This window comes from Apteryx rowi, unplaced genomic scaffold (genome assembly GCF_003343035.1).
Source record: "Apteryx rowi isolate R43461 unplaced genomic scaffold, aptRow1 scaffold_205, whole genome shotgun sequence".
In the NCBI taxonomy this organism is placed as follows: Eukaryota; Metazoa; Chordata; class Aves; order Apterygiformes; family Apterygidae; genus Apteryx; species Apteryx rowi.
Genome location: NW_020448364.1, coordinates 128 through 72,216, shown reverse-complemented (window position 1 = coordinate 72,216; position 72,089 = coordinate 128). Strand labels below are relative to the sequence as shown.

The window sequence follows — 72,089 nt, the reverse complement described above, 5'->3', positions numbered from 1 at the left end:
GGGTTTGAAAGACGGGATTTCAGGGATGCGGGCAGCTATATACAACTCCATTTCCTTCCCCAGGCAGCATTTGGAGAATCTCCTGCTGCTCCTCGGGCAGCGCTGCCAGACTGACACCCCCCACCGCATAGCTTTGCTGCCGGGCTGGGGCAGACGGGGCCGGCGCGGCGGTGCAGCTGCTCCGGTAATTGCGTGCTGGGTGGAGAGCCAAGGTGCGGTGCTGCCCGGACAAAGGAGCAGTCTGGCAGCGCCGCGACCGCCGCCAGCGTCCCTGGCTAGGCTCCTGCTCCACTTCAGCACCAGCGGAGCAAACCCTCGTCCGGAGTCATCCCTCCCAGAGCCTGCTGGGACCGGTGTCTTTGTGACTTTTTAGCCAGAGAAAGAATAATCACCCCAAAGCCACATCATCACTAAGTGATCCTAAAGACACGTGTATCTCAAACGGAGCATTAACACTCAAGATGGTCTGGATTTTAATCCCAGCTTTCCAATTTGCACTATAGCCTTAAGCAAACCCCTCCACCTCCCTGCTCCCATTTCGCTTTTGGCGAAGAGGGAAGAAAAAACATTCACCTGTTTGGTTTAAGAGTTACTGTGAGAATCTGTCACTGCTGATATGTTGCCAGGACATGTAAACCATTTGGTGTGTGATACTTCTAAAGTCTCTGCTGACTCTGCTCCTACACTGAGTAAAATTACCAAAAGAGTTTATTTGGTCCTTAAACTGCCTTTTCCAACTATTTCAATAAGTATAGAATGTGACTATCTAATAAATCACCAGGAGGGTAGCTCAGTCTTGATAGAGCCTGTTAGGAAATGTGTTTTGATCTTGCATGCCTAGATAAAACAAACCTCTAATTTTCGCTGACATTTTTCTTCCAAAAGCTTTGGCTTTCTTAGATGAATGCCCTGAAAACAAATGTGTGGTCATGGTTAAAATTCACTTTTCAAGTTTCACTTTCTCTTTTGTCATCAAAAAGCAAATTACCTAGATTTTTCTCCTTCCAAGTGTGTTACCTTAAGTCTAGTAATACATTTCTGATTTTTTACCTCTGTAATACTAAAAGACTCCTGATAAGAACAGAGTCTGGCTGATCTAACAGATTCTTTGGCCTCTACAGTTCTGACTTCAGATATTTGCCTTTTGTTGTAAATCGAGACAAATTCTCAAGTATCAAAGCCACCGATTCAAGCCAAGCTGCATTAACTTTCAAAGTGATTCAATTTTTGTAATGATGTGGGATTCAATGCACTAAGAAAATGTCACTGGGCAGCACAGGGACTGGAAAATTCCATAAAAAAATGCTGAAATCTGCTACCAGGTATGGTAACAAAAGTGGCCTCCTTGCTTCTCAGGTGCATAAACACAGATCTACTCATTCTCAGTTAAGTTCGGTCATATTCTGGACACATCGGGCACATTGTGCATGAACTGTTTAATTGATTATTTTCTGTGAATAAGCCTGACACATCTGGAAGGCTGAAGACTTGCTGTGCACGAGCAGTCAGGCAGTGGCAAGGTAGCAGATGATGTAGAGTGTTGACAGATGAGCCGCGAGGTGAACCTGATCTTCTGTGTCTCTGCTTGCCATGTCGGAGTTAGAACTGTACAGAACACGCTAAGCTCATGCAAACCTGCCTAATGCTGTTCAGAAACTTGCCGTCATTAAAAATATAGGAGTGCCCTCTGGTGGACAATTTAATATCTAAAGCTGAAGTTTCTGTGTCACTGGACTCGCTTTATTCCTCAACTCCAAAAACGTGCAATTTGCAGATAAGCCAAAAGAAACTGTAGGGTCCAGATCRGTTAAACCACTGCATACTTTCACCTAGAAATGAGACGTTTCTGAAAAATTGCCTATGGACAGAAAACTTCCACTGTTCTCCACATCCTGGGGAACTTTTATTCTTTAAAAAATAAATAAATAAATAAGAAGAAGCTTGTTTTTAGTTTTCATCTTTATGTAAAGTCTGTACTTTTTTCCAGATTTAGCAAAAGCCTTGGGATACAACTAGTGTTGGTGCACCAGGGCTGATATTTCATCTGCTGAAATTTAAGAAGACAATCTGCTCAACAGTTTCCAAGGGTAACACATTTCAGGTTCAACATATAATTCTGGGGAGATTGCAGAATTCTGTGAAACATCCGCTAGCCATGAATGTAACAAGGTCAACATCCAAAAGACTTCATATGAGAAAAATCAGAAGAGTCTTAGTAAAATATATTGTTTCTTCTCTTCTAGTGGCATCACATTTTAGAGTTTAATATGATGATGTCCTAAAATACTCACCTGAAAATAATAATAAGACAAAACTAAACAAATTTTAAATGGAGCATGATAAAATTATGGGGACTGAGACTCCATTATATTATTGTCTTCCATTCAGACAAGACTCTGATGGAAGAAAGTTCTTTTGGTCTTAACATTATTTACTTTATGTTTCTATTAACAATAGCCTCACAGGTATGTAAAGTGTGTGCATGAGTGAGCAAAGTCCTGAAAAATCCAACTCCAGGAGACAATATCATCTGCTAGGGTTGGGACAGAATCATATTCTAGGGTTTGTTCAGCCTCAGTTTCCTACATAGGTACAGATCCACAGAGTGAGTGAGATGTTTTACTCCATGGGATCACTTAGGGCAGGATTCAGTTGCCCGGTGTCTCTTAAGATGCTGTGACCAGCTTCTGGCCTCCAGAAGGGTCCAGGTCCTTCATAAAACCTCTGTCATATCTGCTGGCTTTGGGCAACATCTTGGATACTGTAAGGTATCCTAAGCAGCACACTGAGTCTTGCTTTTAGAAAGGGATCCTCTCAGCTAATTTTAGCCATCTACAAATTAGACATTGATGTCTAGCCAGGCACCTTCTCCCAGTAAAGTCAAAGAAAGGGACACCTCCAAGGATAAGTCTGTTCCCCTGTCTTAACACTCACCTTAGTATAGAAATAATCTCTTTGTGAAGGTGCTGGTGTCATTCCGCTGACTAAATATCTAACCTAGTTTAGATATGTTAGATATCTAACCTAAATATCTAAATATATAACTTTCAGACCTCTATGTTATCATAGATGAATCCCTCCGTGTTGGCAATTTGGAGTGGGTGACAGTCTGTGTCTATTTAATAGCAAAAAATTCCTCACACTCAAGGGGCAGTGAGAAGAGAAAAACAAACTCTGCCCACCCCAGAATCCTGCTGTGCTAAAATTATTTATTTAAAGCTGACAGTCATGCATGCAGTTTGATTCTCCAAGATGCTGAATCTTTTGCCTTGAATATCAAAACTCCTATGCTTAAAATTGCATATAGGCTTAAATATTTGGCTTGATCAGGGCCCAAAGTTATAAACTGCTTATGCTGTCAAAACTGTGGTCAGAAAACTAGTTCAGAAATGCCTAGGAGTTTTGTATAGTTATGATCACTCCTGCAGTCCCAGTTATCATTAACACAGCCGAGCAAAGTACTCAAACACATGTACAGCATAGTTAATAAATATACAGCTAGTGTACCCAGAATAGGGTCATTCCATAAAAGAAAGAGCATCCCTTTTTGAATATCATGTATGCTTATGCAATGGGGCATTATGAAACATGAGAAAAAGTTCTAGACACAAGCAGAGCTTGAGAAAATAACTGCAGCATAGTATAGGGTGAATCAGGAATTTGGTTCTGATTCTTCAAGTTTAAGAAAAGAGTTATTTTTGTGCTGATCTCTACTGAAAATGGGGGTGGGAAAAAGCACAAAGACTGTTTTCAAAGGCAAGAGGTTGTAAAACCTGATTCTCTGGTTCGATAGGCAATGACCACCTGCCTTTCTGTGGCTGCTAGAGGCACCTGCGGCACTACTTTAACAATAGTTCAGTCTTGTCTTACTGCCATATGTACTTTTCTTCCAAGAACTCATTGCACTGCATTTTTGAGAAACATATGTGGTTTCAAAAGTTATTAGGCTAATTCATGAAATGAAAATCTGCCCAAGGTATTGCATATAAATACATTGTCTCTAATTCAAGAAATCCATCAGAGGTTGGAAGATATTCTAGGACATATCACGTTTACCCTGTCCTTAAACTTTTCCTTGGAATTTGCTGTTGGCCATCCCTGGAGAAAGAGAGCAGGTCAGACTGACTCTTGGTGTGACCCACCGCTGCTGTCCTTACGTTCTTACTCACTTGTCTATTTAAGTTAGGACTAACTAGGACTGTGGTAATGCACTGCAAGTCCAGCTGAACATTGTACCTGCAGAAGTAATGTCAGCTCTGCCTTGTAGAGCAAAAATACTGTTTGTCTTAACTTCAGAGGTCTGAAGGCTTCCTCTCAGACTGCCAGGGCTTAGGATCCATTTGAGGTTACACTGCGGTGTGAAACAGCTGTCCCTGTCCCTGGGATGCTAAGTGAGGTGGTGGCCTCAGGGAAATTGCAGACTCTTCATCTTCAGAAAGCAGAACAGGAAGGCAGGTACCATTGAATCCTAACTCTGGTAGTCGGTCTATGTGTTTTATCAACTAAGAAATAGGTTTAATATTATTAATAGCAGACTAGCAGGTATCAGCAACATTTGCAGAGAGCATATGTTCAATGTAGTTTTTGTAATTTGTATAGGGAGTAGTATAAGCAGAAATCAAAGCTAAGTGAATTCAGAAGTAAGAAATGGGCCAAGGAGTTTCATGAGCAGAGGTCAGATATCCAGCCTAGCTACAAACCAGCTACTGTTTGTGTGGAATAAGATAACTTCATATTATCAGCAGACAAAATGTAATACTAACGATAGCTAATCGGCTTTTACAGGTGAAGATAATTTTCAATTAGTGATAAGATAATAGACGAAGTAGCATGCAGTAAATAGAACTCTTTCTTCTGGCGCTGAACCTGGCTTCAGGCAGAGACTTCCATCCCCACCCCATCCCCACCCCATCCCCAAATTTTTGAAATTTAATCTGTGAACATAAACAGTTTTTCACCACCTGAAGTAATATTATCATAAACATTTGCTATTTCCTCTAATATTTATTTATGATTATGTGGATAATGAATGAGAAGGAAAGTGTCATACAGTTCATCATACTGTAAGGCATGAACATCTGGAACTCCACTGTTTTTTGTCCTGTTTATTTTATAGTGATGTGTTTAAAGTTTGATTTTATGTTATCTTATCATTTACTCTGAGACACCGATCTCTTAGTGGGGGGATCCGACTGGCTCCCAGCTACTGTCTGAATTCAACAGAGGCTAAAACCAGGTTGGACAGACACCTGTCTGGAATGCTTTAGACCTGCAGATTCTTCATTTGAACTGCCTGAAGTTTCTTCCAAGTCTATTTAAGGAAGTAATTTTAAAGTGAAGTTTAAGCTACTTTTCTCTCCAGACCATTTGTTTATCATCCATAAAGAGAAACAGTGCAAGGAATTGTCRGCAGAAAAAACAACAACAAAAAAAAATAGGCAGAGTACTTCAAATTAAGATGACAAAACTCCAGGAACTCCTAGAGATACTGTCTTCACCACAAAAAAAATAAAACAGTACAAGTCAAGACTGTGATTTCAGTTGCACTGACATAAAAGTGTCTTATATTGATACAGTTGTCCCTATTGGAAGAAGGTCAGTATTAACATAAATCTGTGTCAGTATAAAGTCCTTCTGTCTGAATGTCGATGCATATAGATTTGAAACTGCAGTTAGATATCATACCCTCAGCAAATCTACTGAACTAACATAAAAACTTGCAGGGCTGGGCTTGCTAGGATGTGAGAAACCCTCTTTAACGACAGCCACCCTGTCCTATCCCCAGGATCCCAGCCCAGGCAGGGGACAAAGTCCCCGGCAAAGCACCGTGCACAAGGCGTTCATAGTAATCCAGCTCCGCCGAGGTGGAGGGTGGCTGCTCTCCGTTAGAGGGCAACACGACACCACGCTTATAGGAAAACAGGTATCCAGAACTGCTCTTTTAGTGCGAATACTCAACAGAGCTCTCATTTCTTTTCCTTACCAAACCTGCTTGCAGTCCCCCCGGCACTGCTTTACTCCTCTTCCGTTTCACAAGAGACTTCAGTTGGCTAAACTGTCCTTGCATATTTGGCTCAACGCACATTTTTGACAGTCAGCTGTCATCCCCACTGTAACCAATGAACTTTACGTGCTGCAAACTTGGAGGTGATGAGAAGAACAAAGCAATATATAAAGTTTAACTCATCTGTGGAACTCAAGGCCACTAGCTGTCACTGAGCCATGGAGTTCAGTGCACTTTCACCAGAAAAGTACCCATACAAATTAAACATGCAAATAGTTTTGACTTTTACACTGAGAGGGAGTGCAGCCCTCTCACTCTGCAATCCCTGCTGTCATGGAGAGGTTTGGCTGCCTGCCGAAGACCCGAGACCCATGGCATGTCTCTGAGATGGCCGAGCTGCATAACGCTGACTCCTAGTGCTGAGAAAGATCAGAGGGAAAGTCTATAGGAAGACAAGAAGGGTAAAAATACAGAGAGAGGTGGGACTGTTGAGACAGGGTTGTTAGTAGCTCAAGGATTCAAGAGGGAAAACACTAAAATGGAAATGTATAAAGTCCTAAAGAAAAAATAAATAAAGCAAAAACAGGGAGGCTGGTTGGAAGCTAGTTGGGAGTAATTGGGCCATTGGTGTGAGTCATCGGTGCCTTCAGTGTCAACAGAGCTGGTGGAAATCAGTATCTCAGCATCACTGAGGATCCACTCCAGGGAGCTCAAAAGCTTGTCAAATCCTTGCTACATTTTGTGTATGATAAAAATCATATAAAGCAATAAATAATTGCTCTATGCTTTGAAGCTGTGCATATCCTGCTTAAAGAATTCATACCTGAGCAAACTGACCCAAAAGATGGGTTGTAAAATGAGAGGTGACAGAACAAGGATCTGGGAAGCTGGAAGCATCATGTGAACCTCCTTCTGAACTACTTGAGCCCCACCCTGGTCCCACACATTTGACCAATATTGTTGCCACTCGATAAAGCTTTCCCTGTTTGCTCATGCCTTTCACACATGAGAAAGGGACAAAGAGAGAAAACAGAAGGTTTAGGAAGAGAATTCATGGATTGAAGTTGCAGTTTAAGTTGACTCTTAAACTTATGGTTTCAGATGATAATGTTCCTTTAAGGTCAAGATATATAAAGTGTTTATTTGATAAGCTGAGCAGAGCTTGTGATTTGTTGTTTGAACAGCATCTCTTAGCAGATGAAAATATTCCCTGGTTGTACAACAATTAATATTAAAATATTTATAGCTTCAGCTAAGAGAAAGTTTCCTGGCAAGCACTCTCTGAGTCTGTAGGAGTGCTCCTTCACTGACCCGAAGTGTTTGCTTTTCAGAGAGCAAAGGACAAACAAGACAAAAGTGCATGAGAATGTAATCTGTAGATCTGTGACATGAGAACATCAAGACATGAGAGTGTTTTTCTTTTCTTTTCTTTCTTTACTTAAAGCTGTGCAGATATGGGCATGCCCAGGGGAGTAAAGGTTAAACGCCTAGTCATGTATAATGGACATACAATAAACCTCCATGCAAATTGTCTACACTGCAATAGAAGCCAGGACGTATCCATCTGTGAGGTTAAAGATTGCAGTGAGATAGCAGAGGTCTTATTCAAGTCAGCCAGGTCCGATGAAATTCACCACAGACACTTAAGGAACTAATCAAACAAATCTTTGAACCATGAACAGCAAGCTTCAGCACCTCATGGAAGAGATGCTAGGTGCTTGGGGAAGAATGAATGTAGAAGTTATGTCTAAAAAGGCAAGAAAAGGAGCCCTTCAGTCTTTGTAACTTTGGATCAGGTAGGCCTATTTTGATCCAGGGAGAAATTCTGTTTAAATTATTGAAAAAACAGTGCATAAAATAATTAAAAATAAGTCAGAAAGGATTTGTTGAGAGGAAATCATGTCAAATATTTCAGATTTCTTGCAGGGCCATGAAGTTCTGGAGCACAAGGCCTCACAGTAGCTGAGGTCTTAAAAGGGAACCAAGAGTGCACAAAGCAGAAATGTGAAAAAACAAGTTATTCTGCTGCTCAGGTGTGTAAACTATTGGCATATAAGATAAGAACGTTCTTGTGCTTAACCTGCTTGTGCATAGCTACCAGCTAGGTGGAAGAATCAAGTCTAAAGTAGAATAATTATGGCTAGTAATTGAACATGGTAAACTAAATCTAGCCAGTATGAACCAGAAAATGATAGGGGAGTTTTAGGGTGCCAGGTCACTCACGCCTAGGTAACTGTATCAGTAATACTGTATCATAGCCTGCATAATAGTATCAGAAAAAAACAAGTTTGGGTCCGGATGTAGCGAAACTAAGATCAGTGGGAAAAAGTCATTAGGGAAGGACTGTTATTTGGGAGGAGTTCAGGAAGAGAAAAGGGGATTCAAGGGCAGCAAAAAGGTTGGCTCAAATTCAGGAAAAAAAAACAAACAGAAAATAAGGAATAAAATCAAAGAACAACAGAAAGTGAATCTTCCAGCAGTAAGAGTGTGGACACCTACAGATATCAGTGATGCTAATCTGTGGACCCAATTCCACTGGGACATGAGAGGGGCCACCCCTTGGACAACCTGTCGTACCTTGCATCAGGTCTATGTTTGTAAGACTTGGTGTCAGCAGGGAATAGAATTGCATTTCAATACTTATAGAATTGTAATTCAGTAGTGGCTGTATGTGATTCATTAGATTAAAGATCTATAATTAACAGTTTCATGTTTGTGTATAATAGTCTGCATAGTTATATAACGGTGAAATAATATTAGTAGCTTGGTATTTAGTTATTTGAATTATTGATTATTTTGCTTATTTAGATTACTGATTATTGGCTGCTTTGCTAATTGACTCAAAGTGTGTTCATTGATCAATAAACACCTTGATCATATTGCCTCAGTTACATCTCCAGTCTCCAATCCAAAGGTAGAGTATCAAACCTTGGCTGTAACAGATGGATAATTGGCAAAATGAGTAAACTGAAAGCTATAGACAAGATATACTTCGACTTTAATAAGACTTTTGATATTGTCTTATATGTCATTACATATACATGAAGAAAATATGGTTTAGATTAAATCTCCATTAAGGGAGCACACACTTAGTTGAAACTCCGAAAGTTTCAATTCACGTCTCAGTTTGATATGAAGAATTCATATCGGGTAAGAGCCCTGAGGGCACCTGTGCTGTGTGAGGCAATCAGGATTTTCATTGTTTACTTGTGCAGTTGAACAGGGAGTTCAATTATAAAAATGTTTGCTGGCACCAAGCTGGCTGAGGTTCCACATTGTGTAGAGGATGGGACTGGAATTCAAAAAGATCCTAATAAATTGGAAACATTATCTGGGCTAATAAAAAAATGAGACGAAAGAATAACGAGATATATAAATGCAAACTGGAGGAGAGCAAGCTAGAATAGAACATGGCAGAAAATGACCTAAAGGTTTCAAAATGATCAGAGATCAAACCAGACATGTTTTGTTCTCTAGCACCCTGGTCATAAAACCTGTGAGCTGATTATTTCATTCTGTTCACACCCAGTAAGTCCTAAGTTGGACTATACCAGAGAACTTTATAATATATTGCCCTGTAAATATTAGTGCAGAGATGACTTGGTACACAACAACTATATTGAACATATTGTTGAAATTCCTAGCACAGGTTTTTAAAAGAGAGATGTGTGAGTTTGACTTTATGTTGAGCTAAGTAATCTGCACGATAACCTAAAACACCACATGGATAAAGTAATCAAGAATGTTGCTTCTTTCTTGCTGATATTCCAATTTCACATTTTTTCCTACTAAAAATCTACAGCTGTGATAATCCCAGTAGCAATAGTTGGTCATCCTGAGAAACATTCTTCCTCAGGCAACGGGAATTTTAGTAAGGGTACATTTGGCCCATACATTATATCAAGACCTTCCTTGGTTTCTCAAGGTGATTGCGAGACTGCTAACTGTTAGAAGAAAAATAGAAGAGAGTAGTCTGAGCAAATAGAACAGAAGGGATTTATTTATTCTTATTTTTTGATGGGGAAGAAGGAACTAGATCAACACGAATAGATGGTCAGAATAAAATGCAACCTGCCATATAATAATAATCCAAGTCAGAGCTCTGGGTGGCACATAGGCTGCAGTACGTATTTTCAAAAAGAGGTGATCCATAAATCAATATTTCTCCCTCATAAAGTAACAAAATCAGCAATCATCTATAATGGAATTCTGAGCTCCAAATAACCCAGATTTTCTAGAAGAAACCTTGCCAAACTCAGTTTTAAACTCTGTACTGAGAGCACCATACTGAGCACATCAGTGAGCTTTCCTTGGTCTCACTGGTCAAAATGCTCACAATTAGCCCTAACAAAAGACTCTGTGAATACTCACATTAAACACTTATATGTGCTTTAAAGTTTCATCATCAATCTTTAAATGGCAGTGTTAGAATTTTAATTGCATTTGAAACATGAAATATGAAAAAGTCACCAGTCAGGACTCCCATAGCTGCTGTTAAGTGCACCTAAAAAAGAGTCACATGCATTCTCCATTTTTTTCCATCCAGTGTGTGGCTTCCCCAAGATTATAAATTGGTTCTTTCACAAAGTGCTTAATATAATTGGCTGGAAGTAATTTTTCAGAGCTGGATAGAGACTGTTCTTTTCTCCTACAAGAGCTTTACAAMAGCTTTAATCAGTCCTACTCCCAAACCTCTCCCACCACAGATGAACTGAAAGCTGCCCAAGGTTGTACTGTAATAAAGTGTTTTCAAAGAGAAATATGAATGTGAAACATTATTGAAAAGGAGCACTAGGATCTGTAACCAAGCAAGACCATAAGCTGTTAATTCCAGTGTCTAACTGTGATTGTAAAAGCTAAACAAAACACAGAAACCTTTATTAAAGGGTGTCTTCAGACTAAACAATTTTAACATTAAGACTTAGAATTTAAAAATGAAGGAAATGATTCTAGAAAGATTACTGAAACAATTGTTATTTTTCTAGTGTACTTTTCCTGCAGCTGATCCAGGGACCTAGTGGTGGAATTTCATTTTTGATAACTAAATATAACCTTTTGTTTTCCWTTTTCTCCAACACCTTAGGGAAAAAAAAAATAATTCAGGCCAGAACACTTCATTCAGCTGGGAATCTGGAGTTTAATTCAGGGCATTTATAGGAAAACCAGAGACAAACAGAAGTGCACACAGTGATTGSATCTTCATCTCTCTTACACTCAGTAACTATGAAAGTAAATCATTCTCACATCATCCATGGTGTGGACAACTCGCTTGTATCCCTCCCTGCCTGAGTACACTGAAGCACACGTCTCTCCTAGAAGAGTCTTCTTCCTAGAAGAGTGCCCTAATCCTCAAGCCACCAGGAATTTGGCATGGCTTGCACTCATGAACATGGTCTCTTTTTACCCTCTTCTCCCTCTTCCCATCAACTGTTGGAAATGGGTAAAGCACCCAAACACAAGTGTCTAGCGCCATATTAGATGCCCCAGTGTATGCAGAACATCTGCATGGGGCTGGCAGATGTGATAAAGGGCCTAGGAGAGACCCACGTCCTTCTGGAGCAGAAGGCAGAGGCCAGGCAAGACATACAGGGCATCCATAGCAACACTAGGCGCCTACCTACATCTACACAGGGTTACAGTTTCTGAAACAACATTGGAATACATCTGCCCTGCTTCCTAGGAGAGTGTCCTAACCATCCACACAGCTGCAGAATTGGTGTCATAAGGGGAGAATACCCTCCTCCAAAATAATTTATAGATCCCTGTTGGGGAACTGTGTTTAGAACTGTTTTGTCCTCTTCCCCATTAAGACAGGATTAAACTGGGTTGCATGAATCCCGCTTTAGTGCTTTGATCCCATTCTTGTAGAAGAAAGGAACAGTCTATATCCAGCTCTGAAAAATTACTTCCAGCCAAAACTTATTGGCATATGTGACACAAACCCACAATAGTTTCAGGATAACTAAAACACTGCTGTTCAGCTAGTTCACAAATTTCCAAATGAGAGCGCACACACACACACACACACACACACACACACACACATGCACAAAACCCTCCTACCTCTAGTGCTGAACATTCTGGCCCAGAATCAGTAAAGCATTTGTTCACAGCTTTATAATCTGGTCAAAACAAGTGAGATAAAAGTAGATATTGTGGACCCACTGGAGCCTTCCCACTCTGGGAAAGTGGTTTGCCGGTATGTCATCAGCCAAATTCAGTTCTCTCTCTGCATGCGAAGTCATTCAGCCAAAATAACTGTCTTCTTTCTTGCAGTTTTTCAAAGGACCAAAAAAAATCATAGGTTCAAAGCAATCCAGTTACATACCAGAGCAGTAATTTTTCTTCATGTGTTACCATCCAGGTAGGATACTCCCTTTCCTCAGAAGAAGTTACTCTGTAGGTCCTGAGTCATGCAGGTGTAGGGACGGCTTGTTACACTTGTGAAGGAACCCAACTAAAATGCATATCATCTCAACACCAGCACTGTCTATCGCTTCTCTGTAGGCTCGGCTTTCCTTAGGATCAGTGCATGTCAGCCTAGCTGACTTCACGTCTCAAGCTGACATTAAAACATGGCACACTCTCGATATCCCTTCGTCATCTTCAGTGTCAGATGTAGGACATGAAAGGTATGCTGCTTTCAGCATCAGAGATTTTTTTCAACTCCAGGTTGACTCTCAGCTGGTGTGTTGTCCCCCTCTGGGCCACAATTTTCTGGCAAACACATTTGACTGCTTAGTTTGAGCTGGATGGATCAGAAATTAAACCTGGAACAGCTTCAACCTGCAGTAAATGGCCCTAGGCTATTGCTGCACTGTTTACATAGTGATCATAGACTTCTGCCCTTATGTTTGGGGTTTTATGAACCATTGGCCTTCTGTATCCTACACTACCCATTTCCTCCTTGCAGGCAACTGCAGCCTTTCGCTCATCCTTTCTACAGCTGTTACAACAAAACTGATCTCTCCTGGTGCTCTGCAGCTGTACTGATGCAGTGAGGGACAGGATTCCCACCCCTGCAAAATCCTAAATGTAAATAAGATGTCAGCTGAGGTTATTAAGCTGTTAAGGGCTGAGAAGAGTAAAAGAGAATTAGTACCGATTTCTTTTTGCACCTGCAGGTTGCCATTCCAGTAACTTTTTGGAGTTGCTTCTCACTGCCAGAAGTGGACATGCGCAGAAAAGCACATCTGCTGTCCTAGTAGCTGCCTGCTAAATTGCTTGTTTACTTCTTGATTTTGTGGTCAGTGGACACAAGAGAGTGGAAGTTAGCTCCAAACCCCTGAGCAGCTCATTGTCAGACTCTCCACAAAACATAAAGGTGGGTGAACAAGAATTCAACAGTTGCTGAGCCCTGGAATGGCCTATGGTGCCTCATCTTTGAACAGGTGGTTGGACTGGATGACCTCTAGAGGTTCCTTCCAACTTGATTTATTCTGTAATCCTATGACCCTAGACCTGTTTGGTCAGTTCAGTTACTGTCCTCTGTCCTGAGCACATCCTCTTCAGGCACAGCTAGATATATTTGCTGCTAGTGCAATAACCATTAGACAAGCTGATGAGTTATCAGAGAGTTAAAATTCATAAAATAGATTGGTTTTGTGCTTAAAGGTACATCAAAATCTCACCTACAGCTATCATTTTTGCAGTTATTTATTTAAAGCTATTTAATTAAAAATATATACAATGCTTTGGAATTTTTTCTATGGACTAAGAGAAAAGCTTGACAATGCAACACCATATCAGTGGGTCCTCTTTCGTTACACAAGAAGCATCTCTATTTTGCATGGTTCCCTTTTTATATCCCTTTCTATCCCCTTCTTCCCAGTAATTCCTGCTTTTTATGTTTCATATTAAGGTTCTACCAATTCCCAATACATAGCAGGCAAACAGAATAGAAAGATAACAATTTAAACCAGACGTGATCAGTAAATGCACATGAATTTAGAACTGTAGGCAAAACAAAGCCATCAGGCCCACATCTGTGAAGAGAATTGTTCTGAACAAGATTACTTTATTAGTATAGACATTACCTATGGGACATCATCACCTAGGGAAAACAGAAGGTTGAGAGTGTTTATTCACTATGCTTTTGAAGTATTTTTTGGCTGCTGCAAGTTTGGTTTTGCATGATTTTTTCTCTCTGCAGATTTATTTGAAATGCCTAACCCAAACTAAACTTCCTTGTAGGTAACAGATATTTCCCAGTTGGTTACGCTCTGTTGCTGAAGAGTCGGAGACAGAATTCATCTCTCCTGGACTGAGATATCTATAATGCAAATGTCCGTAGCTGACCTAATTGCTCCAAAGTCCTTTTATTGTCAATTGAGAAAAATACATGCTTTAAACCCAGATTTATGTGGTCTGTTTTAGGGTGAGACATTCAGGGTGACATGTATCACATATTAGAAAAGATTTTCCTCCAGTGACTATAAGGAAACTAAATTCAGAAGAAAACAATTACACAATAGATATGCACAGGTTAGTAAGATGAATTCTACCCTACTTAGGGTAGACTGTGATGGGTATGTGCAGCAGGGATATCAGAATACATATCAGAATAACGTAATAAATCAGAATATATCATATCAGAATATCAGAGATATCAAATAACAGAGATGAAATAAAAATTACAGGAGTGTACACTTGGAAAAACAGGGATGCCTTGAGTGGTACTGGTCTCACCTTTCACCTGGAGATTCACTTGAATCTAGAATGTTAACTTTTCCAGAACTTCTCTAGGTTCCTTTCCTCAGTGGAGATTAGGCCTGTGAAGACGACAGAGTTTGAGGTACATAAATCTGCCTCATAAATGTAGGCATCTTAGCATGAGATAAGTCTCAAACAGGACACCCCTGACTACCATGTCTAAGAGTTTGATTCAGTTGCACACACATGAGAGTCCAATACCAGGTGCGATGCCCCAGAGYATCCTACCAGACTTCCAGCTGCCATTATGGTAGGACCCAGGTCTTCCATCAGTCCTATGCAGTATCTTTAGCACTGCAAGGGTGTCTTGGACACCTTGAGGTATATGAAATGGTGCTAAGTGTCTACATATATGCCGCTTAATGGAGAACTAGACCTCCACTGACGTAGATCTCCTTTTCTCCAATGAGGCAACTAACTCAGATGTAGGCACCTACATTTTGGATACCCACTTTTAGTTAGACAAAAACACCTTTTAAGACTTATTTCTAAAGAGTCTGTTCATTGATTCATGGAGAAATTTATGTATTTGGTTTTCCCCACCTTGATTCACACCAGGAGGAAAGCACCAATGTAAACACTTKTGTTTAGATATCGTTAATACTACTGTGAATAGCTGGATGCTTTTCATTACCAGGAACTTGTAAAAGTAGTGTATCAGTTTCAGCCAGGAATTTTTTTTTTTTTAATCAGACAATTTTTTTACAGTCATTACAGCACTCAGTAAATTAGACTGTTCCAAGCTCTGCTTCATGAGCTGTGTGAACCTTTTCTATCCAGTCACCTCTCTGTTAAAAGCAAAAGCATTACAGCCTGCAGGAAGCAGCAGTATAATCAGGAAAAAAAAGCCCAGGTGATTTTTCAGAACAAATCTGGTTTTTGAAGCCATTAACTTTGAAGTCATTAACTGTTTAAAGTGAAGCTGAGTCCTTGAAACCACTTTTATCCATGCATTAGAAACAAATATTTCTAGATCATCATGACATTTGAGATGTCTGTGACAATTTGGAGTCTGTATTGCTTTGTGTCTTCCACTACTAGAAAGAAACTAGAAGGAAATAAATGTATTTTTCATTTCTTTTTTTTATTACTCAGTCAATAAATAATCTATGTCAAACACCAATATGGGTTCTTAGGAGTGTTCTTGTTGTTGGTCAGATTTGCTTCAAAAACCAGATTTGTTCTGAAAAATCACTTGGGCTTTTTGTTTTCTGATTATACCAGACTCCTGGAAATTTAGAAATTGTTTCTAATGAACTCCTAGATCAAAACTCTGGCTGAAATACAGATCTGTATTCAACTAAAAGCTGAGCAACTCTACATTTTTACATTCTTCATCTTTGCCACATTTTAACAGAGAAGATTGAAAAGAGCATATACGCGCGCACATATTGAGCTTGGATACAAAAAGTGTAAGGTATGGTTTTAGCAATTAAGTCATTCTAATTCTAGATTTAATTTTGGACTTAATGCAAATGACTTCGACCCCAAACAAGTTTCCTTCTACAACTTCTTAGGTTAGACTTTAAGAGCACTTTTTACTCTTAAGGCTCTAAGGCTAGAAAGGAATGAAATTTATTACCTAAAGAAACCATGAATTCTCCTTGCTGCAAACTTTTAAAAACCACATGGAAAAACATCTGTCAAGCACACCTTATCTATCCCAGATCCTGTTTCGGAGGAGGAAGGGAGGGAGTAGGTGTCTCAAAGTTTTTGGTCAACAAATTTTTTAATTATGCCTTCATACGCTTTTCGTGAACAGTTAGTGTTGGTTGGTTGGTTTGCTTGTTTGTTTTCTTCCCGCCTTATGAATAGCCACATAGACAGTGGTTTCAAGTTTCACAGTGTCATGGAAGGAGATATTGCTTCTAAGGCGTGATGTTCTGCATGGATTACACAGTCGTCACATTTATATTTTAAATTCTTTGTCACCAATCAACTGCATTTTAATCTTACCAATGCCTTGTTTAGTCTTCGGTGTCCTTAAAAGGGTGTATAACGCAATACCTTAAACCTCTCAGAATTTGCTTCAGCAGTTCCCATACTTACGCCTGATGTCCCCTGCTCTTAGGCAAGCGATTTCTGTGGCTTTGGTTCACAAGCCTTCAAAGACAAATTATGTGACAGTTATTTCTCTGTTTTTACCTATTTGTTAGTGCCCCTGATACAGTGTCCTGGTTCTGAAGTGCCTGCAGCTCAGATACCATGTTCAGCCACTGGGACAAGTTTTATCGCATTTTTTACAAGAAATCACTCTAGCTTTTGGCAAGCTACAGAAATAGTGTGTGTGTGTATATAGAATATATATATATATGCATATGTACATATATATGTGTGTGTATGAATATGTGTGTGTGCATGTGTCTATACATATACATATACATATATATATATATAACAATTATATCAAAGTGGCAGAGGTAAAAGAGAATTTTGATTCTTAACTGAAACTGAAATTTCTTCCTCCTCTTTGATGGGAGCCACAACTGGGAGCTTGAACTGCTACAGTGATGGGAAGGGAAGGAGGAAAATAAAGGAAAAGGAGTAGTGACATACAATTAAAAAATGAAATCTGACCACTACGTGTTCTCAAGAAGAATGAGAGCTCTTTCACAATTCCCTTATAGTTTTGCCTATGAACTATGTTTATATTCTACAGTTTAAATAACTTTGCATGGTATTTTATTAGGTGAATTACATGCAGGTTGAATATTTGTTTCCAGAGTTCTCTTTTAAAAAAAAAACATTTAATTTCAGTAATTTTCAGGACTACAGGATGTGTGCAGAGTCTAATTCTTCTGTCAGTTTGCTGTTTGCAGTTGCATTATCTACTTTAAGAAAAGAATAAAAATCATCAGGCAATTTTTATTTTAAAATTTCGGAAGGGCTAATTGCACCTAAATTTAGCTGTCTAGCAGTTAAATGTATAAATCTAGGCTAGTCGTGCTCTGCTCTCTTTGCAGTCCAGAGAGAGGCAAGCTCCTCCCAAAGGTGATTTATCTCCCCTTTCTCGTATGCTTATCTTCAAAAAAGCTGAATTACTCCCTAAAGATGAGTTACCTCCATTTACTCTGTAGAGCTTATTAGCTAAAGTAAAAAACTAGTCCTTCCCTTTGCAATTGAGAGTAATAAAGGATTTGATAGGATATTGCAGTCCGGTTTATTCACCATAAGTCATGAAAACATCCTTTTTTACTGAGATGTCAGTGACCATTTCATTTAATTCTAGTGGCCTGCCAGGTAAAATACTCTGCTGTCTGCATACAGTATGGGTTTGTAAAACCTGAACGTTTCAGCATTAGGCTTAGGGAGCTCTACCCCTGCCCTTTATGTGGGGCATTCCCACTTATCATCATTAAAATTACATCCCCTGATATGATCAATAATGGTCCCCAAGACTAATTGCTGAATACAGCTGGAGAGATTTGTAGTTATGTGGCAAAATTAATGTTGCAATCCATTCCTACAATGTTTTAACCCTTTCCATTCAACTGTTTTAACCCTTCCCTTTGGTTTCCACAGCAGTTGATTGAAACGTCTTTTTTTGCTTCAGTTTCTTTCTCCTGAGCTCTCTGACAGGCCTTTTCGATGTTTTTTTCCTCTTATAAATGATTTTCAATGCTTTCTTCTTCTTATAAATGATAGAGTAACCAAATAAGTTAGCCTTGCATTTGCCCATGTAAAGAAATATATATTATTTTGGCTTTTATTAACAATACTTTTGTTTGCTGTTCAAACAATACGTTAGGATTCTTATAATGTTTTTGAATTCAGTTATGAACCCGACGCTCTTTTAAAAACAATTATATCTGACTAAAAATCAGACTCGTACTTTATGACAGATGTTTTGCCAAACTAATCCAAGCTGTGTGGGAAATTAAAGAATTAATAGATTATTTTATTTTATATATTTATCATTACAGAACAGGATCCCTTATATTTTTAGGCCATTGATTGCCAAAGTCTTCTGCACTTGGCTAGTCCTTGCAGCTGGTGGGAGTGACTAACAAGATTATGTTGACATCTTATCCCTTATTTTATTAATTGCCAAGATGACCTCCATACCCATAAAAGAAAAAAAAAAAAAAAACACTTTACATTTTCCTCTTCTTTGTTCTGTTTCTAGGGTGCTGGTTTTTCTAATGAAGAATATAAAAGTAATGAACTCTCTATGAGCCAAAAGAAGTTAAAAATTTCCCTTTCATTTCAAAGCACAAGATCAGGAAATCCAGAGGTGCTCTCTTCATATTTTATAGGTTATATACAAATATTTTTAACTATTGAATATATTTTTGAAGGATTTGTCCTTGGCAGATATGAGCATTTATTGAAATAGCGTTGCCTCAGGTAATCAGAGAGTTGTACACAGTTATGCATACCTGTAGTCTGTGGTCCGACTTGCTGAGAATTAATAATGTTTCTTTTTGCAAAACAAAGTTAGCTAAAAGGGTCTTGCAAGGTGTCTTGTACAGCCAAGAAAAAGACCTATGCAAAATGTAAATGATACAGAACAGCATGAATTTTAATCAAAGGCAGCAGTTAAGCTTTCATTAACTTCAGTGGAACTGGAAATTTGCCTTCATTGTTTGGGCTCAAATCAGATTCTAACAGTTCAGATTTCTATAAGGGCCAGAAGAATTTCCGCAGTCAAATCTCTAAAGCTGAACTTGCTTTTTTTTAAATCTAACTTTCCATAGATTTGTTTTTCAAGATATACATATATTTGCAGGGACCAGCAGATTAAATAAACATTTCCATATCAAACCACTCCTCCCTTTCAGGTAGTCCACATAAGGTAGAGGGAACTGATAAACTAAATTGCTCTTTGTGCCATGGTCCCGGATGTCAGTTTTGTCATCTTTGTTTTCTTCCCCGTGCTTTTACCGTTAGACCATGAACTGTAGCATATCTGACAGTCATTCTTTCTATAACAAATGGATTTGAGTATTTAAATAGCTGTGGCAAGTTCTAAAGAAATACTTGTGGTAGGACTATTTCATTTCAACAATGCAAATAAAGCTCAGGTGAGCATGGCAAATTAATGAAAATTACTGAGTACAGTGGATGGGGAGGGGAATGTGTGCTTCCCATGTAAAGGTTCCACACAGGCTTGGATAAATATTTTCTGCATGATAGCAGGGCAAAACCGGAACGATCTCCCAAGAAGCTGGGTATCTGGAGCTGCTAGACTCTGCCTCCCCTTACACTGGATAGAAAAAGGCAGTCTTAATAACTATGTCGGGCAGCTTATTAAGCTTTCTGGTACTGACAAGCTTAGTCTCATCAAAGTTATCGCAAGCACTTTAGAACAAACAGCACATTCACACATCTCAGAACTCAAAAGGATGCGGGAGACCTTACCAGGATTGACTTTCCAAAGTGCTGCACGCTGTACAAATAAAGGACAAAAGCAGCTGTGTTACATAGGATTTATAACCCAATATTAAAATGATGGCAACAACCAGAAATTCCGGAGAAAATGGGAAACAATGGAAAAATACTGGGTTGCATTTTGGACAGGAACCTCAACACGTCGCCACCCAAAATGGTGTTCAGCGTGTAGACATCACAGCAAAGGCAACGGTGAAAGAGGGAACTGGAGAAGAAGAACAAGGAGATGTCCAGATGCTTCCTATGGAGTTTCTCCTGAGGACAAATGGCAGCTGGGAAAGAAGCAAGACAGGCTGTGTCTGCACAGAGCAGAGGAAGAGGTGGGCACCGGGGCCTTCCTGGTACTGCCTGACAAGTGACAGTGAAAGCAAAGATGCTGTGAAAGGGGAAAGGTGAGCTGAGTGGCACTACACTGAAGAAAAATGCAAACACGGGCCAAGCCTCCCTCCAAACTACGGGAAGGGGCAAGCCAACAAATAAACATGCACGCACATCTGTAGCCATTCTGCAAGTATGTTATTTCTGAGCAAGGCGTTGGGTGATAGACTTTTACTGTGTATATAAATAATGCCCAGTGCTGCAGGCTTTTGGCCTCAATAAGCTAAGGGGATACAAATTTATTTAGCAAACAAAGTTCAGGAACAGAGTTCCCCAGTATGTAGGTCTTTCTGTGCATGGCTATGATGTAAGTTGCTGACTTACCTTTCTCCCTCAAAATACTTTTTTTTGTTGTTTTGCCAGAGCCAGAAAAGGCAATGCTAAGCAGCCATCCCTAAACTCAAGCTTTCATTTTGTGGCCAGCATTGCAGCCTGCTGATCAGACAGCAGGTTTATTGGCAAAGTCTTTTTGCTCTGGGAAAGAACAGGCCTTTTCTTCTCTTTCCTTGCCCTGGAGACAAGCAAAAAAGCCAGAACAATGCAACTGGACTGGTTCACTTTCAGTCACCTATTTCTTAAGAAAGGTTCATTCTCCTAAAATGGGCAGCCCCAAAGCTGACATCATTATCTGCAATAAATATTGACAAAGAAAGAGAAGGGCATGCACATATATACATATATATACAGCCCTAGAGTGAGGAGAACCTCTAATTCCTACTGCTCTTTTCAAGATATAGAAGGATTCTAGCTGGAGAAAGGTAACGTATGCAGAATTTAATTTCGGTATTAGAAATTATATCCATAGAGGCATTTGTTCAGCGTTGATTAGGCACTGTTACAAAGGGTAATGCAGTTAATATCTAAATCATATGAAACCTGGTAATTAAAAGAAATGTCTCCTTGTAATAATCCCAGAGGCAGAATTTAAAAATAAATTATATTTTCTACTTAGAAAAACACGACTTGTACCTGTCTAGGTGAGAAATGGCTTAAGTGAAGTCTAATTACCATGTTTCTTTAGATCAAAAAGTAGTCCTTTGACTCCCTTACTTCATTCTTTAAATATGACTATAAATCAACCCATTTTGCATAGGGTTATGGTCAATTACAGTAAATGTTTTTCTAATGTCATTTGAATTATTATTATGTTGAATTTATTCCTCTGGAGTAGTGGGATACACCAATACAGCTGAATTCATAATTTTTCCTTTTAGGGATGTTAACTATTTGTCCAAACTTTCAAATACATACCGTACAAAATATTTCTGGTATCTTCTAGTATAGAGCAAGCAGATTGTGTTTTCTTAAAGAATAGAGTGTAAAATGTGCTACAAATTGAAAGTCAAAACTATAACTAACAGAAGGAAGAAAAAAATGTATTTCAAAGTAACTGAAAAGACAAATATTTCCACTATCATAAACTTTCAGACCTAACGCATACTGAAAGTTTTATCAAATGGCAGGAAAAAAGGCTGTGCTGAGTGGTGAAGCACTAAGATGAAAAAAAGAAAAGCCTGGACTGTATTTTTCAAATAAAACTTTGTTTCTAGCTTTTTAGTTAATGGATTTTTATTTTTACATTAAATCAAAATTGCATGAAATGTTCAGAGCTATCTAGAGGTACAATGATAGGATTGGTCTTTTCAGAATTATAGAAGTGGTTTAGTGGGTTGAATACTCTTTACATGGATCTGGGAACAGTCATTTTCTGACTTTGAAAGTATTTCCAAATAAATTTACTCCAAGAGATGGTTTTGATTGCACAGCTGGAAAACCGTAGATATGCAATAGTGTTTGAACTAAGTTTAATTAAATCTGGAGCTAAAAATGTTTTATATTTCCAGTTGTTGCACTTATCTGGGGAGTCCCAGGCTTTGTTTGTGAATGACTAGAAAGATCTTATTTCTGTGTGTAATGGTAAGAGAGAATTTCTGTAACTGGAGGAAGAGTCAGACAACTCTTCTGCAGCCAAAGACATCCCTCCAATCTAAGAATTTATCCTTTAATAAAAAGAATAGAGAAACCTAGCTTTATCTTTATGGGCTGCTGGATCAATTCACTGATGCGATTTCCTTATGCAAGTGTGGGAAAACAAAGTAAAGACTGAACATCTGAATGACATGAAGTCTTCAGTGTGATGGTGTGTGTCTTGTTGACTTACACCATGCAATGGAATGCAATACTGGAATACCTGCCCAATCTAGCTGCAGCCTATCTAGCTACAGGAGCATTATAGTCACCAGACCACATCATCTTGGAGTTTTCATAGGTCAATAGACTTCCTCAGAGGTAAGATTTCTTGGCCCAGGCACAGTGCCATCATCATGTAGCGATGAAGTCCATTGGATCCAAACTCATATCTCTGCATTGCACTGCTGTGATGCCCTTTTTCTTGGTGTATTGGTTTGGGGATTGCTACCCTGGGCTTGTTACAGTGTGTGGAGTTTACGCTCCCTCCTCACCACACCCAGATAGGATATAAAAACACTTCTGGGTGAAGTGGTCTCTAAAGAATGTTTCCACAAGTATTCTATAGGTAATATAGATTTGACTGAACTCAGGCAACTTAGTCCTAGGTGGTTACTATGCAAGTGAGAAGAAAACATTGCTTTTTCTTTTCTTCTTTGGTTTAATTTCCCTAGTAGTAGGTTGAAGCTCTGCATAGTTGGGCATCTAAAAAAATATAGAACTTTTGTTCCAACAGTGGCTTGATTGCCTTCTTCTGGTATAGGTACTCATGCCTGATATAAATGAACACATTGTTGTGAACATTAACGCTAAGAACTTTTGGCTGGATGTAAGTCACATGGTGTATTTACATGCTCTGATTGAGTGAGCTACAGTCTCAATGGAAAGTCTTTATTCTTCTTTGTTGTAGCAACCATGAATGTTTCTAACTACAGTTATTGGCTTCTAAGGTCACTTGGAGTGACCTCAAAGTCAAATGTTTGCAAAAGCATCATTAATCAGTCCCTTTACCATAACGTTATATACCATTACATGTGTATTGGCATATTCCTACTGCAAACTAGTGTGGAACACCCATAAAATGTGAACAAAAAGAGATCACCCACATTTGAAAACTTCACGTTTTTCAGTGTTCAGTTAGGCCTTTCCCAGAGCCTCTGCATGGGGATGAATTTTATTCAGAAATTTAGTCACCAGGAAGGATGAGAAATGGACCTGCTTGTCCCCAGAGACCACAATCATGCTCCTCACTGAAATGAAAGTATCAGAGCTGCTGCACTATTTATAAATAGAAGAGTCACTCTAAACTTTCTGAGAAGAAAAACACATTTTTTAGTCCTCCAAACTTCTTTTAATTACTTTTTCCTATAATTAGCACCAGTTTCTGACAATGCACATGTAGAGCTGACTCACTTGCACAGAACTAAATAAGAAGTAAATCCACCGACTTCAGTAATATAAATCCAATTTAAATGAAAGGAAAATCAGATCAAAAATCTAGAGGAAATTTCAGGCATTAAGCAATAAATAACATTAATAATGCTATAAATGCTGTCTTTTCCAAGTCATCCTTCTAGGAACAAGAAATAATCATTTCTTTGAAAGAAGAAAGAAAGGTAGGTTGTTTTTACAGGACCTGGGTAACTTGTTAATTCTTTGTGAGCTGTGACTGCTTCCTTCATTTTCTGCCAGAAGGAAATGTTCTTTGCAGCCTTTTTTAATTCATTCTTCTCACCTATCGTCAATGTATTTAATCTACTAGTAGAGATGGATTGGTGGATTGTTTACACTTTCATTATATATTTACAGTTTTATCAAGTGTTATCACAGTAGTTTCCCTGTCAAGGAGGATTTCCTAGATCTCCACCACTGACCTGTACGGCTCACCCAGTAGATTTTGCTCATAGGCCAGCTCCAAGGTTTATTACACCAGACTGTTTTTATTACCTCTGTTTTCCTTTCTTTGTTTCAATTTGTTTTTAAGATAACTCTGTGAGCTCAAAGTTACTCTCTCTCAGGATTTTGCCACATCTTTACTCTTTACCAATAGAAAAAAGACAAAACTTCCTGTATATCTTCAATGCTACTAAGATATGAAACATTTGCTTCACTTCTTCTGACATAGAGAAAATAATCATTGCAAAAGGATGAGTGGGTTTCAGACAGTTTGTGTACTGAGGTATTTGCTCCTATAAGGGCTTTTAATAGTTAGAAGGTAATAACCAATGTTACTGTTTGCTGGAGATTTTATTTATTTCTGCATGTCAGATGTAACTTGAGGGTGATCAGCACCATTTGCCAGATAGCTTATAAATAGGGAGCAAGAAAGAAATGGAAACAAATGACCATGTGTTCAAACAGTGCCTCACTCCAGCATACTGGTTCCCAATATGGATGATGTTTGTTTGAGCAGCACATTGGTGTTATTCTATTGAATAAATGAATGGGCTTTTTCATAAAGGGAGAAAAAAGACGAAGGAAATGCTGAAAATTCAGCATGTTTTGGATAACAATAACGTTTGGTGTTTCTAGTCTTTCCTTTTCCTACTTAAAAAGTTTAACACAATTTATTTTTGTTTCCATAGTCCTGTTCTTCAGTCAAAATAAACTTTGATAAATCAGACACAGTTATGTTAAGGAAGTCAAGAGGGAGTTGATCCATCTGTTGCAAGGAACACACTTTATGCTGCTTGAAGACCCTGCCTCAGTGGTGGATGGCGTCGTCTTTCTGGAAGTGATAGTGTTGCCCATGCACCATCATACCCTCATTTGTTCTTTATATAGTTGAGTTTCAAAGAAAAATCTTCTGATCCTCCAGTCCACACCAGTTATGTCCAGCTAACTCTGCAGATACCGCAGTGCACATGCAACTACATTAGGCATGAAATAAAATATTCTTCTGTGTAGCAGACTTTGCAACAGTTTTGTAACCTGTTGATATACCGCAGCACCCGAAAAACTTTATGCAACTAATGTATTTTGTATTTTGTTTTGTCTTCTCTTCAGAAATGGGTCCACTAACTGCAATCATTTTCCTGGCTGCTTTGATACATCAATCTGCTGGACAGGTAAGAGCATTCATCCATGTGCAAAAGAGCCATATCTGAGCCTGTAGTATAGATCTCTCATGTTGTTTTGTCTTGTCCATCTAGTAATCTTTAAAGTGTTAAAATTCAGAGTTATAATTGTTTTTCACATGTCCTTTACACATTTTTCTAGGATTTTTGTATTAAAGTATTTCATCTGCCTATCATATTCTCCTATTCACTTGATTATAACCATTTTGATTAGGAGTTTTCCCCTAAATATGAACTGAAGCTACTCCAAAACCATGTATCTAAGTATCAGACATCTACTCTTCACCACTCCTCAGAGAGGATTAACCTCATAAGATGTACATATCTACCATGTAGACATTTGGATGTGACCTATTTGTCAAGATCTGCTTGGTAATGAATTTTGATTCATTTTATATAACTTGGAAATCATAGAATTTAGTCTCTCTCATTTTATGCTTTTCTTCTTGACCATAAAGGCAAACTAAGAGGATTTTTAGATATCTATTTCTATGGTGTAGATATCTAAAATTAAATAAGATGAATTAATGCCTAGAACAGACACCATCACAACAATGGTGGAATTCATCTCACTGACTTCATTATCAAAAAATTAGCTGTTTAGATCTCAGACAGGCTGCCTCTAGATGAAGTTTCTTTCAGTCCTAAGAAGGAATTTTGTGAATTGAACCACCTCTGCCCTTTCCAGTAATAACAAAGAGAGTGAAGATGTCTAGCTTAGACCCTGATGACTAATTTTTAGACGTTAAGTGGGAAGAATGCCATTCTGAAGGATGTTTTAGCCTGAAAAATCTCATGTAAGCATTGCAAGTGGTTTTCTCAGCACGATCCATGGTCTGACGTTGCTGACAGCAGACAGTCTAAATCATTCATTGCTTCTGGACCTTAGGTACTTCAGAAAATGGTCTGGAAACAGCCCTAAATTCTGATCCAGCATCAAATACTTTCAAAGCTTGCAGGTGACAGGAGCATGCAAGAGTTTAAGGCCAGTTACGAGATTTGGATCCAAAGCTAAGCTTTCTGCATGTTTGATGAGGAGACATCTGGAGAGAGCGCTGCAATCTGCAGGTTCCACTTAGGCTCATGTCTCCCTCTGAAAAGTGCAGTTCATATGAATGAAGCGAGAAAAATATCAGCAGTTATAAGAATTGAAAAAACAGTAAAAGAAAGTTGAGAATTTCCCAGGAGCTTTACTTTGACAAGAAGCTAGTAATTAATTTTGTTCATTAAACCTTTGAGAACTGGAACCACCATTGTTATTATTTTCCATTTCAGCCTGAAAAAATGGATTTTTCTTTCTCTGCTCTTTCTGAGACTCAAAACCGACAACAGATTGTTGACCAACACAATGAAATAAGGAGATCTGTCATTCCCACAGCCAGCAACATGCTGAAGATGGTAAGCTATGCATTGTGGCCAACCTGCTTTCCAGATCACTAGCAGAAGATTGTAGCCTTCTAAACAATCCACAACACAGTCACAACAGAGAGCAGGAAAAGTGCTCTGGGATTAAGAGGTGAAGAAAACAGAATTTTATCCCTGTTATTCTGCAGGCTTCATGCTTAGTCTTGCACAGCTCAATGCTTTCACTTGCAAAATCATTACAATGATCTCAGAACAGGTCCCAACTGCTACTCGAAGTCTTTCTCTTAATCACCATGTCTTAGTTCCCACAGTTAGCAAAACTCAGTTAGGCAGCGTGGGAAATGTCTGTGAGGAGATTTATTCTACAGTGGGGTGGAAGAAGTTGTAAATGGGAATTAGACCACTTGTTTCTTGTTTAAAGCTTCAAAAAAGAGCTCGAGTAGCTCATGCACACAGGAGAGTTCTGTGAGAGGTACTGTGTCCCCAGGAAAACCTCAGCCTAGGGTTATTTGTATAGTGGAACTATGAAACACAGGTTTGCCCCAACCATGGGCCATTTATTACCATCCAATCTATATTAACACAGCCTGGAGAGTAAATCACAAGTTCTTACATTATGTTTGCTTATTGAAACAGACAGCAAAACGTGACATCCATGCCCCAGTGGTGTAAACTGGCGTGACTCCTCCACTTTCTGCTGAGCACCACAGGAGCATTCAGCACACTCCCCAAATCACTCCCTGATTTTTTTTCTTCTCCTTCATGGACTGCACTGTGATCTGGGTACTTCATCTTTTGTGTCTTTCAGACGTGGAATGAGAAAGCTGCCGCCAATGCTCAGAAATGGGCAAATAAGTGTCAAATGAAGATCAGTCCCAGAAAGGAGAGAATTGTTAATGGTACCTGAAGAACTTGGAGCATAAGCTGATGGGTTAATGATGATCTGCAGATGACCCCTGTGCCTGTGAACTAGAAATAAGGATACCTTTTAATCAGATGTAGTATATCTTTTGAGGATCATTAAATACAAAAATATCATCCTTGGCATAGAAAGACCCTGAAAGATAAATTGTGGAAGCCTGAGAGAGAAGGGGAGGCTATACATTTACCCTGTTCTTATACCCTTTGTTAAGTATCTGCTTTTTGTCCCTGCTGGAGACAAGATGGTGCAATAGACAGATGACCCTTTGGTCTAAGTATAGCTATTCTTGTGTAACATTTTGTATTTGAATACATATTTGGGACCTAAAGCTCACTGAAATCAGAGGAACTCTGCAGCTTTCATAGGGTCATGTGCACTGTCCTCTTTTCAAAACCACAGGGCAAACAGGTTGGCATCGTAGACCATTTTTAGGATGCAATTATGTCATACCTACCACCCTAGATCTTGCTTCTTTCCTGGGTAATAAAACTGACTTACTTCTACTTTCAGGTGTCCCCTGTGGTGAGAATATATTGCAGTCAACCTACCCCAGCACATGGGCTGAAACAATTAAAGTATGGCATAGTCAGAAGTACAATTTCAAGTATGGGGTTGGATCAATCAAGAAAACTGACAAAATCCAGAGCTATACTCAGGTATGGAGAACTGAAACAAATAGCAACGATACACTAGAATTATATGAGTACAATGGGCTAAGAGATTTTTGTTATCAGCAAAAAAACCTATCACTGTCATCAAACCATTAGCTATCAATCATTCACACCCTATCCAAAGCCAACTGACAAATTAAAACCCTTTTGCATCTACTTCAGAGACCCTGCAACAGGTGTTTAAGAAGAGCTGTTCAGAAGACAAACATGGTTCAGCAGAAAAAAATGATGAAATATCTTTAATCTTAAAATAAGAGGAAAACGCTGAAATATGTATACGTTTTATATGGAGGGGGTTGAAATATTTGATTAGGAAGATTCAGAGCAAAATATCTATGATGAAAATATTCAAATATAAACTTTTGCTGTCCTCCCAGAAAATGTGTCTGAAACATTTGCAAACTGGAGGACATGGCTAACTCGTTTTCTTAGTTATTCTTCCTGACTGCTAAATTGTATATTTAACAGCTAAAAGAAACACACAGAACAAAGCAAAAACCATCTTCCAGTTCTGCTATTTTGTGAGCTCTTTGATGAGAATTCAGAGTACAAATAAAACATGCCTCTGACTTAATGTATTTATTTTCAATTCTACAGCTAATCTCGTATAACAGCTACCAGGTTGGATGTGCAACTGCCTACTGTCCTAACAGCCAGTTCCCTTTTATGCGTGTTTGCCATTACTGCCCTTCGTATGTACTGCCCTTTTATTCTTTTAACACGAGATAATTCTGGATATGTTTTCAAAAAATCCTGTGGTCCATTGGTCATGTGTAGGATCAAATGCTTACAGTTTATTTTAACTCTGGATAATTCTGAAAACACCAATGTGAATTGTGACTGTGGGAAGTAAGTAGAAACAATTGTGAATTAGCATGCGGTCAAAATATTGATGTTTATTTTTATTTCATATTAAAACAGAAATTAGGGTGTCTCAGCATATGAATAAGGTCCTAGATGTGTTAGGACATGGCTTACAAGTCGTTCTGTAACTTTCATCACAAACAGGAAAGTTAGAAGCAAAGTGAAGGCAAACAGCAAATGGGTATTTACAGGGGTAAAGAGTACATCTGTAACCCCTGCATGTCAGAGGGATCTGTTGAGGTTATTTCCTTATAATCTGCAATGCATTGAGAAGCCATTAGAAAAGCAGAAGCTTGGAAGCAGAAAAGATCTATTTTTTTTTAACTGGTAGTGCTGTACAAAGACAAACTGCCAATTAATTTTCTTTCCTCCTCTCCCAAATCTTATCAGCCTTCCCATTTGAAATTGAGATTCTCGTAGTCGTAGAATAACTCAAAGTAAAATGTGAAAAATTGCTTTATTCAAAAAACGGTGGAATTCTTTCACTGTGGGAAAGGATTTAAGCTTCTGTTAGAGGCTCAGAGCTGCTCTTTGATCTTGTTTCATGATGTCTTTCTTTGGACTTTCAGAGGAAATAATCCAATGCAAATAACTAAACCTTACAAAAAAGGACCAAAATGTGGTGATTGTCCGGGCCACTGTGACCATGGGCTTTGCAGTAAGTGAATCCATGTTCCTCCTCACGGAAAATGCTCTGCCATTTCAGATAGTAACTTTGTTCCTGAGTAGTTTTTACTTTTTCATGTTTACCTCTTGCTAGTCTGGAAGCAAGTCACCATAGAACTTCCTCTTCCATTTCCCTCCCCAGTAACAGTAGTAATTAAAAATCCCACTAAAATGGATGCAATGGATGAATTGTGCTGCTGTCTAGCAACAAATGCAAAACCGTATAATCGGTGTCGTGCTGCCCTCTTCTGGAAAGTTCAGGACAAAATACTATACTGCTCATCTAAGGGCATGTACAAGTTGTCAGGATCCGTGTGTCCACATGTACCTAGAGACATGCTCAGGCCCTTGGGTTTTGCAGACTTCCATGTGGAGCAGGTCAAAGTATGCAAATATACAGGAGCTGCAAGACACCACCCTTCTGACTGTATTCCCATTTCTATAAAACAGAAGAAAATAATCACCTCACGTTTCTGGGGTTTATTGCTCTGTTTAACTCCTGAAAGCTTTGCAAATGTGCTGAGACCCTCAAGTAGAGAATGCCAAATATTTTTAAATAAATTAAAATGTCTTTCAGTACTATCATATCATATACCATCTTACATCATTCAGTGTGCACTCCCAGTTTCAATGGATTTATAGCAGGGATGACTGTTCTTTGCAGATCTTTACTTTGCTTACAATATTTGTTTTATTTTCTTCCATCTTAAATTAATATTCAAGTAATCTTAACACCAGAGCAGAGGAAAAGGTACAAAGAAGACTATATAGACTTGAAAATGAATGAGAAAATACATTTTGGAAAACATACAAGTATCAGACCAGGACCAGGTTCTCAATTACTATTTCACATTTTTGTTTCTATCTGTTTATTTTAGCCAATCCTTGCAAGTATCAAGATTTATTCACAAACTGTGCACATCTGAGAATCTACTTGAACTGTAACCTTTCGGTAATGAGCAAAAACTGTCGTGCTACCTGCAAATGCGCCACTGAAATCAAATAATGTCCAGGTGGATGTCATTACAGCGGCTTTGAGACCGGCTTATTTGGAAAGAATAAAACTAACCATGAAGTGTATTTGCTTTCAGTTTATCAGCTCAGACTAAGCTGTTGGTAACATTTTTATGAAATCACGCCATTATTTCAGTCCTAAATTAGTCTAGTAACCTGAGTAACCTCTGATGTCATTTTAGGCTTAATAAAAATCATCTTTAAGCTACTAATGGATTGTTTTACCCTTTTTCTTGCAATGGAACTTCCACTGATTCATTTCTTTTTAATGGGAATTACTCTTTTAAAACAATTTTTGTAATATGCATTAAATTCCACTTAACTTTCTTCCGCTGCCTTTTCTTTGGTTATAAATGGAATGTTATCCTGCTAAATAAACACCTGGTTTGTCATCACTTCCCAAACAGAGATTTTCACTGAAGTTCTTTATAATTCTATTCCTTCATTTGGAAAATTCCTTATAAATATTTCAAGGTTCTTTGATACTTTATGCTAGTGGGGATGAGTCTGAAAAAGAAAAACAAAGACAACAGTGATGGATTCTTTTTTACAGCCAAAATAAGAGGGACACACTGATTCTGCCAACTTTTACCTCAGGCTTAAACACAGAGTTTCTGATGCCACTATATATTTTGGTGATTAAGGATATTTTTTCGTATGGCACCAACAGTCAAGAAATAGGAAGGGAAGCAGATACAGATCATTTTTCAAAGCGTTCATACAGAGAGAGAGGCACATATATCCCTTCATATCGCCTTTATGGATAGTCCCCCACTTGCTTGGAATTAATATTGCAGCATGTAGAATAAAATACTGCTACAATATATATATATATATTTGGCAATAGAAGCCAGTCCCCCAAAATGCCCATCAAAAGACCTTCTTTTCTCCAGATCTCCCCAGGAAACTTCTTAGCGCCAGGTCCTGTCTGTGGACAGCTCTAGGACCTCTTCAAGAAGATTAAGTTCAGCTAAGGACCTTAGCTCTGCCTTTTCCCACCTGCCTTTGCAGGCAGACAGCCAGCTCCGACCTACAGGGGAATTTAGCTAGATCTGTTCCACTCGGTCACGGTGTTGTTTTAGGTCTTGTAGTGATTCTAAGGACGCATTTACTTCAGTAAGATTTTTCATTTCACGCCGTTTCAGGCCCTCTGCAATGCGTGGCATAGCTTCAAAGGACTGAGTGTCCGTATTGACCCAGCACTGAGGGCTTGGATTTATCACCTGCCAGTGACATTCATTACTTGGAGAAACATCCTTTTTCTGACCCATTTAGTGAGGACTGTTGTCATAATCGGGCCTATTTAGATGCTAGCAATATTATTACATCAATAAAAGTCTTTGAAAATGACAGAGGCTTATTGCTTTTATCTCATCGTGATAACATTTCTGAGTATCCACGCTTGCAGAACATACATATTAAACATAGGTGTCACATACGTATTAAAAGAAGAATATCTCTTTTAGTTCTTGCTGGAACCCTGCAATGGGTGCCGTTCAAAGAGACTCTTGGGTTGCATCTGTAGTTTTCAAGACAGCGAAACAAATTGCTTTGCCTTCAGCCATTTTCAGATTTATTTTCCTGCTCTGACCCTTAACCCTTGACCACTTGCACAAAATTACACCAACAGCATTAGCATGCAACAAACAACATGATTTAGTCCTCATCTTCAGTCCATAAATTCCCCACACAGGGGACTGTCTCCATTTATCACCTTAACTTGCAATTTTAGACGAGCAAAAAATGTTTATTCTGCAGGGCTGTAATTCTGGTTATAAACGCAAGAGGGTGAACCATATTCAGACATTCAGCTGCATCAGCTTTTGGTTTTGCTACCTGCATGAAGGGCTTCTCTTTTTACTAGAAGTTCTGGTCCTGTCCTGATCTGATTTTAACATTTGGCTGCATAGAATTTCTTAGCCAATACTGGATAAATAAATAATCACTACATAGAAAAACAGTTTGTGTAGTGGTTTCTTACCCTTAACGTTTCATGCTGTCTCTGCTGGTCAAATTCCTACTATATTTAGGCAATTTATAGTCTTCAGGTTGTCACTGGCTAGCTAAGGTAGCCTTCATTTGCTATCTGTCTGAAGCAAATTCTGTGCCTCATGACTGCATCCTACTATTCATGGTTTCCACAGCCACAGCAATATTTATAGAAAGCAGTATAAAACAAAAGCTGGGTGAGAATTTCCTAAGCAAGCTATATTTTCCTCAAAAAAAATACTGATTTTTTCATATGCAAAATCTATCACAGGAGAATAAGCAACTTTGCCAAAACTCTCAGAAAATTTCTGGGATAATTTCCAACATTTAATTTGTGCTTAAAACCAGGGAGAGGGTTTTAACCCTTCCTTGCACACACTTTCTTTTTCTCCCTCTCTCTCTGGCCCAATGAATATTTAAAGAGGAAATGTTCTATTATCAGAGATTTCTGACAGAGCTCCCTCCCCAAAGATCTGCGTTAGGACGTGCCACCCTGAGGCACCCTAAGTCCTGCTGGGCCCCTACTGGGGGAGTATACGGATACTTTGCTCCTTGCTTTCATAGCTAATTTCAGAAGACGCTGGTTTCATATTGATGTGGAACAGCAGAAATAGCAGGTGAGCCCTAATGCTACCTGGAAGATCCTATTTCTCACCACGGACTGCAAGGAGAGCTTGGGTCACTGGCTTACCCTTAGTTGTTCACCTCCCTGGGAAGGCAGAGACACTTCTGAATGCGAGTTGCCCATGGCAGGGGAGGTAAAAGCAACATTGCATCCATTGAGATCTCACATGTCATAAAATGCTTTTGTCCTTTCGCTGAACGTATTTTCATGAACTTACTTTTTATACTGATGCCCTGAGTGTTGTTTCCGTTATGGCTCTAGCGTACACCTTTTGATATGTGTAGAAATTATACCTACAGAATTGTGCTACTTTTTATGTGTAATATCATGGAGAATTAATAACACCAAAAATTTCTTTACATTTCTATTCTGGTTCCAGATATACTCACAAGAAGCACATATGCTGAGAGATGATAAGAGCAACAACTGTGGTACAAGGCTAAGTCTTATCTGTAGAGAATGATGTAAGAGCTCTTAAGCAGCTGACTTAGGTGACAAGGACTTTAAAGACAGAGTTTTGAACAAATTTTATGAAGTCACATATCCCAGTTTTATGGCTTATGAAGAAAGAACACTTTTGATATTTAACATATGCTAAGTGCAGTATTCATGTTATCTATTTTAGATGTCTAAGAATCAGGCATTTGCTCTGGGCTAAGCAAAACGGAAAAAATTATTCACTTTCAGTGTCACAAAGTCTTGCTGACTGTCATAGGCCTAAAAGCTTCCCTTTTTTCTCTATTTGTCTGATAAAGAGAACAACTCTCCCATAAATCTTCTCTCACTTAAATCCTTAATGTACCACACCTACAATAACAGCAGGCTAAGCAACTAAAGCCAAGACTTTATACTAGTGAAAAACAAGGTTTGACAACTCCAGAGAGTGATTCATGCCATCAGGCCATACAAGAGTTATCTAAAATCATGGGGCTAAAACGGATCCCACCAGAGACAGACGCCTGTCTCTTTCCACTGACCAGAGATGATTAATTTAGACTAGATGACTTTTAGAGATGCAAACTTAGGTGAAACAAGTACCATCTTTTACCCTCCACATACCCCAGAGCAGTAATATTACTTTGATCCTACCAATAAGATTGAGTTTTAGTGTTGCAAGGTCAGTCATTTGACAGGAATAAGTATGTCAATAAACCAGTTGTAATCCCTGAATGCATATAAATAATCTCAGGGACTGTGCAGACAGACTTCAGAGCTGAGGAGGTGAGAACTTGCTCCAAAAACTAAGCAAAGACAAAATATTTACATGCCCCCAACAGTGCATCCATTTGTAGGCATCATAAGGCAGCGTTCAAAAATGTTCTTTCACATATTCACATCCGATCCTATATGTATATATTTCCCTTAGATATACCATTTCCCAAATTGTCTGTATAGCATCGGATGACTCACTCTTCACTATTTCCTCTGAATCTTTATCCTGAGGTGCAAAGAAGCCCAGATTCCCACCTTGGCCTGGGTCCTCATCTCAGGTCTCTTTTTTTCAACTTGACGTGCCATTAGTAATTTGTGTTGTCAGAGCATTCGATCAACCCACAAGAAACAGAACTGTAGGAAGATGCTTGAACAGGGCCACGCAGCAAAGGATCATCAGAGCCGGGAACACAAGGTTGTTCCCCACTCCTGGGCCTGCTAGTGGCTCTTCTAGACCGTGCTGCCAAAACCTGGATTCCTCTACGTGAAAGGGCGACGGTTAAACCATGAAAAACAGGAGACAGGACTTTCTCATTAAGAAGCCACTTGACAGCTACTGTCTCCACTCTGGGCTGCAAGGAAGACATTTAACCTCTCTGCTTCGGTCTCACCGACTGCAACGCAGAGATAAACTGAAATACTCAGGGGTTAGGAAGATTAATTAGTGAATGCTGAGAAAGAGCCCTCGAAGACCTGTTAATTATAATATCACATTGTGTAGCCACACCTCCAGTGTAATTATATCTCAGTTTAACCGCAAGCCAAGGGGACACTGGGCGTGAGGAGATAGAAGTGCGGAAATGCCGCTCCTTCCCGCGCTGTCCCACCAGCGATGCTTGCAAGTTCCCCGGCTGCTCACTGGGCTCAGGCATCTGGTTTGGGGTCTTGGCCGCGTGGCAATGGGGCTGTTCCCTGGTGCTAACAAAGATATTCTGACTCCAGCAGCAATAGCAAGTCTTGCTGAAATGCAATTTTTAGGAAAAGTTAAGTTGGAATGGAAATACTTTCACATGCATTAGTGAAATTGCCCACATTAACTCTTCATTACATTTACTGATGAACAAACCAATGCTCAATATGTGTAAGTGAAAATGGCTGTCTACGATGCTTGTTATCATCAGAATTTTCTTTCTTCCATAGTAACTGAAATGATCATTTCAAAGCAAATGGTGTTTTTCTCTTTCAGTTTTGCATCATTAACACTCCTTCTCTGCATTCTCCTCCTCCCACACATCCATATATAGTGATAGAAGTAAAGGAGGAAAACCCAAAATGCCAAACTAAAATCAAATTAAAGTTTTCATTTGTTTTGTTGACAAATTTTGAACCAAACACAAGTTTTTTGTTTTGCTTGTTGTCTATAAAACAGTATTTTTTTTGTTTTGTTTTAGGATGTGCTTAAACATTCAGCCTATCATCTTCTTCAAACAATACTTGTTTTTAAAATTTCAGTGACATCTACAAGAGAAGTAATTTTTGACATTTTTCACACCAGTCATTTTAATTAAGCACATGATGTTTCTATTGAGGTATATAGTAGGATGAGAAATCTGCTCATGATTGCATAATTCAGAACCAGTTTAGGCTACACTTTATATCTTCCAAAAATATCACCAATGTGATGAGAACCAAAACCACTAATTTTCAGTCTGCAAGAAATTTGTATATGTGTATTATGACTGGTTCAGGAATACTAAAACAAACCTGGAATCTATGCCTAAATTTAATATGCTGTATTAACCCATTATATACTACATCATTTTACATTTTTTAAACATATTTAGATCTCAGAGGGGCTACCTGTCCCACCACTTTATATACATTTAATCCTTCACTGCATCCGAGATCATTCTTTCTGAATTGATACCAAAGATAAAATGTTAGATTCTTTTCTAGAATCACGTAGTAGATGAAAGGCAAAGATGAAAATAAGATCAGGTCTCCAGACTCCCTGTCCTTTCTCCGCTAGCTGCCTTCCTTCAGAGCTACAGCTATTCTATACCAAAGGAGATGCTCATAGCATTGTGATCCAGTAAAATTCATCCTACCTAACTTTAGATGCCTGCAATGTAAGTGCCTACATCTGAGATAGTTGCATAGATTCCTTTTATGGACAATGGAGAGAAAATGACATTTCTCAGCTCATTCATCCCACTCTAAGCAGACACCTAAAATACACCTTGCACAGAGGTGGTTATTTCTCCGTTCAGTGGAGAGTTACCAGAGGTTCCCACTCTAATAACATCAAGCCCTGCTGTGGACCAGTCCTAGCAGTGAGGGTTTCACAAGGCACATGCTGAATGCTGTAACTAGCTGGAGTCATTCACAGAAAGCAATGTGAATCCTTGGTTAGTGCTTCACCAGGCAACATAAATTACCTTTTCCAGTAGAGAGTATAGGATGATTATTTCTTGTTAACTCCCAGATAAATCTGTTCCCTCCTTTCCTTAGTAAAAGAAAACTTAATCTTTCCTGTAAATCCAATTTCAGCACTTAAAGCCATGCTTGTTTTAAGCATCCTTATTGTTTGTAAAAATACCTGAACTTGGAACCCACTTTTATATCCATCCAAACAAGTGGCAGAGATCCAATTCATTTGTCTGGGAAGAATAAGGACTCCACTTGCTGTTTAACATTATTTCTTTGCATGCAAGTTTGTACCTTCTCTGCTCAAATAATCCCTCATCTAAATGTAAGTGTCCCAATTAGACTGCTGATAATCATGTTTCTATCCAAACAAGTGCCTACACTGACCTTATTGGGAACGGGTTAGGGTATAACTCTCCTTTCTCCCTGTAAATATATACCAGAAACCTAAAAGTAACTAAAGGTAATAAAGTGGGTATATATTAAACCAAGTTATTTTTATTTAGTGATATACAGCATTCTTCAAACAGGCACCTCTGACAACACCAATTTTCCACCATGTGATTCCTGGATGATCAAAAACAGTTTATTTTGACAGGAGTTGAAGTGAAGTCCTCGTGATTTTTGTGCAGGATTGAAAACCAGGAGTAGAGTGTCTGAGCACTGCTGCTTCCAAAGCATGAAGATTACATGAAACCAATAATTTCACAGCAAAGAAGGATTCAGCTCTTGTGTGGACACATGTACTATGCAGCTCTGGTCAAGTCAAATGATGTAATGGAAGAGACTTTCGATTTCACTATTGCACATGCCAGGAGATGTCTTATAATCACAAAGCTTTGGTTACTGCAAATGACATTACTGGTTTTTTTTGTTTGTTTGTTTTTTTAGGGGGAGGTTTTTTCTTTTTCTATTATATGGAGGGTAATGCAAAACTGTTTGATTAAAAGGGATAAATCTGAAAGAGAATTGAGCTTTAGCATGAACATTTAATATCCTGGAAATTTATCAAACTAAGTTTAACCATTCAGTTTAATCATGAGTTCTAGATGTGCTTTGCAGGATTCATCCCCAGTTTGTGACTTATAGGAAAGCCCCCTGTATATTTTTTTCACTCTTTTGCTTGACCTCATACACATCACCTCAGGCTGAGATGGATCACAAACTATGACATTCTTTCAAAATATTACCTGCTCATCAGTGTTGCTGGTGAGCCAACAGAGGCAGGAGTCCATTATCTTGTAACATCTTTAAATATGTAGAGGGCACCCTTGGACTTTTGAGCTACCCACTGGGTCACTGTAGCTACAAGCTCAGCCTGGTCTCATCCTTCAGCCCTTTTGGGAGAACTCTCTCTCCTCTCAGTTTTCCAAGGTATGCACCACACATCTTGCAGCTCTTGGTCATATGATAATTTTAATATGCAGCTTGTACAGGGTTGGAGGTTTGCCAGCCACTGGCTTAATTTTTCATGCCTGCCATCTGTCCTAGTGAACCAAGTTAGAATGTTGCAGAAGATCAAAGCTCAATGGATAGCCCAGGTGAAGGCCGTGAGAGACTTAGACAAAAGCATAGTCAGAACATTCAAGCACAATCTGAATAGTATAGATGTTTTATTGGAATATTTTTGTCAGCTCAGAGGTGTGAAGATGTCTCATCTTCTACCATTTCCGTTCTGGCTAAAGCCCAAATGTAAAGAAGCTTATAACAGAAAAATGTCCTTAATGAGGCATTCTTTTTTTTAATATTGGAAACTGATGTTATCAAAGGAACCCTTTCATTATTATGAGCTGTGCATCCAGGTGGGAAGGAGTTGGCAGGATGCTCAGTTGGTGTATGAATACAGATATCTCATCTACACGTAGATTAACTCAAATTTAAGTTCTACTTTCACCCCGTTGACTCACAAGGCAATGAGAGTCTAATGGATACAAGACTCTAGCCATAAATATTTTCAGGAAGTATAAAAGCCTATTAACTACTGGTGGCAACAGTGTATGTCAGAGCTAGTCAGTTAATATGATAGAGCTAAGGTCCAGGAAGATGAAGATCTGGGAGCAGCTAGTTTCTATTGGCTCTAGCTCTTCCAGGACAGTAAGGTACTGCATGCTTAGTCCTGATTCAGGGCAGAATCCACGTATCTGAGACAATGGCAGGAAATGAGGGATACACCCCATGTCTGGAAGTTTGGCAAATCTGGGCACAGTTTGCTTGCAAGCCTATTCCAGATCAAAATCAGTTTTGGGTCTCCTCCCTGCTATTTTTTCCAAAGCAGGCACTATTGTTCCAGAATGGTGGTTATCTGGTAGGCTTTCCTGGAATTCTGCTGCTTGGTGATTGTCTAAAGAATTATTGTTGCAGTCTGATGAGCTTTGTTTACCACTTTGCATACTTATAGGAAAAGCTGAACCTTTTACCCTTTCTTATTCCTCAGGCACCTAAATTGAATGAATTCTTTGCGTGCATAGATGGTGTTATCTAGCACACCATTCTGCCAGCTAACCCTGTTCCTAGAAGATAGCTTACCCAAAACGCAGTCCCCTGGACTTTCTAAAAGTCTTTTAGAGAAATCAGTTTGCCTGTATGCACTTGGAGAAATTAAAGCAGCCCTTAGTTAAGATACCTTTTTCTGTTCATTGTGTGGGTCTGTTTGGGACATGCTAACAGTACTCTTCATTAAAAAGCCTCTTCCAAAGCCCTTCAGAGGCAATGGAATGAGTGAGTATGATGCTTTTCTATGAGGCAAAACATGGGACATGTTTCGTTTGCCAAAACATACACCCAAACTTCTCACTTCCTTTCACAGTGAATTTTTTGATGAGTGTCTTTCTATTTTAAGAATGGCACTTGACATTGAGAACCATGGTTTCCTTCAGTCCTTAAGCAGACTTTCAAAAGAGAGATTGCTGTTTTGACATATTTCTTATTATCTTCATCTCAGCAACTTGAGGACAGCGTCTGCACTTAAGACACTGGACCTGGAGCATAACAGAAAAGAGTTCTAGTGCCAAACTTCTTGAGTCTCCACCAGGCAGGGATACCTGAATAAATCAGGGCCTGACTCTCACACTGCTGGTGCTCAATACCTTTCTTTGCTTCAGCACCTCATCCCTGAGGCAGGAGTTGTGTTTTCTTAAATTAATAAGCTTCTGTGCAGCTAAACTAGTTAAAGATCGTGAGAATTTCAGTGTAGGACTCATCTCACCTAACTTTAAAAGTCTGTGGAGTTAGTCCTTTTTATGGTCAAGAGACAGAAATAAGCAGATTTCAGGTGCAAGTCATTTGACCTACTTTTGGCCTACTTGTATTACCATGAGTTTAATTACACTCCTCGAGTAGATATTTCTCTCTATTTCTGATAAGCAGAGCACCAGCTCACTAAGTTAGATGTAGATATCAATACTACAGACGTTTGCTTCAGTAGATGGCAGAGTGATTTAAAAGCTAGGAACCTCCTTTTCTCCATTTTAGTAATGTAAGAAATGTGTTATTGCAGGCACCTTAAAGACATTTGAAGTGTGCTATCATGCCTTCCCCTAGTCTTCTGTTGCTCTAAATAAACACAAAACTCTTAAGGGATGTCACAAGGGCCAGCACCTCCAGCATGCCCTGGGGAGATCCCTCTCCTTCCTGCGCTGATGGATGCGGCTGCTGCTTTTCCATTTGCAGGTTCAACCAGGTGCGAGGCTGAGCGCATATCCCAGACACACGTGCACACACGTGTGCGCACACACACAAACACACACACACACAAACACACAGAGGACACTAACACAGCCAGCTACACAGACTGCCACAGGTGGGCGATGTGCCCTCCCTAGGCAACTGCAAGTTATTTGTCTAGGTCTAAACAACACAATCTGAACTCTTTTTGCGGTCAGTGGGGGAGAAGGTGATAGGAGAAAATAGTCCAAAACGATAGGGTGAAGCAGAGGCTTGGAGAAGCCTCAGACCTACTTTAAACTAGATGCTAACTTTTACACTGTTTTCTGTGATAATGTGGGAGACCATCAACCTGAAGCAACTCTACGAGGAAAAACCTGGGCTATTAATTGTGGGATGACTGCAAGTCATCAAAGTGATGTTGTAACAAAAATGTGACCTTAGGATGTATCACGTATTTCCAGAATATAGAAGAACTAATGCCATTGTAAAAGATCCCGGTGAGTATTGTTCTCAAATCCTATTTACAATTCAGGTTATATACACTTAAGTGAATGGAAATTGAGCCCAGTAAGAAGAGATATTAACATATGAAGGAAAACAGACAGCCTGCAATATAAGACAAAACTAAAGAGCCTGCTTGATTAGAAAAAGCAAAAGCTGAAAGAGGATATAATTGCTCTCTGTAAACATCAGGATGGTAAATACATTAAGAGCTGTTTGAGCTACCAGATATTTTTGTCGTAAGAAGAAATTATGTATACTTTCTATGAATAAATTTAGGGCAGAAATCAGCTCCTAAACATTAAAACTAGAAAGACTGGCAACAGCTTTCCAACTGAATTAAGAAAGACTTAAATTTTAATTTTACAAAGAGAAGTCAAAACATTTATGGAAGAGATTATCTGATAAGGTACCTACAATTCCAGGAAGAGTCCTCAGCAACCTAAAATTTCCCTGTATTCCTAAACAGACAAATGTTGGGTGATGGAAAAGGTAGCGCATACAAGTCATAATAAATAATGTGTTGAAAGCAGCCGTCATGCTTCTTCCACAGATTGTATTGGCTGGATGTTCGTGAGGAAATCAGCTCTTAAAATGAAATAGGAAAGGAGAAAGTAGGCGCCGGAAGAAAAAGAAATGGGTAAAGAAAGAGATGAAAACAAACAGTAGAACTTAAAGCCAAAGGAAAAAACAAAACAAAGCAACAAAAAAAACCCTATAACTAAGGCACAGGTCATCTAGATAAAAATATAAAAATGTTCACTAGATGGGCAAAATCATAAGAAATATGAACGACCATTCATGTAAGCCTAGCATCCTGTCTCTAATAACAGCCAAAAAGTATCCTGTCTCTGGTGCTGTCTCCTAGGTGGACCTCAGACCCACATTGTAGCTGTGTCTCCAGCCCTGTCTCCTTTTGCTCCCAGCTGGACCCACTGGAGGGACCCTGGGTCTGCTCCATCCCCTCTCTGCATCTGCGGCTGTTGATGGACCCCATGACCAGCACCGAGCTCTGCCCATGGTGTTCACACCTGGCAGTACTGTGCCTGGTCCATGTGGGCACTGCCCATGTTGGGGTCACCTTCAGCTCCCGGCTCGTTCTCCCTCGCAGAGCAACTGGTCCTCACTGCGCCTGGACAGCAGGTTTGGGAAACAGAGCTCCCCCAGACACTCCCACATCAATGTCATTTCCTGAACTAAAATTTATGTCTCTATATTTAATACCCCTCAGTGCAATTTTCTTCCATGAGCACTCAGTCAGTTGCTGAAAATGCCACTCTTAAAAACATTGTGAAAGGTGAGAAAACATTTAGACAAGATGCTGCTCCAGGAGGGGCTAACTGTGACCATCACTTCTGCATAATTACATGAGGCTATTCTTTTTGTTATAAATAAACATAACAAAGGGTGATTTCAAGGCAAAATAACAATCCTGACCATTTGGACACACGTTTAGAGAAACCTTTTCTTTCTTTAATGTCAAAAGTCAAGCTTAAATCTTTGGAGCTTAATTTATCTCATTAGTCTCACACTGATTAACAGTCTTTGCAGATTTAATTATACAAATAAGTGGAATAAAGCAGTGAGAAAGATTTTTGTCCAGTCTTATATGAGTTATTTAATGCTGCTAAGCATTTATTTCAGATGTACTTGGAAACTGAATGGGTATCTCATGAGTTGTGGGATGGGATGAAAACTTCATTTCTTTCATAGGTTGGTGCGAACACTTCAGAGATTGGACTTTTTCACTGAAACTGTCTTTCCCGATAGGGCCATATTTATTTACTCTCAACCCACTGCAATACCTCCAGTGTTGGCTTGTGCCGGAAGGAGTGTTGTATTTTAGATAATAACTAGGGTTACAGTTGTTCATTGAATTTGTACTCGGCTCATTGCAAGGAAATAATAAATTCATCTCGTCAGTTCAATAGCACAGGACTACTTCTGGGTATTCTGTGATTTAGTACTTACTTCCTGGTAACTAAAAAAAAAAGAGATGTAAATTAATTATGAAGGTCACAAATCATGTCTTCCATTTGAACAGCATTCAAGCTACACGAAAGAAGTCCCTACTTGCCTAATATTCAGGCAACTGAAGGAATGTTAGTTGAACACAGGAAAAATAAACAATATGGGAGTTTCTTGTAGACATTTTTTTAAGGTACAGCTCGTTCTACCTACACTAGTGACTCGTGACAAGGCAGTACAGATCAGAATTGGTGGCTGTCTTGAATCAGTGTTAACATACAGGCAAAATGCATAGTTTATGTTAGTTTCTAACTTGTGGTGTGCCTCAGAGTTTACACCACCCATTAAGCCATTAATATCAGAGAGTTATTATCTCTTTGGCTTGAAAAATCCTCATGTAGGTCAGACCAATTATTTCATGCATAGCAGCTACACGGCCTCGTGCTGTTTTACCACTAAGAACATTAGAGCGTGGCCTCTGAGAGGCTGATGTTTAGATAAATGATGATAATGCCGCATGTAGCAGGAGGTCTTCTGGGATCAGTTCTCTGGAGCCTATTTGTTACGGTCTCAGTCTGCAGACACCTTCTTCGGATCTGGCTGCTATGGATGGATTGCTCTACAAAAGTAGCACTGGGAGCTATATTAAGCAGAGAAACTGAAGCTAACATATCTTTTGATTGAGGAATATTCCCTAACCACCCACTTTGACTCTTCATGCATGCATTGCAATTACTGCTGCAAATTTAGAATTATGTAGCTCGCTTAAGATTTCTGTACCATTTGTGTACTCTGCAAGATTTAGTGGAGAGAGAAGTACTTAACCTTCTCAATGGGAGGGCACGGTGAAGTGGCAGTGATAGGAACATGCTCTCTTGCTGAAACGGAAAGCACGCCGATATTGCTGTAATCATTACTTCAGAGATGTAGCCTTTCCGTATAGCAAATGGAGCATACAGGACCTCTGCAGGAACAGCACAGCATTGTACTGAGCAAGACTGTAACTGTGAAAGAACAGTGGGGGAGAGGGAAAAAGAGGATTTATAAAGTTGGAAGAGGTTGATCCAGTTTTCAGCCAATGTGGAAATGCAAATCACACCTATCTGTCATTTAGAAAGAAAAGGAAAAAAAGAGGAAGTGGAAATCTTAAGACTCAGAAACAGATGGAAAATTGATAACAAACCTAATATAAGAACAAAAAGTTCCTGGGCCACAAGACAAGGAGTGTAATCCATCTTGTCACAGACAAGGCAAACAGATATGCTCACTGTTGCAGTTACATAGCCTAATGGCATAGCTGTGTACCTCATTACTTTTCAAAAGCATTTTTCTTTGCCATTAATCCTTGTAGGTAAACAGATCTCTACCCCTGTGCAAACCTGACAATAGAAAAGGGGGAGGGGAAACTGAGGCACCCCGAGTTGATTATTTCAATTATTAATGTAGTACATGTGATCTCTGAATAAACCCTGAAACAGGTCTTGAATTATGAGGCTAACAAAATTGTTGTCTAGATAACGCTTTCTATGATGTGGCATTTGGAAGTAGCAATTAAGCCAGGTAAAAAAGGCCAATATGTAAATGAAATTGCCAGGGAAGGAAGGAATTGGTAGAGTTAATTCATGTTACTTCCTAAGAAAGTTGAATCCAATGAGGGAAATCAGAGTGTTACAAAATCTGTGCAGTTGCAGAGACAATCTGGACTGAAACAACCTAAAACAATATTTCCTTTAAGTGCTCACCCAAACCTGAAAGTCCACTTAAACTTTATCTCAACCGATACATAAAAGTTGAAGGGGTTGCTAGAAACTGTGTTGGAAGATTCCTTTGCAGAAAAAAGAATTTCATGGTAGCCTTCAGATAAAAGGGAATTTGGAAGAATTCAGAACTTTCTTGACACTGGAAAGCAGCCTTCAAAACTCCATGCTGCCAACTCTGTGGCTAACACAGCTAAGAGATGTCTTGTAAACAATGTTGAAAAATCCTTATTTTCAGGTGCACCTTTCCAGTTTTCTTTTTTTAACCGTGTCTCCACTGTTGAAAGTTAAGCCTTTGCTTAACTTTGCTTAAAGCTGAAGTTTTCCGTTTCCATTTAAATCTTTTCCTATGTTTTGGGTTTGTTTGTTTGTTTTTTCCTGGTGTTTTGGTTTTGATTCACGTGATTATGACAAGAGCAGACCGGAGGTCAGAAATCTAAATGAGGTGATGCTGTGGAGCATATGCCACCCAAGGTGAACTTGGGGGTCCCTTGAGTTGGCACGCGTTTGTGGTGTCATTAGGAAAAGTGATGTCACGAAAGGCCAATGAGGAAAAAAAGACTTCTCCTCACTTCCCACAAGTGGTCTTTCCTCGTGCTCTTCTGGCAAGATGCAAACAGCAGAGTGAACAGAGTCATGTGAATTTGTTCCCAGGTCTGTACTGAACTTTGTACCATAGAGACAGCCCTCAGTGGGGAAAAACAACTGAGATGATACCTTGCCTGGTCCGAAGTAATTTCCCTGTCTTTCTCACAAGCTTAATACCGGTTTGCAAGGGACTTCAAACTGGCAGCAATAGCTTCTCTGTAACTGCCAGCTGAAATGTCCAGATAAGACTCATCATAGAGGACGGATGGGGAGCAAGAGCAACACTTGCTTTGACACAGGAAGGGGAAACAGACATATGTGATTTATCATGAACACTTTTTGCAAATAGCATCCCAGACTTTAAGGCTTAATCTCATTTATACTATTTCACATTGCTTTGTCAAGAAAATGGATAGAGATTTAACGTGTATGTAAAGCATCCATCGACTCTGCAGTAGTTCCTTTTTTTTAATCACAAGAACAGTACAAACTGGCTCTTGTGTAAGGGAGAATGAGCCCCTTTATCTCTTATAAACAGCCTTCCAGCAACTTTGGGGATACACCTAAACCAATAATTTCTGCCTGTACATTCTGTTCCTTCTTTGCAGGGCCAATGAAGTAAAAGTGGAATATAAAACAGTGAAGTCTTTAAGTCCACCCTGCTCCTTTTCTACAAGATTCACAAGCTTAACTGAACATAATTCTCTATTTTATTTAGAAGAGAGAACTAAAAGACTGAAAAAGTCTTCCTAGTCTTAACCTCTATTAGGCCTTTTTGTACTGTACAAAGGAAATGCCTTGTATAGTAAACAAGCAATTTCTTCTGAAGGGAGAGAGAAAGTCTGTATGATTTTAAATAGGAAAAACTTAGTTACTTCAGTAACAATCTGTAATAACCAAATAGATTAAACAATGGTCTATCCATTAAGCTGTGGTTGTTTGTCCATCGTGTTTCCCTTCTCTCGTTTTGGGATCTTAGTGTTAGTGTTTCCTATTAGAAATTTTAAAAGTGGTGCATTAATAGGATTAGAAAATCCCTTATTTTTCCCACACTTTGTAAGAAACTGGGCAAGAGGTAAGAGGCCTGCATGGATGATATGAATCTAGTCAAGACAAATTTGTTCTTGCTATCCAGGGAGTCAGAAAACCACATTCAGCATCATTTTCCTCTTCAAGGTGAGGGAGGTTACTTAAGTAATACTTGGACAAACTGCATTTACTGAGCTGAGCTTTGAACTCTAGATGGAGCAGGTGTCTGCTGACTCAGACTGATACAGGATTTTTGACAAAGCATTAGAAAAAGTTAATCTGTGATATGCCCACACTAACAACATGCACAAAGAAGTAGCTTAAATATTGTCATGTTCTCAAGTCATACTCCATAAATCCACATCACTGGCTGAGGGAGACCCGTAGCTAAGACTTCTGTAAACTGAAATCAAGGTTGTTAATCACATTGGTCATTTCAGCAGACCATACTGGATATCTTCTAGGAAGCATCCTGAAGCTGATTTTAGCCTACATCAGCCAACCAACATGATCAAAAGGGCACTGAGTCCTTGCATTCATGTGACCTATTTAGCCTATTTTATATATCTTCTTTTAAGATGAAATCAATTGCCTCTCGGAACTTCCTATTTCTCTTTTCTAACTTAAAAAGGACACTTAATTGGTTAATCAGATATAGAAATCTATAGCATATGTCTGGTCAGATAAATTCTGCTCCTAATGATGCTTGAAGGTATTCTGAAAGATTATTAAGTGCAGCTTCTTTCTCATTCCTTAGGTAAGGATACTGCTCAAACTACCATTTATCTCTTGCTTTGATTTATTTGGAAGCTTGAAAGTCTGCCATAACTTTTTATATTGATTTACATAAAGGCTTTGATACCTCACCAACACCATATTTTTCCCTCAGATGGATTTGTAGGATGAAAAACCCAATGTCGATTTAAAAGATAGATACACAAAGTTAGTTAATAGATCCAGATGTGCAACAATACTTATCAAAGAATACCCTCATTTTTTCTGTTGTATTTAAGCAGTTGTGGCTGGGCTAAAGCTAATAGGGAGGGACAAGGGAGTTTCCCTAGACACTAAAGCCCAGCTGCTCAAGATGCATGTTTTTTTGGCTGCTCTACCCAGCAGTTAGATGGACATTTAAAGACTGCTGGCCTTTGAAACGAGATGTTGCAGATGGCTGTTTCTCATCACCTTGCAAGAAACGAGAAAATCAGAAAAAAGATCAGTGTGAAGGAAGCAGATAATGACGCAGCAGCTGCTTCAAACAGTGAATGAATCAGGCCAAAAAAAACAGGTAATGTGGGACCTGGCATAACAGAAAGGTGCAACAGGTGCCTGGATGGACTGCGTGCCAGTGTGCAAGACAGCGCTCTGCCGAGAGTTAAAATACAGTACGTGCTAGCTGTTATAGCTGTTAGAAGACAAAGGAGTGTTTTCAGTGGAAACAGGTCTGTTAGACATGTAGCTATCATTCATAATGGAATTTGAAGTATTTCCCCCCTTTTTTGCTCCAGGCAGAGCTTCCCTTCTTACTCTACTGTTCAGTAACACTGTCTGTACTCTGTCTGCATAAGGGAAGACACCTGCATTTATTCTATCCACCTCGTGACTGGAGTGCCATAAACAGGAACAGCACAAGCAAGAGCTATTTTAATGTCACTACCTTCTGCATGAACTAGGTTCATTCACCTCAGACAGACGTCTCTGAGTATTTTATATAAGTAAAATAGGTTGTATTTTAAAGAAAGCCCTAAAAATATGAGGCATAATTGTAGCTGGTTTGTGAGTTTGGGGTTGCATGTAGCAATTGCTCACATAAAAAATGTTTCCCTGTTCCCTCCCTTTTGATTCTGCAGTTAAGAGCAAGGCAGGAGCATTATAAGTTTCCCTTAAATCACAGGAACAAGTTACTCCAATCAGATTGTGTGAGCAGTGGGTATTTTCCTCATTTCCCTGCCGCTGCATCCACACCACGGAATAAAAAAGGCCAGGTCTGCTCTCTGCCCTTATGCTGGCTGACACGACACAGCTTGTGCCCACACAAATGAACTCCCTTACACTCCAAAACAGGGTGGCCAGCTCCTGGCTGCCTACGGGGAACGATCCCTGACCTGTGCTTGCTCCCAAACCGTATTTGGCGTGGGAAGCAATGTTGCAGAGAGTGATAGATGGCCTGGGTCAAAGTCACACCAGGAACCCTGCTAAGAACTCACTAGCCTGGTCAGCAGCCTGCTAGTGCAAGGGGCTGTGCCCTGGCCCTCTTCGCTTTACTAGCAGAGATGTAGCCTGCGTGAGCACATCAGGTATTTCCTTTAAGAGATTTTCTGCGACTGCTTCCATCGCGTGCCACACAAGGGATGAATTACAGCTGATCAAACAAGAATACGCGTGGCAAGATCTTGAAATTCTCAGTGGAGAAGGGTGAACTCACCTGACTTAGTCGAGTTTCTAAAATTTGGATGTGTAATTCTGAGCTACTCCCCAAAGGCCCCCATTATAATCAACAAAGAGAAGTGAGCACCTCTAACACATAGAGCATTTTTTCCTAAAACAACTCTTTAAGAGGGATGAGACTAATCAGATCCTTGAGATGCACATCTTTCCACAGACTGTAAAGGCAGCATAGCATTACCAGCTCAGACATGCATGAATAATTTTTCTGTATAGATGGTGTATGTGTATGTGCATACATGTAATTTAAGATAGAGTGGAATAATCTTGGAAAGTCCTGCTTAAATTAATTTGATTTGACTGATTTCTAGATTAAAATAGTTACTAAAGGCATTTTCCCTAATAAGATATCAACCAGGAGCCCTTTCTGCACCCGTGAAAGAACTTAACAATCTCGAGCATTGTACTTACTGCATGTGAGATATTCAGTAGGGGAATAATTAGATAATGAATGAAAAAAACATAGTTGTGTTTAATTTACAAGTCCCAGGGGAAAATTCCTTTCATTTTGGAATAATTGAGATATTCACAGTTGAACTAAAAAAAGAAAAAAAAAACTTTTGTAAAAAACAATGAATTTGTCTCGTGATTTTGTTGCTTTTTAACCACTTCCTGTAGAAATGAAGGGGCTAGCAGCTACTTACAATCAAACATTGCAGTCTGTCTTATCCTGTGGTACAGCAAGGATGTTCAACAGCCTTTTAACAAAGCTCTGCTTCCTTTGAACTGTTAAAATGAAATATAGTTGCTACAAAGAAAAAAATAGGAATGTGTTCATTTTAGCTTTGCCACTTGCAAGTGCGATACATTGCTATGTCTCCCTTGCTCAACAGCTTCTTTTCCATTCCAAACCCACAGACCAGTTTTCAAGGGTCCAGTAATGGCTGAGGTCATTTTAAACTAAACCCAGAAAATGGTCTAATTATACCTTTGTGCTAGAAAACTGAATAGTGCCAGGGCCTGGGCAACAGTGCCAGGCAGGCTTTCTAGCCAGGGCTAGCCAGTCATCTCCCAAGCAATTCCCAGCAATTCCCAGCCATCGTCCCGGAGTCAGCATGAACCAGGCTCCCTTCCTAGGAGGCACGTGAGAGGCAGCCACCCTGTTTCGCCAGCTCAAGATGCCAAAATAACATGAGCTGGCCTCAGGACCAGCAAAAAGGTTGTGGCTTGGTACACTAATATAGGTATACCCTAAATAAACTAAGTTCTTTACATCTCATAAACTGTGTGAGCCCTTTTCCAATAGCAGTCTCACCAGGACTGCAGCCCAAGGTAGCATCGTCTCCCAGCATCTACAGAATATGTCCATTTTACACCCAACAACGCATATGGCAGTTTATTCCTGTATCCTAGCACTGCTACTACATGATCAAGTCGTTTTCTACTGTGATACCATCAGTCTTTTTATAGATACATCTTCTCGTGAGATGCAGACTCATACAACGCAATTTTGGCCTATATTTTTATTCCTAGATGCCTAACACTATGATCAGCTGCATTAAGTGTAGAGATGATTCTGCCTAACTTAAAAAGTCCTACAGACTTAGGAATTATTATCAGGGAATTATTTCATTCTTTAGTTACTACCATGAGTTTTCAGATGCATTCTGGTTCAAGAACTAGACTTTCTATTTTCATTTTGGTATTACCATGTGGTCTTCAACACTGAATTTCCACCTGAAAAAAGTGTATATACTGATGACGTCTAAACATGCTTAGTCCTATCTTCTACATATTGAATAACAGAGGGAGAGATACTCAGTATTATAACAATAAGATAGCTTATCCCAAAATCCACAAGACTTTTAAGATTCTACAGAAAGTTTGACAAGCAATCTGAATACTCAAGAATAAGTAATCATCCTCCCATTAATCTTAGTGAAATTTAATTTGCTCCTTATTCATGAGAATGCTTACAAACTGAGCATTTTAAAACCTTTTAAAAACTTTGGTCTCTGATCTATTCTCATTGTCTTAGCTAAGAGAAATGCAAAAAAAAATTAAAATTGAAAAATAAAGCTTTTTTTTTTCAAGTTCCTCTTTTTAATAATCTACAGCTTTACTTTTTAACAGCTAGGAACATCCTTTCTTCTTTTTAGGAAGTATAATTCTTTTTAAACAACAGTTCACTCTGAGAACTTGTGCTGCATTTATGCATATTTCATTCACTATGAAATAGAAAGAACACATGCTTCTGCAGTTTACTGAAGCAAATTCACTTTGCTTACTTATCCTATTGCCAAGAGACAGGAGATAATCCACATTTCATATCACATGAAAAATAATCTACCTATTTAAAATTAAAGCTACAACTTCGAGAAATGACTGACTGCAGGAAACACAACAGGCTGCAGTTGTGTTCCTCGCTATGTGCTGCAAATCAGGCTATGTGAGATTTTCTTCCAGGCTACTATTTCCTTTTAAACTATATATAAGATACTGAGAAGCATATCCATGACTGAATGAGCTATTTTGTACTACAAACTGAAAAATTTGTAAGCCAGCATTTCATACGCAGAAATAGCCCGGGGAACAGCAATTGCTACATTGACCTATACTATTTCCCTCCCATAGTGGGTGTGACAGTGGGTTCGCTTGTCTCTCTCTTGCTGTATCACCGAGATCCACTGAATTAGGCAGCCCTCTCTTTATCAGGCTCTCACAGCCTTCTGCTGTCCTGCAATGCCTTCAGCCCTTGACACCAACATGAGGTTCAAGTTCTCTGCCCTGGCTCTTCTTCTGGAAGTGATCATCATTGTTTTGTTCGGTTTATTCGTGGAATATGACAGCAACAATGTCTCCCAGAATACTATATATCCATGTAAGTATCGCTGTTTAACATTTATAGTAGTTAGAAGTTCTTTAAAATAATCCTAAGCAAGATTTCTGAACAAAGAGGATACAACTTATGAGACCAAACAGTATAGCTACAAAAGAAAGGCAGGCTTTGGGGCAAACAAACTTTTTCTGGGGTGTGAAAGCAGTAGGTTTCAAAGCTAAATTCAAGTTGAGCACATATATTCTGAAAGTAACTAACTGCTGAGAAGTTAGCTGTTCCAGGAGAAAAGTCCTTTTTCTATAGTGTTTTTATAGCAGGTTGAAACTTGGAGAAATCTGAATTTCTTTGAACAGTTCTGCCATTTTCCAGAGATGAACGACAGTGCTCCTTGGACTGTCTGATTACTGTACCAAATGAAGACAATGAATAGAACCTGCCATTACTATTGACCAGGTTTCAAAAGGTCATCTTATCACAACATGAAAATAGGCAGTATATTCAGCACTGTTAAAAAATACGTTTGCAGAAAATGGACTACATGAAGCCAATAGCTTTTGACACAAAGTGGAGAAATCCCTCCTACCTTTCAAAGCAAAACAGTGGCCCAGCCGTGGTGTTTGGACGGTAGTAATGTTCAGTCTGTAAATGTTTTGGTTGATTTGTTGTTCTGGAAGTGCCTGATGGAGTCTACGGAGAACGCTTTGGGCATGAGAAGTAGTTGCTGACTTCTCCCACCCTTCCCTTCTTATGCAAAGAGCGGGTTCTTGTGAATAAATAGCAAGAGAAGTTTGCAGAGAAACATCCTGTGTCTTTCTACACTAATGAAAGTTTGTTGTTGTTCTTCTTGTCTCTGATATTGTAAAAATTTGTAGTCCTGATTGCAATCCTCTTAACAATGATCATAACGATACAGAATTCCTAGCCTGTGTGTAGTACACATGCACGTATCGCTCTTTTTGTGTTATTCCAGCAGGCCTTTCAGTGACTGTTACAGGGGAACGTAGTCTTGGGGTCAGTTCACACCTCATTAGTCACATTGTGTGTCCTTACACAGAACATTGTCTGCTTGAGACAACAGTGAATACAGGGATTTATTCAGCTCCAGATGCAAGTCAGCTGATGGACATCAAGGGCCAATTACCCACATTTGGGCAACTCCATTGTAATGTAGCAGTGTCTCCAAGAGATGAATTTTGCACTGCCTATTAGCTTCCTTTTAGTCACATGTATGCTAGTAAATTAAGCTAGTAAATTAAGCTGTGCCAGAGCTTATTCTTTGTCTAAGGCACTGCCTGGCTATGTCCATCATATTGAACTATCTCAGCTCCTAAACTAGGTGGCTGCGTCCCGACAGCATGTTGGGGATCATCCCTGGTCCACTATTGCCTGGGACAGTGGTAGATGGCCTAGGCCAAAACCATGCCAGGGGCTATGCTAACAATTTAACAGCACAGATTGTTGTACTGTGATACTTTTATTTTACTAATATATCTATAGCCTAAAACACCTCTCCAGCAATCCCTTCTCTGCCTCTTCCCCAAAACAACAACAACAAGTACAGCCACAGAACAATAGTGTTTTAGGCATCCCCCTCCTGGTATAATTTTGGGAAGCCATAAGGACACATCTAGGCCATGTATCCCTCAGATTCAGGTTAAAGATCTATTTGATCTGCAAGAACAACCCTCTCCAGGTGGAATATCACTGCTTCCGGCTCTGGTGCTCTCTCTGCACTTTCTTAGACTCCCTCTTACCAAGGAAAATGAAAGAAAGTGCCTGGGTTGCACACTTCTAAGAATTAAGGTGTAGCACATTTCCTTTTAAACTGTGAGTCTTCTGGACGGAGGCTTTCTGTGCCACACATAGCACCATGGGTACTGTGCTTCCTGGGGAGCTCCTGAGGTAGGCTGTTCTAGCGTTAAAACCCTGTCCTTGCCCTTGTGTGGAGCCCTGTTTTTCTATTTAACATCTCTACTTTAAAAGGAGGGCAGAGAAAGGGCAGGGTCCTCATCCAACTCATGGAGGAAAGGATTCTTCTCACCAAATGTTAACTCTAAAAAATAGGCCTTAAAATGTAAGCTATTCAGTTAGGGATCATCTATAGTCTTTCCCTCCCTAAGATCAGTGTGAGACACATGGGAAAAATTGCCCTGTCTCTGTCTCTCTCCACCTCTGTCTCTCACCCCTCACAGGCAGTGTACGACTATGTTATACAAACACACTGTCCTCCAGTTGTCCACACTACTGAACTGTTAAGAAGCTTCTGGCATGTTTTTGGCTCATGGAAACCAGCACCCTGATCTCCAGCATGCCTCTGTATGGCTTTAAGCATTGCATGGGTCAGGGACTATTCACAAGACATGGCACAGGTGAGAATGCTGCTTCAGGATGGAAAAGTATTTAGTTGTGTGGCTGTGTCATTTGCCCTTTGCTAAGTTGTGTCGTTTGCCCTTTGGCCTGGGAACAGGCCCTTGAGTTTACCAGTATGGATATAAACTAAGCAAACACTATAGATGTAATGTTGGGCTTTTCAGTGCTCACCTATGATTAGATGAATCCCATTCACAGCAAACAAGTGGAAAAAAGGAGCAGTATTTCCTGATACCTGTGCTTTCACTTTTAGACCATCTTCTCTCAAAAATCCCTGTCTACAAAGTGCACATAAAAGCATAGAGTTTGCGGGAGTATCTGGCCAAAAGTTAAGGCTATGATAGTATAGATGTATTGAGAGAGATTCTGAGTCTGGACTTCCCCTGAGCTCACAAAATAGTGGGTCCAAACTGCTTCACATGCTCTCTTCAGGCAGCCCTGGGACAGTAACTTCATCTGTACCTCATTCTATGGTAGATTTAGTTGCTTCATCTAGGGTCCAATTTATATTGCCAGATCTGCAATGCAAGGCCTGCTTTTGTATGCCTTAAATACCTCAGTGCCATGGACCTGAGTTGTTTCAGCATTTTTGGATTCATTCCTTAGAAAGGTGAAAAAAATGGTTGAAAGCCACCATAGCTTTGGACCCAGATAAGGAGGCCTGAGCTGAGATCATTCCCAGCTTTGCATCGTATATGTTTCTGGAGGATCCAAGTACAGGAATGGTGAATTGGATGGACAACTTTATGTGTGGTGTACCAGTGTAATGGGAGGAAAAGGGTGTGCGGTGGTTTTGTGAGTACTCCTAGGTGGTTTCTGCAGTGCTGGCATCCAGGATGTAATGTTCTGTGTCTGATCCACGTCCCAAGGCTCAGAAAGTTTTCTGTGCCCTTCTTGTTCTGGGTTGTAAGGTTTTCTTCTTCAGGCAGAGCAAAATTACAGTTTAAGTATAAACCTGGATTCCACAAACATCTTTTCATTGAGACTGACCATCATGCGGAGTCCTTGCAGTGAAATTAATATATTGGCTTTGAGCAGCCTTGGCAGAATCGCGTGCATTGGTTTTGTCCAGGAATAGCTGGAGTGTTTTTCCCAGTCTTTCTCTTCCTGTCTCACAGAATAGAAGTGCTATAATTTATTAAATACAATTAGTCATTAAAACAGCTTATTTCATATTGTGCGGTTTTCTCCATCATTTGAAACCATTTCAGACCTATTGTTCTTTAAAAAAAAAGGGTAAGAGGTAGTTCAAGAACAAGGTCCATACTAGGCAAATTCAAGATCTTCAGTTTGTGAAAATTATCCTTAACATCCATGAATTAACCTAGTTTTCCCCAGGACTTTTAATCTGATGTGTAAGTAAGTCCAGACACCTGTAAAACATTTATATGAATCCTGGATAACCCTCAGGAGGCCCCAGGATTACATGTCAACAAGCCACTTGTTTCCAACAGAATTGCATCTTTAGGGCTGTGGTAAGATTTCCAAAAGCATCTTTCAAAAAAGACTTGATCATGCAAAAGCCCTGTTGATGGACATTGATAATTAAACTACTTGGTCATCAAGATGCTTTTGAAAACTGTTCTTTGGTTCATACTTAGTGTCAGGTGACTTAAGCAGTAAAGCATCTTTTACTAATCTAGACATGATTCATTGCATTGTTGTAAACATGAATGGCTTTTTTTTTTTTTATGAGAGCAATTCACTTGTTTTGTCTGCAATGATTTAACCAGCAGATTACAAACAAGAGAAAATAATATGCTGAATGCTAACAATTCATAGTTTCCTCTGGGAGACTGGGAGATCCCTTTTCCACAGAGCAGGCTGCTCCTGTGAATGTGCACAATTAAGGCTCGGGTTGTTCCTTAGGCTTTACTGGAAAGTCCATAACCCAGGTTGATTCAGAGTCTAAAAAGGCAAGCAGTGGGTCATTTTCAAATGCACCTCTCATTTTGGTGCATGAAACTCATTTGCGATATAAACTAAAAACTATTGAAGTCCTATATCTCTTTGTAGTTTGTTATGCTAATAGTTTATTTAATACATTTGCATTTGTTTCTGTTAAAGCCAAACAAAAAGGCTACTGTTGTAGAAGTTGCTTCTTTTATAGATTTCTCCCCTAGTTCTGTATTTGTTTGGCACCATTAATAGGCCTGTTATAGAATAGTTTTACAAGAGTCAGTCCAATAAACCAGGCCACTTCTAATATGCAAAAGTGTTGATCCTGCACATTATTGCATAAAGAGTCACTGGCAAAAAATTATTTTTAAAAGAGGAGAAAAAGGTTTGTTAGGCATCCAGTTTTCACATATCCTCCAAAAAGAGGGGGTGGCGAGTAGAATCTCTGATTACTCCTTCTCTTATTTGAGAAGATCTTTTTCATGTGACCCACCAACATATCTTTGTCTCACTTGCAAGTCTGTGACTCCAAATAAACTGCTGAACACCAGGCTGCCAGCAGAAACCAGGGCAGCTGTAGACAGCGTCCCCACCCTCAAAATAACGGGACCCCTAGGCACTATTTTTGAGTGCGGTGTGCACTATACAATTTTAAATTCTTGACTACATACAATTTTTGCTGTTGGCAGGATCAGGAAGGTTGTTTAAGCACAGTTTATGTTGTCCCAAGACATATCTTTTCAGTTTCTTGCAATGCCCTTTTAAGCAAGGAAATATGTTGAACTTTAAGCAAGGTGATTATTTTCACTCAGCTTTGCAATACAAAATTTGCTAGTGTACCAAAAGAGCAGCAGTCCAAATGGGAGAGCTAAGTTGGCTGTATATCTCTTAAAATAAATAGTAAGTACAACACAAAATTTTGGAAAGTAGTTCTGGAAATTGAGTAACATGGTGGAAAACAGGGAGATTCCAAAGGGCTGCAGGAGCCTCAGAAAGTCATGTCACTGGCTATTATCAAAGTCAGTAAATACATGTGAAAAATCTAGTCCAAAGAGGAAGTGAAAGTGATGTGAATGTCTGCGCATTTAGACCCTARTTCTTAAAAGTGTGCAACCCAGTGTAAATGTTCTTATTTGCATGCATGTATGCATTTCAGTGCTATGTCAAGACTAGCATATGACAATGCAAATACAAGACAGTTTATTAGGAAACTCCAGTAATTTATTATACTTTTGGGCCCTCTTTTGGCTAAAGATGGCAATGCATATAGCAAAACTACAGGAATCATATGAAAATACCACTGCTGGCAAATGTAACTTCAAGCCACATACTATATTTACTAGGTCAGTGTCTCAGTTTTTCCTACGTATTTGCATCTAAGGACCAGTGAAAGAGAAATTAAAATAATGAGTTTCTCTCTACTGAGGTTCTTACTAACAATAAAATCAGAAAAAAATCTTAATTACAGGACTCAGATCTGACAGGTGCACAGATCATTACACCACATTAAATACTTCAGAATAACAAAATATTTTAAAATGGAAAATAATATGATATCCATGTTATGATGATAAATTCAGTTTGCATTAAAAAGCCTGAAAATGAAAAAAATAATACTTCAAAAAAGTAATTAAAAGAATTAGCCATATTTTAACATTTAGAAGTGTTTGAAGGACAGATAAGTATATGCTGGTTATCAGTATTAATATTAGTATAGTTCTTAAAGGCAACTTCTAAACTAGTAAATTACAAGTGCCCAGGTAAAGAAATTAGAATCAATTTTTTGTAAATTGTTTTAAATCACAGGCATACCTTTGTAGTGGGCCAACTAGCATGTGTCCAAATAATTCCCATGTATATTTTTGGAGTTAGGCCAGAACATTTTGGAGGTGACAACCCTGATCTGAGGGGAAAAGAATTTGCTGTATGGACGTGAAGCTGTGATATTCCAGGTAGCTCCAGGCCCAGAGTGCAGTTCCAGGCACATTCAATTTGCTAGTATAGGTATAGAGCTAGTGTTCTTTGCATAATGATGCAGCAAGTAATAAAACCGATACTGGGTCATGAATTTTCAAAACGCTCAATCTGCAACAAGTAGGCTCATCATTAAATGTGGATGGTTGGATCATACTGACAATATGAGTTTGGAATCAATTTCCTTTCTATTAAACCCTCCTTTTTACCTGGCTTTCCTCCATCTATAGTCCCTGTTTACATAGATTTTGTTTTTCCCTTAAGTCTTTCAGGATGTCCATGTGATGATATTTGTTGGATTTGGTTTCCTGATGACCTTTCTGAAGAAATATGGATTCAGCAGTGTTGGTATCAACATGCTCATTGCTGCCTTGGGTCTCCAGTGGGGCACCCTGATGCAAGGATTTTGGCACATGAAAGGAGGGAAAATTAGTGTTGATATCAAAAGGTATGTATGACATTTCCAGAATTGACAATCTGCCCCTTAAGATATCAGGAAAAGACATAAAACTACAACAGCTGTGAGATCAGACTTCTGAGCTCACTAAAATTTGATGGAGCATTACTGCCAGCCTCTCGGCATTCATCAGTCTTTCATCTCTCAAGAGGCAACACTAGTGCATTGGGCCAAGGTAAAACAGGATGAAATTTGGGTCATAAGCTACAGGTGGGCCATATGCCATGTAGAGAGACCCTCTTTGAATCTCTGGAGCCCTGGAAATTTCAATATTTCCCTCACCAGCACGGCACCGGGAGCTCTCCAGATCTCTCCTGTATCCAGCAAGCACAAAAGGGTCTGTCCTCCCATGGTACATGGGGTCACAGAGGAATTGCTGGACCAGTGTGTTTATCTACACGTGAGGTTTTCCCCTGCTTCTGGAGAAACTATGCGCATGAGCATCATGCTTGGAGCCTGTTTTCAGATACTGCAGTAGACTTTGGACCCCAACCGTAGAATAAGAAACCTTTGCCCATGAATGTCCCTGGATATTTTTAACCCCCTTCCCACTAATCTGTCTTGCATCTGCCAAGGTCACAGAGTGCTTTCCACATTTGCAGTTCTCCTTCCTGAGAAAACTTGTGGGCTGTTTTGAAAGAAACAGCATCCAAACATTACTGAAGGACATGCAGGATAATATAAATAGCTCCTGAATGTTTACAGACAAACCTTTGATGAGGGAGCTATAACTAGTATCCCTCCATCCTGGAGGTCTTTGACCAATTTGTGTTTTCATTTACCTTTGTCATTCTTCATACCTGTTAACATTGCTCCTTCCTGACATCAGCTAGTGCAAACCTGATGCACCATGTCAGAAAGGCACGTAAGGCTTTTGAAATGAGCTAAACCATCCAAACAAAACCAGAAGCTCCCTCTTGTCTTTGGAATTCAAGCAAAAATAAGAGTTGGAAATATCCCTGTGCATCCTCAATACAAATCTCATGTGTCTTTTCACTGTAATTTCAACTAGCTGCACACAAATATGGTCCTGCACTTTATCCTCAGTAACCAATGAGATCCCCTTGCCTAAGAAAGGAAAGGTTTGATTTAATTTTTATCCACAAAGAACAGAATGTATCTTAATAGTTTTAAATCTCAAGTGTTAAAGCTTTATCATTTTACTGATATGATAAGTTTTAGTCCATCTTTATTTCCAGAAAGCTGATTTTTCTTTTTCTGCATATTTTTTCTTTCTTTTTTTTGGTTTTGTTATGATTTATTTTCTTAACTTCAGCATGATAAATGCAGACTTCAGTACAGCAACTGCTTTAATTTCATTTGGAGCTGTCCTGGGGAAAACAAGTCCAGTTCAGATGCTGATCTTGACGATTTTGGAGATCACAATCTTTGCATGCAATGAACATCTAGTTACAGAAATACTTCAGGTACAAGTATTTAGAAATAATTGTCCTCTGGTTATAACAAATACTAATCTATATGGGGTGGTTTGTCTTCCACAGCCATCTGCCTCCTCTCACATCAAATTCCGCAAGTCTTTGCTCTTCTTCTTCAGTCCGGCTTCTCCTGTTCAGATATCTAACTGTTTCATCTCAGCTTAAGATACTGCTTCTGTCTATATGATACGCTTGGGCTGAACAACACACTTAAGCTATGGCAGCCTAACAAGTTACTACTATCAGCCTCAAACTACCTTAAACAGAAAGACCTATCTGTATTTTTGCTTCTCCCTAGATGCAAGGTAATGTGTCTTTAATCTCAGTTTCAGAGATCAGAAAGAAAGCCCCTGCTAAATACTTCTTCATTCTCTCCAGATGCCCTGGTTTGGGCAAAAAATGATGGCAATTTTAAGTATATATTTGAAAAATGTTTATGAAAGTAAGAGTATCAGCTAATTATTAAAAGAAAGCATTACAGGAAATATGAATGTGTATGGTCAGGAAAGCTAAAAGCAAGCTGGTGTCCATATCTAAAGATCCTCTGATATCTATTCTACTGATTTTGCTTTTGATTATAGAAATCTTTGATTTTGATTATAGAAATATTCTTTCCTTGATCTTAAACTATCTTATTTTTCCCTGTATCTCCCTTAGTTGAGTAAATAGGTAAATACTATTCTTGGAGCTTAGTCAGTCATGGAGCATAATCAAAGAATGTTGCATTTTTTAACTAGAGAGGCACTTGAGCAAGGAATTCTAACAACTCAGATTTGAACAATTTTCAGATCTGTTTCACTGTTTACTATAATCACTCATAAAATCCATTGTGATCCTTCAGCAGTGATCAGGTATTCTGCTTTCCAGTGCTATTAGACAAAAGAATCATGAAACATTTTGAAGACCATACTAAAAGAGATGATCAATAGAAGTGTTTCATATAAATTCTGATTTGTAGTTATAGTGTCATGTGCGTTCTTATTAGTGACAAGTTTTCACTTTGTAATATTTTCAGTTTACACATTCTACTCCCTACCATAGAAAATAAACGACAGAGTCATCCAGACTTCTCATTCGCCAGGTCCTCATCCTTCCTCTATTTAAAATTTGTGGTATTGTTTTGGATCCCTGTTGCAGGCCACAGATGTTGGAGCCTCAATGACTATCCATGCTTTTGGAGCTTATTTTGGTTTGGCTGTAGCCCTAGTCTTGTATCGTCCTGGCTTGAAAAACAAACATGAAAATGAAGAATCAACCTACCACTCTGACATATTTGCCATGATTGGTAAGTAGAAGAAGCACAGGGAAGTAACAGTGAGCTCTGATTAGTTGTCCATCCTTCTTCAGTTTGTTTTTAAGATTGCCTATTGTTATGCTGCATCCATTTTTCTGCATACAGTTCTGGAGTCATATTCTTTTCTGTCTGATGTATGCATTAAGTTTTCAGTGCAACCCATATTTTTACAATTTTTCTTTGGATAAAAAGAGGAAATATCAAATTAAACATGCATTTTCACTGTGCATTGATGGGGAGTCCCTTCTTGTGACTTCTGTTATGAGCAGCATCTCCATAGAAATTGGCCATATTCAGCTGTGCCCTGTCCTTCTAATAAATGTTATAAAATATATGGTTTATGGAACTGGACATGCATCTATCTCTCACTGAGACCTGTCCATAGATCAATTTTTCAGCTAAAACCATCAGTTATATCAATAGGTGATAAAGGATTTGTATGTGAACTGTCTTGCACCAGCATACATCCTATTCTGTCACCATTTTTACAGAGGTTGTGAGCTCTGGAAGTGAGGGGTGTGTGTGACACAGCAAGGGGTTATAATATCTTAAAGTCCTTCAGTAAGATTTGACAGAGAGCATGTGTCAGCATCCCAGCTGCTAGTGTCAAAAGCTTCTGCATAATCTGTTATTTCTTCCAGGATTTTGGTTRTTTCATATTTCATATTGGCAATCTTCCTGACTTCCTATAGGTAGTTCTTTTGCATTGAATCTTTCACACTAAAATATCTCTTGTGACTGAATAGTCTTTGTTTGGTTTTGTCTTATATTCATCCAGGCACCCTATTCCTTTGGCTGTTTTGGCCCAGTTTTAACTCTGCCATTGCACATGACCAAGATTCCCGGRCTAAAGCAATTGTGAACACTTACTACTCCCTTGCTGCATGTACTGTCGTAACATTTGCCCTCTCCAGCCTGGTGGATCAGAGAGGCAAATTCAGCATGGTAAGAGTCATGCCAAACCCTCTGTTAAATTGAGTCACTCCTCTAAAGTAAGGATAATGCTGTAGATTTCCAGCATCTATGAGCTATCTGGAGCCTTTGCTCACAGTGTGGGCAAAATTAGGGCTATTATGCTTCTAAAAGGTTCAATGCCAGATTGGACCATGAGTCATCCCTCCTTGCATATGCGTCCTCAATGGGATCAGTTCATCTGGAGAGCCCAGTGCTGTCAGACATTATAGTGATGGTCCTGCTCCCTTGTCCACAGAACCAGCTGTGGACAAGAGCCACAGGCACATTACTCCAAGGTTCAGGTGGGTTTTGGGGTCTTATTCCAAAGAAGTTCTTACATAAATTACTGTATTGAAATAGCTAAAATAACTCTCTGAAGGCACTTGACCTGTTCCCTGACAGTCTCAGTGCTCAGCTGCACAACAGCCAAATCCAAATGAGATTGGAGGTGCCAGGATCCCACGCTTTCCTCTCCTTGCCCTAAAATCCATGTTTTCACCCACTACTTTGCAGTTGTTGCAGTGCTCATCCAAGCCCAGTGTGAGGTGGTCCAGTTCAATGAGTTTTCAGAATTTGTTGCTGTTGTGGGAATCAGTTCTTGCTGGCTCAGGCTGACTTAGCAAGAGTTTGGATGAACTTCAGTAACTTTACAGAGAAAGGACGGGGATTCTGCTTTCGGAAGCCAGAAAGGGGGACAGGCCCATAGCAGACCCAGGCTAAACTGGCTCAGAGTACTGGCTCAGTTTTGAACTAAATCCAGAAATGCATAATAGGGAGGCACATTTTAAATTCCTCTTCAGCTTTCACTGGACAATTCCTATCTAACAAAAAGAAAAAGAAAAAAAACATGCAAGCAAGGCTTTCAAGTCATTCGGGCCCCCAAAAAGTCTCTATTCCACATATATCATCTTCACTGCTGTATACTCTGTGCAGGTTCTCATTCAAAATGCCACCTTGGCAGGAGGAGTAGCAGTGGGTACCTGTGCCGACATGTCAATCTACCCTTTTGCTGCCATGTGCATTGGGAGCATTGCTGGGATCATTTCTGTCCTTGGGTTCAAGTTCCTGACTGTAAGTACCTAGGACCTGCCTCTGCTCTCATTTACTTTATTGCTTCATTGACTTGGTTTACTAGAAATGAATTTTAGTAACTGGCTTATACTCTACAGATTGCACATGCTAGTTAACTTATTTTGAAATCAGTGTGACTTAAATATATGCTTGTGAACCGTCTTGAATTTATCATCTAGCTAAAAATGTAGATGGATTGTGTAGATTTTAGAGTTCATTGAACTTGGGATTTCTGTTCCAAGGAACTGGCAGGATTTTGCTCCAAGCCCATGTTTCCCAAACAACCTCCACCAGAAGAACTGTGCTTCAGATTAACACTGAAACAGTATTGATTAAATTTTGGTGTTGTAAGATTTCTAAATAAATCTGTAATGGAAAATATTTTGAAGTCCAAAGTGGAAGTGTTTCATATGCAAAATGTCGAAACAAAATAATCTGACTAAAACTCTCCATTTCGGGAGTGCTGCTTGTTTTGATTTCAACAAAGTGGCATTTCCTGATGGAGAAACATTCTGGAAGAAAATAAGTGACTAGCAGACTCAGAACAGGCATGTATGTTTTAGCCACTTCTTTCAGTCTTTGTTACAGTGGCTGAAAAGATCAGGAACATCTCAGAACTACCATGTTTTGTACCATTACAAYGGCGCATTGTACATTTGTACCATTATACTTAGTTACCCAGTTTTCTGCATGTACATAGTTTCACAATGAAGGGGAAGATAGCAGGTTTTATAGCCAAACTTTACCTATATACAGGAAACGTTTACTTGTTCTTCTCCATTTATTTCTTCTGCCTATCATTCTAGAGATAATGGAAGACTATAAATTCACCACAAACTTTGTGTTTCCCCTCATTTCAGCCTTTTATGGCCTCCAAGCTGAACATTCAAGACACTTGTGGAGTCCATAATTTACATGGTTTACCTGGAATACTGGGAGGTATCGCAGGCATCATTGTAACTGCAGTGAGAAAAGAAATCAGGTAAATTATAGAGAGGAGAAAGAAAGAAGTTTCCTTTAGTGAAGGCTTATCCTAGTTTTTTTTCCCTTCCTTGGATCTAGTTATGATTTATTTTCACAAAATGCACCTTTGGTTTGATGCCAGACATGGTGTTCTGGTTTAAATACAACTCTTCTTGATATACTGCCTTTAATACACTGTTTATATGCCAAATGTGTTCCATATTAACAGCTCAGGTAAAAATTAAAAATCGTAAAAAACAACAACTTACAGCACAGTGCATCAAAAGTAATAGAATCATTATCATTATTCTACAATTACACTGCTGGCAGCTGTAAGATATCCAAGAAAAAGATCAATTGGCAAATGGGCTATTTCTACTCTTTTACAAAGAAGGCTACAGGAAGACGAAATGATGGTCTTTTTCACAAAGGAGAACATTCCCAGAAGGCTTATAAGATACTAATAACCTTTTCAAAGAACTTATGCTGAGTTTTAGTCTAAAACAAGACTGAAATAAAATCAATCTATCTCACATAGTTTATGCCTTGGCCACAACAATGATAGGATATGAGCCACCCTGTCCAGCAGAGAGCAAACATGAACAGAGCTGTAAGACAGAAGCTCAGGCTCAAGGTGTAACAATTTTGAATTGTCTGTGGTTTACTTTTCTGTCCTTTTCAGGGCAACTGCCCGCTTTACTCCTGACATGCAGGCTGCTGCCCTGGGCAGCACGATTGCAATTGCACTGGCAGGCGGAATATTGACAGGTCAGTACAATGCATACACCAAATGAAAGCAAAGTGAATTTAGAGATGTGCCCATAGAGAACTTCCATGTGTCAACAATTTTGTGTGAAAAAGTCAAAGATTTGATTTATCTATATTACGCTGGTAAATATGACACAGGATTTACAAGAGACCCATGCCCGGCCCATGCCCAAAGGCAACTGGATTTCTGCATGTGATTCCCATCTCCTGTGCCTTTTATGTGGAGAATAATCAATTGAGATGATTTAGTGGTTCCTTCTGGCTCAATATTGGTAACTCTAAACCACTAGAACATATTCTCCCAAAAGCTGGACTTCAGCTGAGGATTCCTTAGTCTGATGTAGGACCTTTGCAGGTTCTCTGGTATGTGTAGAGTAAATGGAAACTTCTACGATCTGAGCCACTGATCTCAGACAAACCTGTACTGTGCAGCTGCCATATATGATATCCAAAGGCCGGTAACTTGATTATACTTGGGCAGATTGCTTGAGGACATATCCCAGGTCACAGCATCATTCCTGGGGGAAAAAAAGGATAATTCCCAAACAAAAGTTCAGGTTGAAACAGAAAAATCCAGGATGAAATCTGAGAAGGGTCTGTGTAATTAAAAACAAGCTCTCATCAATGTCAACATGCAGCAACCTGCATCACATCCAATAATGAGAGGCGCAATGTCCCAGGAGGACTGGACCTTTCTGTAGACTAGAAAACGAGGCAAAGAACTTAAATGACTCCCCAGGGCCCATCTGAGAAACATCTTTTTGGGCACATTGTCTATTTTTTAACCTCTGATACCCATTTCCCTGCAGGTGGCATTCTAAAGTTGCCCTTCTTGGGACAAGCATCTGATCAGAATTGCTTTGATGACTCCGTTTATTGGGAGGTAAGATATAGTCTATGGTTGGAAAATGATCCTGATGGAGAAGCTTCAATTTTGTCATGTAGGAAGACGTACAGCACACTACAGTCCTGCTCTTCTGGGGTTTGTGGGGACACAGTGCGACCCTTCGTTAAAATAGAAAGGATCACTTGCACACAAGAACTTGAAACTGTTGCCTCAGGCTTTGACTTTATCAAGGCCTCCAGGATCTTTTTGAACTTTTTACCTAATCATGTCTTTTGCATTAGACTGGCCTTGAGAAAAAAGTAAAAATACAACCAATGAATTGAGACTAGAATTACTTTAACTCCCTTTTAGTGCTGTTTAARAACATATTTAGCAACATTCTTGGCTGCTTTTCTAGTGTCATCTAGGATTTCCTGCCAAATTAAATTTAGAGCATATATTCAGTATTTATAGGGGCAGTCCCCCTTAGACTGAGAAGAAGCTCTTCTTTCTGACTGAGTGATCTGACCATTGAGGTTATTGTTCAGAAGAAGACCTGCCTCCTGGCACCATTGGTTTATGCATGAAGACACAGATGGGGATGAGAAACAACTACATCTGAATAGTCCTTCTATACTCAAAGAAAGATAGCTTTAGATTGCAGTTCATTTGAATCATTTCAGACCTATGTTAGGGTTAGACGAATTAGGATCTTAAAAGTCCATACCCTCCACTGATTGTGGTGGACCCTTCATTGACTACCTCAGATGTGGAGCTCTACACTGCAGACATCCAGATTTGATCAGTTCAGTCCCACACATATCTCCGAGTTAGATGACTACAATCAAGTGCATGAACTCAGACATACATTTCTTCTTGGCTAACCTAAGAAACTCACAGTTCTGTTTGTAGGCTTTCTGCATCTCCCTTCAGTATAGACTGACGATATATTCTTAAATTAGGCAGTCTGAATTTTGTCTTTTATGCTAGGACAAGCTCAAAAAGGCAAGATAAGAAAAGCATGATATAAAATCCATGTAAATAAAATATTGTGAACCCAAAAGGAGAATTTACGAATTTTCTCATGAATAAATCTCTGGCAGGAACAATGCAATTTGGCTTTCGGTCAGAGAAAACTTGTGGTCTAAGGGGAAGTTGTGAGCCAAAAGATCAGCTGTAGAGGTGACAATCAGAAAAAAAGCACCTTTTAATGACATCTGTGCAAGTCATTTGCTGTTTGACCTTGGAAGAGTCACAAGCATTATTTACAGCAAGACTTGAAACAGGCTATCTTATATACATGCTGAAAAATGACAGGAAGAAGACAATTTTGAACTGTGACTGAAGAATTCACAGCATGTGAATGACTGAATTATCCCTGTGTTGACCAGTGATAATAATACAACTGTGCTCAGTTGAAGGTCCTGTAGTATCAGCAGAACTACTCATAGAAATAAGATAAGTGAGCTTTAATAGGAAAGGAGGTTTATATTTGGCATACAACTTCCTTTGAGTTTCTTTAGAGATGGAGACCTTGTTTCCTCAGAGCTCTTCAAAAGCCCAGATAGGACTTTTGCACACTGGTAGCTAGAGTGAATGTTAAGGTATTCTTTTATTAAGAACACCATGAATTCATTCCTCACAGTTCAGAATTGCTGGCTGATGTAAGTCTGGGTTACTGTTCATAAATAGATAGTACATATAAAGAGAATGACCTTATCAGTGCACATTAATCTCCTCCTAGGACAAAATGAGTTCTTTATGTCATTGACTAAACTCTTCTTTGGTTTTCATGGCAGGTTCCAGAAGAGGAGAAACTATATGAGATTCATTCCAACAATCATGATGAGCACAGTAGATTTGAAGCCACGATGTAGAAAAAAATTTTTTTTTAAATCTCTGTCCTAATGGTGCTGTTTTCAGTTTCTAAAGTTAAAAAAAAATCTGAATATCATCCTAACCGCTCCTGGTTTTCAAGAAGGAGCTGTAGATAGCTATATTTCTGTAATATAAAACAAGCTTTATTTTAGTATATGTTGTCATTACGCTAAGCTCAGTTGAAATAATTGGCTCCTTTCAATATATTTGCTCATCTAAAATGAGAAAAAAGAACATGCATTGTTCTAGAAAGTTATCTGTATTTTACCATTTGTCATCACTGAAACAATATAACCATTGAAATAATCTGTGTGTTTCAAGCCTATTACAGGATACCATATTTAATTGCAAGATTCCTGAGTGAGAGTCACATCCTTTAACTGCTTAGGGGTAATTAAGCAGATGGTAATGAAGGAATAGATTGATATTGTTTATTTGGATTCTAATAAGGTTTTCACCAGAGCATCCCAGATTAACTTTTTAAGAAAGTGTGTTGTCATATTGTTGGATGGGGGAAAAATCTACTATAAATCAAAGAATGATTAAATGACAGGAGACAAAATGTTGAGATAATTTTCACCGCAAAGCATGGAATATAGCAATTGAGGAAATATGCTAAGTGGCAATATGAGTGGCAAGATTTTTTGTTAATATATTTATTTAAAAAGAGAAGGAAGTGAACTGGTGACAAATTTAATTATCTGTGCAGGATTAATAAGGCTATTTCAAAGACAGGATAAGGGAATCCAGTAGGAGCTACAAAAAAAAAGAAGTGATTATGTAATACTGTCCTGCTAAAGCCAATGTTAATAAGTGGATGATAGAGCTGTTAATGTCAATGGATATAACCTGAACAAAATGCTTGCTCCAAGAAAAGGTATGTGTTGTTAAGGACTGGTCAAAATGCAGCTATGTTCAAACTGCAGAAGACTCAGTGGAGAACATCAGTGTGGCGACTCTCTGCCTTTGAAGTCACTGCCTCCTGAAACAAGATAAAGCAGCAACAGAAAATTGAAGCTAAATTAAGGTAAATTAATTCCACCCAAGTGCTGATTATAACAACTGCCCAGTTATGCAAGACAAAAATTGAGCGAACTGAAGGAGTTCTATGAGATAATAGTAGATGGAAGCCGAGTCATGCATCTGTGCAAACCYAAATGGTGTTATCCATCAAGAGGCAATGGGCAAGAGCTGAAGAACTAACAAAAGGGTTATAGTTCCTCTAGACTTTATTCAGACGTACAAAGCTACCACTAAGGCCTCTGAAGGACAAGCTACAGTTGATGAACTTTCGAGACTTTTGTATTGGCATCTTATTTTTTATTGGAATCTTTATTTCTTATCATATTCTTATCATATTTAAGAGGAAACCTCCTCTCATATGAAATAGCACAGGAGATTTTTTTCTGTTCTGTTTACGTATTTTTCCTTGAAAAATTTAAGAAAGATACTAGACAAGGCTGTCCCTTATGGCACACCACAGTATACTGCTTTGTGTGTCAGATTCATATCTATGACTGACAAAACATGATTGTTGTAGTACACTTTGCACTGTTTCAGATATGTTCTTTTGCAGATGTGCAAGGACTGACTGTTTGCTACTTTGTTAGATGGAAGGAATCTTTGACCCTTTCAAAGCCCTCACACAATTATTTTTTGTGAAAATGGAGAAGGGATTTGATGATGTTAATGTTGAATATGTAAAGATTGTATAAGTATTTTGTACATAATTTACAAAAACAAAGTGTCAAAATACTTGAAAAAAAGATTCCATATAGAGAGAGACTGYAAAAATCTTATCCCTCAAAATCCTATTTGAGGATTCAAAAGGTCTTTCATTCACCTGCAGTGACTGGGGTAATTTCAGTGACTGTGGGTGTTTAATACAGTGGAATACTTGTGTGAGAAAGTGAGAAAGTGAGATTTACTCACTGTGAGTTAATGTTTTAGAATGATGCCCTGAATAGTTATATTTAGTTAGTTAAAACAAAAGGGAAAAAATAAAAGTGTTTTGTTTTCCAGTTCTGCCTTATATTCTTTCTATAGTAACCTAAAACCTTGTCCACCAAGTACTGATTCTTCTCCTCTGCAAAAAACTGCTGCCCCAGAGAAATTAGTCCTTCAGGGTCCCTCAAAAAACAGAGTAAAGAGACTGGTTCTTCTAGAGGGAGATTTATTCCACCTAACCTATTGATCATTTATAGATGAGTCTTTCTTTCCTTTTTGACAAAGAAAGATACTAGAAGACTAGTTTAGCCTGGGAAACTGTGTTTTAGATGGTTAAAACCTAGGAAAGAGGCCAGGAAGCAGTCTTTGGGCCAGGGCTCAAATGGTACTGTACAGATCACAGACACGCACAATGAGACTTTGAGWCTTTCTCCTCCCTCACCTCCAAGGCAGACCACCATAGTTCCCTACACATTTTACCCTTCAAGAATACCCCAAATACACACACACACAGAGGACTGCGTAGTACAGCCTTCAGCAAGAGAACATTAGATGTTGACCTGATTCAGAACTACAGGGCAGACATGTAGGAGATGATCAAATGAAAACACAGGGAAATCCAACAGCTGGAAGCCAAAATTGGTTAGCTTCAGATTAATGTGCATATTAGTGAGATTAACTGAAGCCTTCAAAAATAAAAAAACTTTTCCATGGAATTAAATAGAATTATTGTATTTCCATTGAATGAATAAAAATGGCTTCTGTGGATGTGCCCTTGTCTGGAACAGAAACCAATGCTGTGCTTTCAGTGGTTACTGGGTGAGTCAGTCCTTCTTTGATGACTCTGAGAATCCTCCATCTTCTTTCTTTCTCACCTCTGCCATAACATTTTAGTCACAAGAATACCTGCAAAACTACTTACCAGCATTCTATCAGCTGTGCCAACTAAATTTAAAGGATATATAATCACTTATATGGCCTTTTCTACTGGCACAAGTTCCTGCTCCATTACAAAGCCCAAATGGCAAAGTAACAGCACATATAAATGCTATCATTTCTAGCAGCACTCAAAAATTCTTGAAGAGTACTGCCCTAAAGCATTAGGAAGTATGATTTAACATACTGGTTCAGAGGGAAGGTCTGCCACGGCACAACAGAAGAGGACTGTGCACATCTCTATACCTCATCAAAATACTCAGCCAAGCCGCTGAAGCACTGCATGGCRTTCCTCCAGATCTGAGATCTTCCAAACAACACAACTTTCTACTGTAGCCCTGAGCCAAAGTTTCAGGTGGTCTCAGTGTGGGAAGGCCTTCTCTCCACACACAAGTACTCACAAAAACTCTTTACACACACAGTTGCTCCCACTGCAGCTTGACTTCTACCCAGACTGCTACCACAATACCTGGCACTTGCTCCTTGCAGAAATAGCCTGTGCCATGTTTTTAGAACCTGCCACAGTAGCTGTGTCTGTCCCATTAAGATCAACAGAAAACAAGACCCATTCTCTTGACTCTATGCCAGCTGTTCAGTGAGCACTGTCAATGAATGGATGCCAATACACTGGTTTCTCCCCTCCAGGACCAGGTGCTTGCATCAAAAATGCTGTCCCAGGCCTACCTGAAAACTTTGTCCAGGAATGGACCTAGTAACTGGCTAGTTGGCCAGGATGAAAAATGTGCCTGGGATGATTTGGAAAAAATAAAGATCATGTTCCAGTGCCTTGACACAGCTTACTTTATTACAAGGGACATAGCCAACATGGCCAGCTCTCACAATTTTCCAGAAAGCTTGGTTGATGGCCAGACCAACAATTGCTACACCTCTGTCCATTTTTTTCTAGTTCATTTTACATAAGGAGCACTGGGAAATTAAAAAGAATTCGTCTTGATCTAATAAGTTTGCTACTGAGATGACCAAGAACAAGAAGGAATTTTTCATGCTGCTGAAAGAATGCATGAGTTCCCCCTCCTACACTATGTAAAACTCCATAGAGCAGTTCAGTATTTGACCTTAACAAACACTCTGCTAACAGCTCAGTTGGTTCAAGACATGTCTAGAGAAATGACCTATCAGACCTTGGAGAAGCCACAAATTTTGGCCTGAAGTAGGATCTCAAAATCTCAAGATATTTGAGATGAAACATCTCAAACATCTCTCTGCACTTCAGGATAAGACTGAGGAGAAAAAAAAAAAAAAAGAGGAAATACTCAAAGCCTGTCACCAATGCCCAGTGCCTGTGATAACATCACCCTACTCGTAGCAACCACCACAGGAACTCATCAGGACTGAGC

At 39.1% G+C, this 72,089-nt stretch overlaps 2 protein-coding genes across 2 annotated transcripts; both read left to right on the top strand.

Moving 5' to 3' along the window:
- Positions 1–25,461: 25,461 nt before the first annotated feature.
- On the top strand, positions 25,462–31,024 carry LOC112965192 (cysteine-rich venom protein-like). The gene is made up of 7 exons (XM_026063967.1): positions 25,462–25,539; positions 26,806–26,928; positions 27,704–27,794; positions 28,328–28,473; positions 29,086–29,180; positions 29,922–30,010; positions 30,897–31,024. Exons 1-7 carry the CDS (start codon positions 25,462–25,464, stop codon positions 31,022–31,024), a joined length of 750 nt encoding a protein of 249 aa, XP_025919752.1.
- Positions 31,025–51,805: 20,781 nt separating this feature from the next.
- On the top strand, positions 51,806–69,869 carry RHAG (Rh associated glycoprotein). The gene is made up of 10 exons (XM_026063954.1): positions 51,806–52,000; positions 58,466–58,649; positions 59,935–60,085; positions 61,232–61,379; positions 62,167–62,333; positions 63,276–63,413; positions 64,274–64,395; positions 65,059–65,144; positions 65,954–66,027; positions 67,770–69,869. Exons 1-10 carry the CDS (start codon positions 51,862–51,864, stop codon positions 67,845–67,847), a joined length of 1,287 nt encoding a protein of 428 aa, XP_025919739.1. The 5' UTR covers positions 51,806–51,861; the 3' UTR covers positions 67,848–69,869.
- The last annotated feature ends 2,220 nt before the right edge of the window (positions 69,870–72,089 follow it).

Coding starts and splice junctions, on each gene's coding strand:
- LOC112965192 (XM_026063967.1), top strand. CDS start 25,462: ATGGGTCCACTAACTGCAATCATTTTCCTGGCTGCTTTGATACATCAA. Junction 26,929..27,703: donor CCAGCAACATGCTGAAGATG/GTAAGCTATGCA, acceptor TGTGTCTTTCAG/ACGTGGAATGAGAAAGCTGC. Junction 28,474..29,085: donor AAATCCAGAGCTATACTCAG/GTATGGAGAACT, acceptor TCAATTCTACAG/CTAATCTCGTATAACAGCTA.